The sequence below is a fragment of the Staurois parvus genome, unplaced genomic scaffold (genome assembly GCF_062004578.1).
Source record: "Staurois parvus isolate SC_StPar_1 unplaced genomic scaffold, SC_StPar_1.0 ptg000394l, whole genome shotgun sequence".
NCBI classification, from domain to species: domain Eukaryota; kingdom Metazoa; phylum Chordata; class Amphibia; order Anura; family Ranidae; genus Staurois; species Staurois parvus.
The window spans coordinates 7,546,648-7,608,102 of NW_028318190.1; the positions used below are offsets into that span (position 1 = coordinate 7,546,648).

General features: G+C 43.8%; 1 protein-coding gene across 1 annotated transcript; it reads left to right on the forward strand.

The window, feature by feature from the left end:
- The first annotated feature begins 31,108 nt into the window (after positions 1-31,108).
- Positions 31,109-59,072, forward strand: LOC149455448 (fatty acid-binding protein, brain-like). The gene is made up of 4 exons (XM_089686300.1): positions 31,109-31,263; positions 42,743-42,915; positions 51,140-51,241; positions 57,136-59,072. The coding sequence occupies exons 1-4, from the start codon at positions 31,191-31,193 to the stop codon at positions 57,184-57,186; spliced, it is 399 nt and encodes a 132-aa protein (XP_089542426.1). The 5' UTR covers positions 31,109-31,190; the 3' UTR covers positions 57,187-59,072.
- The last annotated feature ends 2,383 nt before the right edge of the window (positions 59,073-61,455 follow it).

The window sequence follows — 61,455 nt, forward strand, 5'->3', positions numbered from 1 at the left end:
CCTTCAGGCATTGGCAATTCCCAGTTTCTGACAAGCGCTGGCTTGGGACTGGTGTTATCTCACGTTCTCATAAGGGATGATTCTTTATATACCTCTTTGATCTGTGAGTCATGTGAGTGGCCACTTTTTAAATGTTAAAGTTTTATACTGCTGCACTTAGTTTGCGCCCTCATTTATCCCTATGCCTTTCTGTAACCACACATTTGAAAACCTTAATTAATGCTGGACTCCAGGCAAGTAGAAAACCACCATTTACCCAATGCAAACAAATTGACCCTAAAAACCTTATCAAGCATTCCTTAATAATGTTGATTAAGTCAAATATTCCAGAAATGCAATATATCCATATTTCCTCCTGGTTACCATAGTCCAAAAATCATCCCTTCGCCCAGGGTGCAATGAACCTAGCAGATTCCAACTTCCAGTAGTGCTGTTCAATCACAGCAATCACATAGAAAAGTGAAACCAAAGATTGCTTCTCTGCTCTCACTGTGAGAAGAAGTTATCCTGCAGCCTTAGAGTGCACAGCAACCTGTCAGGCTGCTTGTACATTCAGACTGCAGTGCAAACCACACCAGTGGCCCTGATCACTGCCCCCAGTTTCCCTGATCACTGGCCCAGTGTAAGGACAATAAACAATGCAGCCAGCCCTGTCACCTGTCTCAGTGCACACAAAAACACCACCATACCAATTTTCTGATCACCACCATACCATAGCCCTGATCACCACCATACCAGCACCCTGATCACCACCATACACCACACCAGCTCCCTGATCAACGTCATACCCCATACCAGCACCCTGATCAACGTCATACCCCATACCAGCACCCTGATCACCACCATACACCACACCAGCTCCCAGATCAACGTCATACCCCATACCAGCACCCTGATCAACGTCATACCCCATACCAGCATCCTAATCACCGCCATACCCTATACCAGCGTCCTGATCACCACCATACTAGTGTCTTGATCACCACCATACCAGCATCCTGATCCTCAACATACCAGCGTACTGATCACTGCTATAAGTTACATAGTTAGTCTGGCTGAAAAAAGACAAAAGTCCATCCAGTTCAACCATAAAAAAATAAAAAAAAAGTTATAATCCTTGGTTATCTCCTGCTACCTGATGATGTTATGCAACCTACCTGAAACCACCTAAGACTTAACGTCTATTGTTACGTATTGCCTGACAATTTGGTTATTCCTTCATGGATAAACCCGACAACCCATCAAGATTCTCTTTCAGATAATATCCTGTCTTTCAGAGGAGAGAAGTGAAGTTACCACATTATCTTCACCCTCCCAATGTCGTCCCTATTCATCTACAGCTACGGCTGTGGATACCTGGGTGGCCTAGGCTACTCAGGCCTTCTCCATGTTTTGGCTTTATACTGTATTTATAAGTCTTTTTTTGATTTGTTTGTTTTATGCCAGTTAGTTATGCTATGGCGCACTGGCTGTGTTTTTTGTGTTATTTTCTGTTGAAACAGCATGGTTTATATGTCATACTACCCTGCATACATTTGCTTAATACTCAAACCACACCAACACTAAGCACTTTTTCATAGTTACATACTTAGCCTGGCTGAAAAAAAGTCCATCCAGTTCAACCATAGAAAAAAAAAAAAGTTATAATCCTATACCCACAGTTGATCCAGAGGAAGGCAAAAAAACCCCAGCAAAGCATGATCCAATTTGCTCCTGCTGGGAAAAAAAATCCTTCCTGATCCCCCGAGAGGCAATTGGATATTCCCTGGATCAACTTTACCTACAAATGTTAGTATTCAGTAATATTCTGTGAAACAATCCAGGCCTTTTTTGAAACAATCCACTGAGCTTGCCAGAACCAACTCTTGAGGGAGTCTATTCCACATTTTCACAGCTCTCACTGTGAAGAAACCTTTCCGTGTTTGGAGATTCAATTTCTTTTCCTCCAGACGTAAAGAGTGTCCCCTTGTCCTCTGTGATGACCTAAAGGTGAATAGCTCTACACTGAGTTCACTATATGAACCACTGATGTATTTATACAGGTTGATCATATCCCCCCTTAATCTCCTCTTCTCAAGAGAGAATAAATTTAGTTCCTTTAATCTTTCCTCATAGCTGAGCTCCTCCATGCCTCTTATCAGTTTTGTTGCCCTTCTCTGTACTTTCTCCAGTTCCCCAATGTTCTTTTTGTGAATTGGTGCCCAAAAATGAACTGCATATTCCAGATGAGATATTACTAATGATCTGTACAGGGGTACTATGATATCTCTCTCTCTGGAGTCTATACCTCTTTAATACAAGAGAGGATTTTGCTCGCTTTAGAAACTGCAGCTTGGCATTGCATGCCATTATTAAGCTTATGATCTACCAGAACTCCCAGATCCTTCTCCACCATTGATTTCCCCAGTTGTACTCCCCCTAGTATGTATGATGCATGCATATTCTTAGCCCCCAAGTGCCTTTACCTTACACATTAGCCGTGTGTGGGGCACTGTGTCAAACACTTTTGCAAAATCCAAGTATACCACGTCCACCACCACCCCTCTGTCCAAGGTCTTGCTCACCTCCTCATAAAAAAGAAATCAGATTTGTTTGACAACTTCTGTCTTTCATGAATCCATGCTGTCTGTTGCTTAAAATATTTTTTTTCCAGCAAGAACTCATTTATGTGGTCTTTTACTAAACTCTTCAATATCTTCCCAATTATAGAAGTTAAACTAACAGGTCTATAATTACTTGGTAAAGATTTTGACCCCTTTTTAAATATTGGCACCACATTGGCCTTACGCCAATCCAATGGTACTATGCCAGTCATTAAAGAATCCCTAAAAATTAGAAACAATGGCTTTGAAATGACAGAGCTCAATTCTTTAAGGACCCGTGGGTGTATGCCATCCAGTCAAGGTGCTTTATTCACCTTTATACTGTCTAAATATTTGTGGATTATATCAATTGTGAGCCAACGTGGATCATCTGGAGCTGTGTCAATTACATGCCCATTATGGACAAGAACTCCCCTATGCTCCTTTGTATACACAGAGCTGAAGAAGGTATTAAATAAGTTTGCCTTCTCTTTATCCCCAGTCACCCAATCTAGATTATTTTATAAAGGGCCTACATGCTCGGACCGAACCTTTTACTATTAATATATTTGAAGAATTTTTGCGGGTTGGTCCTGCTATCTTTTGCAATCTGTCGTTCGTTTTCAATTTTTGTGGCCTTTATTTTCTTTTTGCATATTCTGTTATATTCTTTGTATTAATTAAACGATGATAGCGTTCCTTCATTTTATATTTAATAAAAGCTCTTTTCTTATTATATATAGCCTTTTAACTTTGGCCGTAAGCCACATAGGTTTGATTTTTAGCCTTTTAAACTTGTTGCCCATGGGAATATATTTTGCAGTGTGTTCACAAACAGTCTTTTTGAAGAACTCCCATTCATCAATGCCAATATTCCCTCCTAGTCTAAGGCTTGGAGTGCAGCTCTCAGCCTTGGAAAATTAGCTCTCTTGAAATTCAGCATTTTTATTTTTCCCGTTTGTGCTTGCTGTTTACAGCTAACAATAAATGAAATCATGTTATGGTCACTGCTAGCCAGATGTTCTTTATATGGACATTAGTAATAAGCTCTGCATGGTTTGAGATTACCAAGTCCAGCAGAGCATCATTCCTAGTAGGGGCCTCTATGAACTGTACCATAAAATTGTCCTGTAGTAGGTTTGTCAGGAATGGACTTGCCAGTAATGGTGGGACCCACCTGCCTTGTGGGCTGCAGTACCAGGGCTGGCCAGCGGGTGCTCCCGGCAATCAGAGACTCAACCTGCAGCCAGCCAAACACCTGAAGTTGATCATGCAGGTGTATTTAAGGGATGGCCAGACCTGCAGTCTCCGCCTTGGTGTGTGTTTTTCCTGGGCCCTGTATCTTGTTCCTGCATCCCTGTCCCTGTCCGACTGATTCGTTGCTGACCCTGCCTGATCCGGACCTCTGCTGACTTCTCCTGTTTCATCCCTGGCTTGTGACCCCGACCATTCTCTGCCTGACCCCCTGTACCTACCTGCCCGATTGTTATTGACCCGGCCTGCCTGACGACGCTTGCATTGTATGTACTGTTATCTGTGGGTGGTTTGGTTTGGTTCGTTTGCACTGTGTTATGTTTTAGTATTGCACTGCGTTTATGTTTGTATTGTTAGTCTTTAATAAATTATATTGTTTATAACTTATCTGAAGCCTGCGTTTCCCTGCGTCAGTCACATACCTCTGGTCACACCCCGGAGCCCTGACATTACACCAAGGCCGAGAATATGCTTATCAGACTCTGAAGGAGTATCCCAGGGATGAACTGCTAGAATGTATACGGATTGCTCATGTTCTAGTAGATCAGGGCACAGAATTCTCTGAGGTGCAGCCATTGATTCAGGTTTGTGCTGAGTTGGTTTCATCTGGTACCCCCGAATGCAGGGATGAATTTTTGCCGCCATTTAGTGCCGACCAGGTAGAGTCCCTGGTATGGTTATTAGAGGATGATGTGGATTACTTTCTGGAGCGTTACTCTGCATGTTCACCACAGATACTAAGAGATTGTATAAACGCAGTGCAGTCTTTGGTCAGACAGGCTTTGTGTAAACTGAGCTTCGTTCAACCCATACTGCAGACATGGTCAGACTTGTTGCACCCAGCCTCAGTCAGCTTACAACATCATTCCTCCACTCAAGGCACTCTTCCTGCATCCCCGACAGCACCCCCAGTGACTGCCCAGTATACTCTAACTACCACATACCAGTCCTCTGCTCCCACTCGCTGCACCTATCCTTTCTTTAACCCTGTAAAGAAGTCCTCTGTAGCAACTGCTCCCTCCTCTGTTCCATCTTCCAGCTCTTCTCTGTCCTCAGCTGCTCCATTCGTTTGCAGACCTGCGTTTACTTGCAGTGCCCCAGTAGTTAAAACCAGAAAAAAGCGGAAATTCTTTCCAACCAGTACCATCCTGCCAGTATCCAAACCGGAGAACCTGCCTTCCGTGGTTCAGCCTGGTGCCTCGGCACCCGCACTTCAGCCTGATGCCTGTACCCAGCCTGATGCCTGTACCCAGCCTGATGCCTGTACCCAGCCTGATGTCTGTACCCAGCCTGATGATCCTATCACGCCTGATGACCCAGTGCCTGCTGTCGAGCCAGACGATCCAATGCCTGATGACCCAGTGCCCACGGTCATACCTGGTGACCCGATGCCCGCTGTCGAGCCAGATGATCCAATGCCTGATGACCCAGTGCCCGCTGTCATGCCTGATGACCCGATGCCCGCTGTCGAGCCAGACGATCCAATGTCTGACCCAGTGCCCGTGGTCATGCCTGGTGACTCGGAGCCCACTGTCATACCTGGTGACCCGATGCCCGCTGTCGAGCCAGACGATCCAATGCCTGATGACCCAGTGCCCGCTGTCATGCCTGGTGACCCGATGCCCGCTGTCGGGCCAGACGATCCAATGTCTGACCCAGTGCCCACTGTCGTGCCTGGTGACTCGGTGCCCACTGCCTTGCCAGATGACGCGGTGCCCGCTGGCGAGCCAAATGACCTGATGCCTGGTTACCCAGTGCCCGCTGTCATACCTGGTGACCCGATGCCCGCTGTCATACCTGGTGACCCGATGCCCGCTGTCGAGCCAGACAATCCCATACCTGATGACCCAGTGCCCGCTGTCATGCCTGGTGACCCGATGCCCGCTGTCGGGCCAGACGATCCAATGTCTGACCCAGTGCCCGCGGTCATGCCAGTTGACTCGGAGCCCACTGTCGTGCCTGGTGACTCGGTGCCCACTGCCTTGCCAGATGACGTGGAGCCCGCTGGCGAGCCAAATGACCTGATGCCTGGTGACCCAGTGCCCGCTGTCATGCCTGGTGACATGATGCCCGCTGTCGACCCAGAAGATCCAACGCCAGATGACCCGGTGCCCGCTGTCGATCCAGACGATCCGGTACCTCATGACCCGGTGCCCGCTGTCGTGTCAATTGACTCAGAGCCCACTGTCGTGCCTGGTGACTCGGTGCCCACTGCCTTGCCAGATGACGCGGTGCCCGCTGTCGAGCCAAATGACCTGATGCCTGGTGACCCGATGCCCGCTGTCAAGCCAGACGATCCAATGTCTGACCCAGTGCCCGTGGTCATGCCAGTTGACTCGGAACCCACTGTCGTGCCTGGTGACTCGGTGCCCACTGCCTTGCCAGATGACGCGGTGCCCGCCGGCGAGCCAAATGACCTGATGCCTGGTGACCCGATGCCCGTTGTCGTGCCTGATGACCCGGTGCCCGCCGCTCCGCCTGGGGGCCTGGCGCCCGGTGCTCCTCCTGGGGGCCCGGTGCCTGCCGCCCCTCCTGGGGGCCTGGTGCCTGCCGCTCTGCCTGAGGGCCCGGCGCCCGCCGCTCCGCCTGGGGGCCCGATGCCTGTCGCCCCGCCTGGGGGCCCGGTGCCTGCCGCCCCTCCTGCGGGCCCGACGCCCGCCGCTCCGCCTGGGGGCCCGGCGCTCGCCGCTCCGCCTGGGGGCCTGATGCCTGTCGCCCCTCCTGGGGGCCCGATGCCTGTCGCCCCTCCTGAGGGCCCGGTGCCTGCTGCTCCGCCTGGTGGCTCGGTGCCTGCTGCTCCGCCTGGTGATCCGGTGTCCAGCTCGATGTGCCTCTGTCCGGAGTCCAGCTCGATGTGCCTCTGCCCGGAGTCCTGTCCTGAGTCCTGCCCGATGTGCCGCTGCCCGGAGTCCTGCCCAATGTGCCGCTGCCCGGAGTCCAGCCCGATGTGCCGCTGCCCGGAGTCCAGCTCGATGTGCCTCTGCCCGATGTGCCGCTGCCCGGAGTCCTGCCCAGTGTGCCGCTGCCCGGAGTCCTGCCCGGTGTGCCGCTGCCCGGAGTCCTGCCCGGTGTGCCGCTACCCGGAGTCCTGCCCGGTGTGCCGCTGCCCGGAGTCCTGCCCGGTGTGCCGCTGCCCGGAGTCCTGCCCGATGTGCCAGTCTTTGATAACCCGCCAGTTTCCAGACCCGGGCGGTGGAACATTTTGCCCAGCTAGGACTGTTTGGAGCGTCCTGAGGCCGCTCCTTGAGGGGGGGGGTACTGTCAGGAATGGACTTGCCAGTAATGGTGGGACCCACCTGCCTTGTGGGCTGCAGTACCAGGGCTGGCCAGTGGGTGCTCCCGGCAATCAGAGACTCAACCCTGCAGCCAGCCAAACACCTGAAGTTGATCATGCAGGTGTATTTAAGGGATGGCCAGACCTGCAGTCTCCGCCTTGGTGTGTGTTTTTCCTGGGCCCTGTATCTTGTTCCTGCATCCCTGTTCCTGTTCCTGTCCCTATCCCTGTCTGACTGATTCGTTGCTGACCCTGCCTGATCCGGACCTCTGCTGACTTCTCCTGTTTCATCCCTGGCTTGTGACCCCGACCATTCTCTGCCTGACCCCCTGTACCTACCTGCCCGATTGTTATTGACCCGGCCTGCCTGACGACGCTTGCATTGTATGTACTGTTATCTGTGGGTGGTTGGTTTGGTTCGTTTGCACTGTGTTATGTTTTAGTATTGCACTGCGTTTATGTTTGTATTGTTAGTCTTTAATAAATTATATTGTTTATAACTTATCTGAAGCCTGCGTTTTCCTGCGTCAGTCACATACCTCTGGTCACACCCCGGAGCCCTGACAGGTTTATACATTTTTGCCCTTTAACTGTTCCTGCAGTAACATTACTCCAGTCAATGTCCGGGTAGTTACAATCCCCCATTATTATCACTGTCCCAGCCCTTGCAGCCCTTTTGATCTGTGCAAGGAGCTGAGTTTCCACCTGCTCATTAACACTGGGAGGCCTATAACAAACTCCAATGATTACCTTTGTAGTAAGCACCCCCATGTGCAGTTCCACCCATAATACTTCAGCTTCATCACACTCTCCATCAACTAGGTCCTCTTTCACACTCGCTCTGAGATCACTTCTCACATAGAGACAGACACCACCACCTTTCCTATTTACTCTGTCTCTCTGAAAGAGAACATTCCATGAATATTAATGGCCCAGTCATGCGAAGAATGAAGCCAAGATTCAGCAATACCAAATAAATCATAGTTCTCGTCATGTACCAAAGCTTCCAACTCCCCTATTTTGCTTGGCAGACTTCTGGCATTGGTGAACAAACAGTATTATGCATATTTTTTATTTTCATACAAATGGTACCAATTCCACTGGTTGTTTGCAACATGGGAACCTTCTTATCACCTGCCATAGCCTTCCCCCATCTTTCCCCATTCCACCCACCAATAAGTACTGACCCCTGTCTGATCTGTCTACCCCATTATAATCTAATTCACCCTCCCCCCTCAATCCTAGTTTAAATACTCCTCCAGCCTTCCCAAAAACCTCTCCCCTAGCACAACAGGCCCCCTTCCATTTAGGTGCAGACTATCTCTAGCATATAGGTTGCACCCCAATGAAAAGTCAGCCCAGTGCTCTAGTATCCCAAATCCTTCCCTCTTACACCAGGTCTTCAGCTATGCATTGAGTTCTCTAATCTCCCCCTGTTTCTCCTGAGTTGCGCATGGCACAGGTAATATTTCAGAGAATATCACCTTGGAGGTCCTTCCCTTCAACTTGCAGCCTAGTTCTTTAAATTGAGTCTTAAGGAGCCTCCACCTTCCATGTATTCTGTCATTGGTTCCAACATGAACCAAGACAGCTGGGTCATGCCCAGCCCCTCCCAGTAATTTATCAACCCGGTCCACCACATGCCAAACCTTGGCACCAGGGAGACAGCAAACCATTCGGTTGGGGCGATCCTGGCGAAAATATATTCTATCAGTCGTTCTGATCATAGAATCCCCTACTACCACCATCTGTCTAGGCCTTCCTGCACTACCCTCACCACCCCTTCCCAGATGGTCTGCCCTCCCGGCTGTTAAGGATAGCAGTGACATCCAGGGCTGCCAACCCTGAGCTTGCCACCCCCACATCTTCACCCAACCTGGCAAATCTGTTTGGGTGCTCAAACCCAGGGCCAGCCTTCCTTTTCTGTGAGCCCCTACCACTCCCTCTCGTTACAGTAACCCATCTTCCTACCTGATAATCCTGAGTAGCCCCTCCACCCTCCACATCAATTCCATTTGCTACCTGCTAAGAAAGCAGAAGACCCCTTTCAAGGTTGTAAGTTCTGCCCAGTGTTGCAACTTGCTCCTCCAGATGTCTAACGCGAGATTCCAGAAGGGCAAGCCACTCACATCTGTCGCAGTGGTATCTATCCTGGAGCTGTTGCTCCATTGCTGTATACATGCGGCACACTGTGCACTGCACAAAACCTTCAACCCTGCTAGCACTCATATCCCAGTTGCAATATTAACAGGAAATATCAGTTGTCACTTACAGGTCAGTAGACTCCTGTTATAATCTCCTGTTTTCAACTCCGGTTTTTTAACTCCACTTATCAAATGTCCACTTGGTCAAAGGTCCGGCAAGCAAAATACAGGCAAGCCCAAAAACGATTATTTTCTTGCAATGTTAATGGCTGAACTTCAGTGAGAAAGAGGTCGATAGCTCTTAGGGAATTCTGCCAGTCCAAAGCTGATGTTATTTTTATCCAAGAAACACATTTTAAAAAGGGTAGCTCGTTTAACTTTGCCCTCGGATACTTTCCTATAGCATACTCTGCCTTGACAATACAGGTAACGCAGGTGTTGCAATTCGCATTAAAAAAAGGCTGCCCAATCCGGGTGGTTTCTTCTGTGTTAGACCCCAAAGGTAAATATATATTGCTCCAATGCCAATATGGTGATACCTACCTTACAATCCTTAATGTATATGCTCCAAACACTAATCAATTGGTATTCTTTACAGAAACCATTTCTCCACTTTTAAGTTCAGCACACCCTTTCACGATCATTGCTGGGCACTTCAATTTATCTATGTCAGCTACACGCGATAGGAGATCCCTCCGGGGCCAACCGCCTTCAAAACATGTTTTGAAACAGTCTGCATCCTTCCGTCAGTGGATTAGGGGACATAGGCTGTTTGACATCTGGAGAATACAGCATCCGAGTGCCAGACAGTTTTTGTTCTTCTCTCCGATACATCATATTTACACCAGACTAGACTATTTTTTACTCTCATCTCCCCTACTAAAACAGACGGTCAGTTCCGATATTGTTCCAAGCTCCTGGTCAGATCATTCTTTTTTGGCTTTGGATCTGTTTCTGGATCAACCATACTCTTACACTTGCTACTGGCGTCTAAATGACACACTTTTACAAAACTCAAAAATCAACGCCTTCATTTCGAAAGCATTGTGTGAATTTTTTTAACTTAATACAGGTTCTGTGTCAGCATCCTCAACATTGTGGGAAGCCCACAAAGCGTTTATTAGAGGTTGCTTTATAAAGGAGAGCTCACGTCTTAAGAAATCTAGACTACACCAAAAAGCTGATCTTATGAACCAATTGGCCCAGGCGGAAAAAAAGCTTATAGACACGCCCTCTGTATCTAAGCTTCGATTAGTGATACGACTTAAGGATCAACTTAAGACACTTGAGGTGAGCTCTGTCGCACAGCAACTGCTTTGGATGAAACAGAGGTTTTATTAATACGCTAATAAACCTCATAAGATGTTAATTAATAAACTGAAGGCCCACTCGACACCTTCCGCTCCTGAATTTCTGTTTAAGTCGGATGCTGTCCCTACTTTCTGCCCACAACAAATAGCTCAAGTGTTCGGAGATTTTTATCGTAAACTTTATAACTGCTTAGCACCGGAAGTACATCCCCCATTTCATAAGGATTCCTTTGATGCCTTTTTTTCAACCCTTCAGCTCCCCAAATTAAACAGGGAAGACAAGCTAGTTCTAAATGCACCTATCACTATGGAGAAATTACTCAAAGACAAATTCCACTTGATCGTTATGAATAATTCTAGCAAGTAAAGGGCCCAAATGATTTGCTAAGATTTTCATAAACATTTTATAATCTGTGTTTAACCACCTTCCGCCCGCCCTATAGTACAATGACGGGCGCAAGGTGGTTCTCTCGTTCTGATAGGATGTCATATGACGTCCTACCATTCTCACTGCGCATGCGCGTCTCAGGGAGTGCGCAGCACAGCGATCCCCAGTGCGCTATGTCCCTCGGACACAGCGGATCACGGAAAGAGCCAAAGATGTCGGCTCAGTCATGTAATCAGCTGTGTTCAATCACAGCTGATCACATGTAAACACGGAAATGCCGGTTATCAGCATTTCTCTCCTCTCGAGCTGTCACGCTGACAGCTCGAGAGGAGAGGAGAGCCGGTAATCGGCTTTCTGCGGAGGAGACATGTACACTGATCATCAGGGCACTGATGATCAGTGTGCCCTGATGATCAGTGTGGCCTCAGAAGTGCCACCTGTCAGTGCTGATCAGTGCCACGTGCCAGTGCCCATCAGTGCCACGTGCCAGTGCCACATCAATGCCACATATCAGTGCATACCAGTGCACATCAATGCCACATATCAGTGCCCATCTGAGCTGCCTTTCAATGTCACCCATCAGTGCCAGTCAGTGCCACCTATCAATGTCAATCAGTGCCACCTATCAGTGCTGCCAATCAGTGCCACCTATGAGTGCCAGTCAGTGTCACCTATCAGTGCGCATCAGTGCCAGTCAGTGCCGCCTATCAGTGCCAGTCAGAGCCGCCTATTAGCGTGCATCAGTGCCACCTAACAGTGCCAATCAGTGCTGCCTATCAGTGCCAGTCAGTGCCGCCTATCAGTGCCATATATCAGTGTCATGTATCAGTGCTGCCTTTCAGTGCCCATCAGTGATGCCTGTCAATGCCCATCAGTGCAACCTACCAGTGCCTCCTCATCAGTGCCCATCAGTGCCACCTATCAGTGTCCATCAGTGCAGCCTATCAGTGCCCATCACTGCAGCCTCATTAGCGCACATCAGTGAAGGAGAAAAATTACTTATTTACAAAATTGTATAACAAAAACTAAGAAAAAATGTTTTTTTTTCAAAATTTTCAGTGGTTTTTGGTTTGTTTAAGAAAAAATAAAAATCCCAGAGGTGATTAAATACCACCAAAAGAAATCTCTATCTGTCTCAAAAAATGATAAAAATTTCATATGGGTACAGTGCTGCATGACCGCTCAATTGTCATTCAACGTGTGACAGCGCTGAAAGCTGGAAATTGGCCTGGGCAGGAAGGGGGTATAAGTGCCCTGTAGGCAATGGGTTAATAATGCTATAGGTCTGTAATTGGCTCGGGTCGTTAAATTTTTCCCGTTTGGGAATGCCTGTGATATGTGAATGTTGGAATTGTGGATGGGGAATTTCACCGTTCAACAAAGAGTAATGAAATTCCAATAAGGCAGGGTCGATATCTGCAATAAATTGTTTATAATATGTGTAGGAGAATCCGTCTGGTCCGGGTGCTTTGTGTGTCGGTAATTCCTTAACGGTTGCCCCTTTAACTGTTCCTGCAGTACCATTACTCCAGTCAATTTCCAAGTAATTAAAATCCCCCATTATTATCACTGTCCCAGCCCTTGCAGCCCTAGTCTCTATACTGCATTCCAAACTCTTTACATTTCAGAGTCTCCTTAGGAGGAGCACATTTAGCAATGGATAGATTAAGGGCAGGTGTGCCTGGAGGGAGCCCACCCCTCCTTAAAGGCACAGTGGATGCATGTGACACCCAGCAAGAGCTTAATTGCAGCTGAAGGCTTCCAATGTGTTCCCGAGCCTAATTCAACTAACTGTACAAAAAAGTGCAACCACCCCAACCTATAACTAGCCTTTGCAGTAAGGTGCACATGGACAGGCAAAAACACTATAGGGCACTAGATCCGTTTACCCATAGCCACTACATTCCTCCTCCTACTTGTCTTGCTGAGATAACCTTCAGTAGTGGCCTTACTTCATACTTCATGTGTACTTTTACTGACCCAAGTTTACTCACCAGGAACCAACATGCACCACTTTTTAAGTAACTTCAGACCAGGCTCTAGAGCCTAGAACTTTACTGGAACGTCTGCAACAATACAAAATAAAGTGCATATATTCCTTCTAATTACTCTTTGGCTGCCCAAGTGTATCTCCACAGGTGAAAGTCATGAATTGACACAGTCCATATTTGTCGAGCTTCGGAATCTGGTATCTTTGGGCGGATTGCAGGGCACAGCAGTCCCCTCCACAGTTCATAGCATTACAGCATCTCCACAAGATGGCTTCTAACAGCCTCGTCCCTGGTCTTCCCCCCTAATATATAGGCCACAGGCTGGGTCCAGAAAGCCAGGGAAAAGAGCATAGAATGTTTAACCTTTTCCCCAGCCTGGGTCAGCCGGCTATCTATCTACATGTTACCGCCATTGCTAAAAGTAAGAACTACTTGAATTTGTTGCACATGTCAGTACTGTTACTTAAACTAGCACAAATGCTTGCCTGAATTAGGTGCAGGTAGTTTTAGAGGGAACTACTGTCAGAATATTGTTATAAATGCCTTAGTAAATTCCCCGATGTGTTACCTTTTCTGGCTTGAATAAGCACCTAGGTAAGGAAAACACAGAACACTGTCTGAAGGGGCCCAGAGTGCAGTTCATAAGTGTCAAAGGGCCACATGCGGCTCCTTGGCTACAAGTTGGACACCAGGGCTATACTCCACTCCATAGGTTAGGCTTGCCTTACAACTGTCCCTCTTTTAGAATCAAATCCTTCAGTCCCTCTTTTCTTCCTTAGTTGCCCCTATTTTTGAACTGATCTGATCAGTATAAGAAATGTATAAGTAAACAAAAGTGTTTTACAGTGCTCAACCATTTATATTAAAACATGTAAATGATTGTATTTGTTTCCTCTTTAGTGGTTCTAAAGGCAGTAAGTTTCTTTACCCCAATGTTTTCTCTGCATTAAGGTAAAAAAACCATCTGCATACAGCTCCCTCCCCCCCCCCTCCAGCCCCCTGTTTATTTACCTGAACTAGATCTCGATCCAGTGATATTCACAAGAGCACAAGAGCAGAGGCTCTCTCCACTCTTTCCCTCCTCATTGGCTCAGAGACAGCATCGAGAGCCATTGGCTCCCACTGCTGTCAATAACAGCCAGCGCAGAGGGAGCAGTCATGCTCTGTGTGTCTATGGACACATAGGAGTAGATTTACTAACACTGGTGCACTCAGAATATGGTGCAGCTGTGCATGGTAGCCAATCAGCTTCTAACTTCAGCTTGCTCAATCAAGCTTTGACAAAAAAACCTGGAAGCTGATTGGTTTCTATGCAGAGCTGCACCAGATTTTGCACTCTCTGGTTTTAATAAATCAACCCCACAGAGCTCGCTTGGGAGTGAGCCAACATGAATGCCCCCATACGAAGCAGCTTTGCTATGAGGGCGCTTGGTAGGCGGAAAAGTCAGTAGAGCACCTGGCTTCTTCTGCTGTCAAGCAATCTTCTGAGGAAGGGGTGTGTCAATAGATGTTGACAGCCCACTCTTGATCAAGCCCATACGAGTGCCTCTGTAGCACGGATCGTAGCTGCTCTGTGAAAAACCATTGCACAGAGCATGTAAGTTTGACATAAAACAGAGAATAGTAAGCGAGCGCTTTAAATGTACAAGCAGCTGAGGCACACAGGATAACCAAAATAATCCTCACATGAAAATAAAATAAAAGTGCAGCGCTAGGAAAATATATAAAAGTGTAACAATCAATAAAAGTGATCAGAAAAAGTCACCAACAACGGTGACCTAGGGTAGCAATGCACACTAACCAGAAGTGCACATTATAAGTGCAATGTAGCCAGGATGGAGTTCATAGAGTAGTCATCAGCATGAAAAGGATAGATGTATTCCCTTGGTCAGTGAAGATCCTCACGATGGTACAGAGCTGAGCAGAAGAAATCCACTAGTTGATAGGAAACGATCACTGCTCCACCAAAAGAGCACTATTCCTCCACTGTGCAAAAACGGTATCTGGGAGAAAAGGTACTCCCCACAGGGGATCAAGAAAAAATGCCCATAGTGAAGTAAAGTTTAAAACAAATTTATTAAAATTAGCAGGATGCATCCACAAATGGCATAAAATAGACAGACAGGACTAACCGTCCTGTCAGATGTGTTGGCCGCCGGAGCTCCACGATGCTCCGACGGCGTGACGTCAAGGCGTGCGTAGGCTCCTCCTTACGCGTTACGTGCCAAGCACATCTTCAGAGAAAGAACCAGTGGGCGCCATGACGTGTAAGTGGGAGCTAAAATAGACAGAAGGGCGCATGCGCAATAGCCAAGCGCCATTTTGTCGAAGCTCAAGACAATCTGCACGTCAACCATGGATATTATCAGAAAGACAGCAATATTTTAAATATTTAAAAATAAACAAATCCCACTATGGCAGAGGGATCATGCGGAGGAACAATCAAAATACCATAACTTAATCATGATATTAGAAGTATGTATAAATACAGACATAATTCGTATAATACTTAAAAACAAGGCTACTGGATTAAAAATAAATGAATACATATATAGAGAAAATAATAAAAAAAATAAGTAAATGAATACAAATAATAAAAAAGATGACATCTCATTTAAAATGACTCAAAAGGTTGCATCCTGGCTACATTGCACTTATAATGTAAGTTTGACATGTTTGTTATAAGAAAAAAAAAAAAAAAAAAAAGCTTTTACAAATTACTTTAAAAGCAAAATAAAGGATAGTAAGAAGGAAAAAATGGATTAAACCCATCATTTTTGCACATTGATATTCATGGTCAATGCTACTGGAGGTATGGCAGGGGCCTGTCTTTTGTCAGTATGTTTTATGCTATAATGTGTTTCCGGTTTCCCATCTCATAAAATTTGGAGGTATGTGTTGGGTCTAATTTACAACATTCTATAAAAATGGTTTGTGCTTAGTGAAACAATAACCAAAAAGAGTGCCACTCCCAAAAAAGTCGAACAACCACCTTATAGTAATCTAAACATACACTTGGTGTGCATCTCTAAATTTATAGAAATATAATATACACTTGTGAACCCTCTTAATACAAAAAAGGCTAACAAACCACAATTTTATAATAAATAAGTGCAATCCGCCATATGAAGAGCGAAACCCAGACATATGAAAAGTGAACTGGATGGACTTTTGTCTTTTTTCAGTCAGACTAACTATGTAACTATGAAAAAGTGCTCAGTCCAACATATATTCTGCGAGATTTAATCAAATCTTGAAAGGTGGTGATCAAACGTGATTCCTCCACCAAATAAATGATCAGCCTCTTAGCAAAAATATTGATCTCACTTTCCAGAGATCAATACACGCTTGTGTGTTCGTAATAAGCACTCATCTCACTGATAGGATACTTTCACCGCCTCCTCAGCATAATGTGACAGAGACCAGAAGGAATCTTCTTGTGCAATAAACGGATATTCCCTCCGGAGGGGATCAAAGGACTGCAATGGTGTTATATTGTAAAACAATTTTTTATTTAAAATAAGCAGACATATACTCACAAACATAAGAAGTATAGGAGCACCTAAGAAACAGACACCAAGGACTCAAGTATCACTATGTGTATATGACATCACCAGCTAGGCCCCCCCAACATGTTTCGCCATCAATCAGCATCATCAAGGGAATGGAGCATTTACAACAAATTGGAAAATAAGCTTACGTAGGCCCCTTTCACATGGGCGTTCCCTATGTCCATTTTTCATCTGTCCGTTTACGGATGAAAAACAGACACCCATGTATTTCTATGGACTATCGGATGTAAACGGATGATCGTTTGTTCACATCCATTAATGTCTGCATCTGTTAACATCTGTTTTTTTGAAAATCCTCTTTTTCTTCCAGAATGGACGAAAAACGGATGTAAACGGACAAAAACGGACGTAAACTGACGACAAACGGATGTAAACTGATGAAAAAACTGACGTGAACTGATGAAAAACTGATGTGAACTGATATGTTTTTTCTTGGAAAAAACATGGCTGAACTGATGAAAAAAACGGACCGCCTGTGTGAAAGGGGCCTTAGGCCTTAGGCACCTATCACACAGGCAGATTTTTTTCATCAGTGCAGCAAGAAAGTTTTTCCAAGAAAAAACAGGTTTATGTCAGTTTTTCATCAGTTTACATTCGTTTGTTATCAGTTTACATCTGGTATTGTCAGTTTACATCAGTTTTTATACGTTTACATCAGCTTTTCATCCGTTTACATGTGTTTTTCATCCGTTTACATCCGTTTTTTCATCCGTTCCGTTTTTTTTAACGAAAGAAAACTAGGGCTATCTTCCGTTCAGAAAAATGTATGTTAACGGATGCGGACATTAACGGCTGTAAGCAGTTGATTATCCGTTTAAATACGCTAGTCCATAGAAATACATGGGTGTCTGTTTTTTATCCGTAAACGGACAGATGAAAAATGGACATACGGAACGTCCGTGTGAAAGGGGCCTACGTGAGCTTTTTTTCGTCTGTTGTAAATGCTCCAGCCCCTCCCTGCACCAGGCCAACGATTGCTTCGCTCATGGCCTTAGGGTCCATGCACACTGGGCTTTAAAAAAACGCTAGTTCCCTTGGCAGAAAAAAAAAACGGTCATATTGAATGATTTTGTACAGGATTTTAGAAGCTTCTAGGATAGTTTAAAAGCATGCAGCCATTGTTTTATGGATGAAATACAGACACCCATATATTTCTATGGACTAGTGGATGTAAACGGATGATCATTTGTTCGCATCTATTAATGTCCACATCCGTTAACATCCGGTTTTTTTTTAAAACCCTATTTTTCTTCCGTTAAACAAAACAGAATGGATGAAAAAATGGATGTAAACAGACAAAAAGGGATGTAAATGGACAAAAAAAGATGTAAACGGATGAAAACCAGATGTAAACGGACAAAAAAATGGATGTAAACCGACAACAAATGGATGTAAACTGATGAAAAACTGATATGTTTTTTCTTGGAAGAAACGTGGCTGAACTGATGAAAAAACTGCCCGTGTGAAAGGGGCCTTCGGCCTCAGATGGGCGTTCCATTTTTTTCATCAGTTCAGCCATGTTTTTTCCCAGAAAAAACAGATCAGTTTACGTCAGTTTTTCATCAGTTTACATCCATTTGTCATCAGTTTACATCCATTTTTCATCTGTTTACATCAGTTTTTGTCCGTTTACATCCGGTTTCCATCTGTTTACAACAGTTTTTGTCTGTTTACAACCATTTTTCATCCGTTCCATTTTTTTTAACGGATGCGGACATTACCGGATGTAAACAGTTGATCATCCGTTTAAATCCGCTAGTCCATAGAAATACATGGGTGTCTGTTTTTCATCCGTAAACGGACAGATGAAAAACGGACATATGGAACGCCCATGTGAAAGGGGCCTTAGGGTCAATGCACAATGGGCTTTAAAAAAAACGCTAGTTCCCTTGGCAGAAAAAAAACCACTCATATTGAATGATTTTATACAGGATTTTAGAAGCTTCTAGGAGAGTTTAGAAGGATTCAGCCATTTTTTTCTGCCAGAAAGTTCCTCTCGAAAACACAAAACAGATGGGTTTTTTTCTTAACATAAATGCTGGGCTTAATATATGCCTCCATGTTTCAATGTGCATGAACACAGGATAACATCGTGCTGCTTCCACAGGCAAAACCTACAGTAGAAGCAGCGTTTTTTTTGCAGCTAGTGTGCATGGACCCAAAAAAAATAAATGTCATCCTAAATACTTTTTTTCCAACACAAAGAAAAGTACACAGTAGCACAGTAAGCCCGCTCCACACCGCCTTGGGGGACATGAGGAGAGGCCCGCTCTACACCGCCTTGGGGGACATGAGGAGAGGCCCGCTCTCCACCGCCCTGGGGGACACGAGGCCCACTCTCCACTGCCTTGGGGGACACGAGGCCTGCTCTACTCCGCCTTGGGGGACACAAGGCCAGCTCTACTCTGCCTTGGGGGACACGAGGCCAGCTCTACACCGCCTTGGGGACACAAGAAGAGGCCCGCTCTACACCGCCTTGGGGGACACGAGGAGAGGCCCGCTCTACACCGGCATGTGGGACACGTGAAGGAGAGGCCAACCAACGGTGCACATCACTATACCCACCAGCTTAAGGTAAATGACATTTTTTGTGCTGCGCTCAATGATTTTGAAAAGAGTAAAAAAGAAAAAAACACCAACGTTAAAAAAAAACAACCACACCATTTTAGTGCTGCTTTCTGGGGCCTAAATATTTATATATATATAAAAGTAAAAATGAAAAGAAAAAAAAAAAGCACAGCACACCTATGCACAATCAGCTACAAATTTAAAATAAAAACAAATATTTTCAATAAAATTAGTAGCTGACTATGCATAGCAACACATCCTCATATGGTAGTGGTGAAAATGATCAGTGCTTTCCCAGTTTTGACTGAGGTGTCTTATATGCACCCTGTTTATATTCCTAGGGTTGCCTTTGGTCCCTCACAATTGTAATGCGTGGACAGATCCACCAAGCAAGCAGCTGTTCTCCGCCCTGCTCCTGAAAGGCAGCCCAGCCAGCAGACACACCGAGCCACCAGAGGAGCCTTCAAGCAGACCAGCCTTCAATCAGGCCAGCCTTTAATCTGAACTGCCTTTAATCTGAAGTGGCGTTAATCTGAAGTGGCGTTGAGCTGAACTGCTGTTGAGCTGAACTGCCGTCGGGCTGAACAACTGCTGTCAGGCTGAACAACTGCCGTTGGGCTGAACAACTGTCATTGAGCTGAGCAACTGCCGTTGATCTGAACTGCCGTTAATGTGAACTGCCGTTAATGTGAACTGCCGTTGAGCTGAACTGCCGTTGAGCTGAACTGCCTTGTTTAATCTGACCTGCTGTTGAGCTGACCTGCCATTGAGCTGAACTGCCTTTAATCTGAACTGCCGTTGAGCTGAACTGCCTTGTGTAATCTGAACTGCCGTTGGGCTGAACAACTGCCATCGGGCTGAACAACTGCCGTTGATCTGAACTGTCTTTAATATGAACTGCCTTTAATGTGAACTGCCGTTGAGCTGAACTGCCTTGTTTAATCTGACCTGCCATTGAGCTGAACTGCCGTTGAGCTGAACTGTCTTTGGTCTGAACTGCCTTTAATCTGAACTGCCGATGAGCTGAACTGCCTTGTTTAATCTGAACTGCTGTTGAGCTGAACTGCCTTGTTTAATCTGACCTGCGATTGAGCTGACCTGCGATTGAGCTGACCTGCCGTTGAGCTGACCTGCTGTTGAGCTGAATTGCCTTTGATCTGAACTGCCATTGAGCTTAACTGCCTTGTTTAATCTAACCTGCCGTTAATCTGAACTGCCTTTGATCTGAATTACCTTTAATCTGAACTGCAATCTGAAGTGGCGTTAATCTGAAGTGGCGTTGAGCTGAACTGCTGTTGAGCTGAACTTCCGTTGGGCTGAACAACTGCCGTTGAGCTGAGCAACTGCCGTTGAGCTGAACTGCCTTGTTTAATCTGACCTGCCATTGAGCTGACCTGGCGTTGAGCTGAACTGCCATTGAGCTGAGCAACTGCCGTTGATCTGAACTGCCTTTAATGTGAACTGCCTTTAATGTGAACTGCCGTTAATGTGAACTGCCGTTAATGTGAACTGCCGTTGAGCTGAACTGCCGTTGAGCTGAACTGCCTTTAATTTGAACTGCCTTGTTTAATCTGAACTGCCGTTGAGCTGAACTGCCTTGTTTAATCTGACCTGCCATTGAGCTGACCTGCCGTTGAGCTGACCTGCCGTTGAGCTGAACTGCCATTAAACTGACCTGCCGTTGAGCTGAACTGCCATTAAGCTGACCTGCCGTTGAGCTGAACTGCCGTTGAGCTGAACTTCCGTTAATCTGAACTGCCTTTGATCTGAATTGCCTTTAATCTAAACTGCCATTGAATTGAACTGCCTTGTTTAATCTGAACTGCCGTTAATCTGAACTGCCTTTGATCTGAATTGCCTTTAATCTGAACTGCTGTTGAGCTGAGCTGCCTTGTTTAATCTGAACTGCCGTTGAGCTGAACTGCCGTTAATCTGACCTGCCATTAATTTGACCTGCTGCTCAGATGACCTGCTGTTAATCTGCCTTCAAGCAGACCAGCCTTTTAATCAGGCCATCAATCAGACCAGCCAGCAGACTAGACTTTAATCAGGCCGTCAATCAGACCAGCCAGCAGACCAGACTTTAATCAGGTCATCAATCAGACCAGCCAGCAGACCAGACTTTAATCAGGTCATCAATCAGACCAGCCAGCAGACCAGACTTTAATCAGGCCATCAATCAGACCAGCCATCAATCAAGCCAGCCAGCCATCAATCAAGCCAGCCAGCAGACCAGCGTTTAATAGGCTCAGCCAGCAGAAAGGCCTATAGGCAGCCAAGACTGGCCTTGACACTGCAACTAGCATGATCACATGTCATGGAGGATCTTTTTCAGCCCTGAGTCATCAGCCCAGACGTAATACCAAAAAGTGGTCCTAATTTCCAGTATTCAACCCATATCTCATGCCTGTGAGTTTTTCCTTATTTTTTTTGGTCTCCTTGTTTACACTGCAACATGAAACAGAGCAAATTAAGATTTTTTTGTACAGAAAAAGATCATCCTACTATTGTGGAGTCCCAGTCAAACTCTATAGAAAAAGAGAATGAATCAATAGCTAATTCAGTTGCTAGTTGTAGTTTTCCACAAACTTTCACTGCCGTAATAACTCAAGACAAATGATGGTGATGGTGGAAAGACCACGAAGAAATGCTGTTTTAGTACACATTGGTTGGATCAGTTTTCATGGCTTGCTTACTCCAAGGAAAATGATACAGTTATATGTAAATTTTGCAGTCGGTTCCCCCAAATTTCAGATGAAAAATGGGCAAATGGCGTAAAAGCTCCATTTAAAATGGAAACTTTTGTATGGCATGACAAATGTAATAAACACAAAGAAAATATTGATAAGGCAAAGGCTAGAGACAACCCTGAAGAAAGAGCTTTAGCTATGTGTCTCAGAAAAATGGACGCAGCAATGTTTCAGCACACGTTTAACATTGCTTATTACGTAGCTAAATGTGAAAAGCCATTTCTAGATTTCCCTGATTTATTAACATTGAGTGCCAAACTAGATGTGCCAGTTCTGCAGAAATATGGAAGTAATGTTCAATGCAAACAATTCATTCATTTCATTGCAAGAATAATCAGAGAAAGTCTTGTGGCAAACATTAAAAAGTCACCTTTTGTTGGCATCATGATAGATGGATCTACAGATCGAACCTATACTGAACATGCAAACATTTATGTCCGTTATGTTTTAGGAGACATCAAAGAAGATTTTTTGGGTACATTTGCGCTAGAAAATGCTACTGCTGAAGGTTGTTTCAAAGGATTGACTGCCTTTTTGGAGAATTTGCATCTTACAGAGGCTCTTCATGGGTTGCAGACTTGGGAATGGATGGAGCTGCAAGCATGCTTGGCCACAAGTCAGGTTTAGCAGTCCAGATGAAAGAAGTCTGCCCACAGATGATCAGCATACATTGTGTGGCTCATCGCTTGCAGCTTGCGATCTTGGAAGTTTGCAAGGAAATACCATACCTACAAACATTCGATGAGGTGGTGCGGCGGGTTTTTAAATATTTTCATTGCTCAGCCAAACGCCTTCTGCAACTTAAAGATCTCGCAAACACTTTGAGGAAATCTTGAAAATTAAAGATGTACACACAGTGCGCTGGTTATGCAGCAAAGTTGAGGCCTTGCGTGCTTTTCTGCAAAACTGGAAGACAGTAGTGAGCCATTTTGAGCAGATATCAACTGAGGGATCATCTGTATCTGCTAAAGTTAAAAGGCACCCTGAAAGATCTGAAACAGCTGAAGTTTGTGAAACCTTTGCATTTCCTATTCAATTTTTATAGCAAGCTGAAACCTTTGTCAGAGGGTCTTCAGAACAAGGAACTTATGATCTGTCAGGTAAAAAGCAAACTAGAACATGCAGTTAAAACTCTTCAGGATCTTTCTGATGGGAAACGAAAAAAAGAACTTAAATTTCTTAGTAATTTTACAGAAAATGGAAAACTACATTATTAAGTGTTCTTGCATGGCAAGACCACCTACTGTTATCTCACATATATATTCCTATTATTATAGCTAAATTTACCACCCTAACTCCTCCCACAGTTTTTACACTACATAGACAGTAATATACCGAAACGTGTGGATTGGTGTGCTATTACTTTGTGAAACGTTTCGCCGAATGGTTCACGAAATATCAGCGTTTTTGTGGTGAAATTGGTCCCATAGGAATGAATGGCGGAATGTTCAAAACTAGAGTGGGAGCTGACAAAAGCTAGAGTGTGAGCTGAAAAATCAGGACATGATTTCTAAACTGCCATCACTCCCTCATTTTCAAGCCCACCTACACAAATCTTATATCAAAACATTCAGCTATCCCTGCTGCCACAAAAAATGTCCACGACTAAGCCATAGTCCTGATAGTTTTCACAATATGACTATTTGTTTGCAACTCACACCGCCCATTGACATTCATTGAAACTTCACTCTAGCCACCTCAAATTTGAAGGGCAATTTCTAAACTGCGATTGTGCCTTCATTTTTAATATTTTAGAGACATACTATGCATCAAAATGTAGGTCTGGGTCTTGTGATTCTCACAATATAAAGCTCTTTGGTGTAGGATTTACAATTTTTAAACTACAACCGTTTGGAGATGGTAACCACCACTGAAGTGAGCAAGTTGGAGCAGTTTGTTTTTTACTGCTCTTCTCTGCCCTTGCTGTAGAGTGAGTTGCCATAGGAACCCAGGTGTGTGAGCAGGCAAGAACACCTCACACAATTTCCCCAGAAATTGTAGCTTTTCTAGTTATTATTATTACACAGCATTTATATAGCGTTATACAGTTTTCTCAGCGCTGTACATTACAATGGGAGACAATACATGAGACAGTACAGTAACAATACAATAAAATTCACGAGGGGTTCGAGGGCCCTGCTCCTTGGAGCTTACAGTCTAGGAGGGAGGGGATAGTGGTACAGGAGGAAGTGGCTGTGGGGGATGGAGTGGTGGAGAGAGCAGAGGAGATCAGCAGTTAGGTGTGGGCAGGGTAGGCTTCTCTGAAGAGATGGGTTTTCAGGGTGCGCCTAAAGGTGAGGAGGGTAGGTGACAGTCTGATGGATTGGGGTAGTGAGTTCCAGAGGATGGAGGAAGCCCTGGAGAAGTCCTGGAGACGGGTATGGGAGGAGGAGACCAGGGAGCTGGAGAGTAGGAGGTCTTGTGAGGAGCGGAGAGTGCATTTTGGGTGGTAGATGGATATCAGGTCGGTGATGTAGTTTGGGGCAGTGTTATGAACAGCATTGTACGTCAATGTTAGTATTTTGAATTTTATGCGTTGGGCAATCGGAAGCCAGTGGAGGGATTGGCAGAGGGGGGTGGCGGATACGGAGTGGTTGGTAAGGTGGATGAGTCTGGCCGCAGAATTCAGGATAGACTGAAGCAGGGATAGCCTGTGTTGGGGTAGGCCGGCGAGGAGGGAGTTACAGTAGTCAAGTCGTGATATGATAAGGGAGTAAATGAGTTGCTTTGTAGTTTCTGGAGTTAGGAACGTGCGTATTTTGGAGATGTTGCGGAGATGTCTGCATGAATTTGTCAGCTATTGGATCTGGGGCTGGAGACTGAAGGGGTGAGGCGAGGGGTAGATTTGAGTGTCATCGGCATAGAGATGTTAGTTGAAGCCATGGGAGTGTATCGGTTGACCGAGGGAGGAGGTATAGATGGAGAAGAGAACGGGCCCGAGGACAGAACCTTGGGGGACCCCAACAGAGAGGGGGAGTGAGGGGGAGGTGGCAGCGTTATAGGTAACGCTGAAGGAGCATTGTGATAGATAGGAAGAGAGCCAGGAGAGAGCGGAGTCTCTGAGGCCGAAGGAGTATAGTCTTTTGAGGAGGAGGGAGTGGTCAACCGTGTCGAAAGCCGCAGAGAGGTCGACGGATAGTAGCACTGAGTAGTGGCCATTGGCTTTGGCAGTTAGCAGGTCGTTGGTGAGTTTGAGTAGGGCGGTTTCGGTGGAGTGTAGGGGACGGAAGCCAGATTGTAGGGGATCAAGGAGGTTGTAGTCGGTCAGGTGGGAGCTTAGGCGAATATAGGCTAAGCGCTCAAGGAGTCTGGATGAAAATGGCAGCAGGGAGATGGGTCTAAGGTTGTTTGGGTCGGTGGGATCCAGGGAGTGATTTTTAAGTATGGGAGTGATGTGCGTGTGCTTCAGAGGGGAGGGGAATGTGCCAGTAGAGAGGGAGAGATTAAAGATGTGAGTGAGGGAGCGTAGGATGGAGGAGGAGGTTGATCGTAGGAGTTGTGTGGGGACAGGGTCAAGGGGGCAGGTAGTAAGGCGAGCTTCAGAGAAGACCTTAGTGACCTCTTCAGTGATAACAGGGTCGAAGGAGTGGAGCGTTGAGGGGGTTTTAGCGTGAGGAATGTTGGGCGGGGTGGAGGTCTGGACAGTGGCGAGGTCGAAGGAGAGGAGTGTTGAGAAGTTTTTCATGTGAGGGATGTTAGGTGGGGCGGAAGTCTGAGCAGTGGTGATGTCCCTGCGAATTGTGTCAATCTCGCTTTGGAAGTGGTTATCAATCTCGTGGTCGGTGAGTGAGGTACTGGGTGGAGGTGGGGGTGGAGAGAGCAGAGGGTGGAAGGTGGAAAAGAGCCGGTGAGGGCTGGAGGAGAGGGTGTTGATAAGGGTTACAAAGTAGGCTTGCTTGGCACCATGGAGGGAGGAAGTGTAGGTGAGGAAGGCAGATTTATATCGGGTGAACGCTTGCTGGGATCTGGTTTTGCGCCATAGTCGCTCTAACGCGCGACTGCGCCGCTTGAGGTTTTCGGTATGGTCATTCTGCCAGGGTTGAAGTGGTCAGGGTCTGATATTTTGTGTGGTTAGGGGTGCTAGGGAGTCAACAGAAGCTGACAGTGAGTTGTTATAGATAGTAGTGGCCAGGTCAGGGCAGGACAGGGGAAGGATACTGTCGTAAAGTTGGTCAGCTGCAGAGTGAAAGGGGGCAGTGTTCAGGTTGCGGAGGTTTCAGCTGGTGATGGTTTGACGTTTGGGGGGGTAGGTGTAAGAGGACGAGGATACGTTGAAGGTGATGAGGTTGTGGTCAGAGAGGGGGAAAGGGGTGTTTGTGAGGTTGTGGGGGATGCAGAGATGAGAGAAAACAAGGTCCAGGGTGTTCCCGTCGGAGTGGGTGGAGGACTGTATGCACTGTGCGAGTAAAAAAGAGGAGGTTAGGTGGAGGAGTTGGGATGTGGCCGGGCTATTGATGTTGGTAGGGATGTTGAAGTCTCCAAGGATGATGGTGGGCAGCTCGGAGGACAGAAAGAAGGGTAACCAAGCGGAGAAGTCGTCGAGGAAGCGGGATACGGGTCCAGGGGGACGATAGATTACTGCGATCCTCAGGGGGATTGGAGAGAATAGTCTAGTCAGATGCAGTGGGCCTCAAAGGAGGAGAAGGATAGAGAGGGAGGGTTTGGGAGGACTTGGAAGGTGCTCTGCGGTGACAGGAGCATACCAACCCCACCACCTTTCTGACCGCTGGGTCTGGGTGAGTGGGTCCAGGTGAGACCTCCATAGGAGAGTGCTGCAGGGGAGGTAGAGTCGGTGGTTTGGATCCAGGTTTCGGTGATCGCCAGGAGGTTGAGGGAGCGGGAGACAAAGCTGTCGTGGATGGCGGTAAGTTTGTTGCAAACCGAACGGGCGTTCAGGAGTGCACACGAAAACAGAGGGGTGGTTTTGGGGAGCAGGGGGACCGGTATTAGGTTGAGGGGGTTGCGGCAGTTCATGGAAGTGGAGGAGGACCGGGGTTCGGGGAGATGTCCCCCGCGGTTAGGAGGAGGAGAAGAGTAAGAAAGGTGGCATGGGAGCGGGATGTGCAAGAGCGTGTGATTCCTACCATTGGTGGCGTTCGGGTCAGTGGGAGAGTGGAGTAACAGGAGGAGGTGGTGAGAGCCGTAGAGGGGAGATGGAAGCAGTGAGGGCGCGATGTATAGTTGTTTGGGAGGAGCGGGGGGATAGAGAGAAGATATTTTGGGGACGGAGAAGAGTATGAGGAGGAGGAGTACAGGTGGCATTTTAGGGAGGTAAAGTGGCGGACAGGTGAGGTGGGTGTCTCTCAGGGCGCTTGGTTGTAGATAGTCGGCGTGCAGTGGCGTTGTACCTTTCCGTGACAAGAGTTCTCGTGCTTAGGATCGGGATGGGTAGAGTTCAGATCGGCGAGTTGTGGTCAAGGGTAGTCAAGTTGCAAGTTCCAGTTGTGTCAGACCCAGGTGGAGGGGTGAGGTTTGGCTTGAGGAGGTGCGGGGTGGACGTCCGCAGTGGAATTATTTCCGGGGGTCATCGGATGGGCTTCGTGTCAGGGCAGGGTCGCGCCGGGGTAGGCGATGGTAGGCCTCGCCAGGTAGAGATCATCCGTTGGGCTTGAGGAGATGCGGGGTGGATGTCGAATGGGCTGCGGATCAGGGCTGGGTTGTGCCGGGGTAGGCGATGGTAGGGCTCACCAGGTTGAGATCGTTCGTTGGGCTAGAGGAGATGCGGGGTGGACGTCAGCGGTGGTGGAGGTGTTTCTGGAGGTCATCGGATGGGCTTGGGGTCAGGGCAGGGTTGTGCCGGGGTAGGCGATGGTAGGCCTCTCCAGGCTGGGGTCGTCTGCTGGGTTTGGCGACATGGAAGTAGGCTCACTTCAGGTCGAGATCATCCGCTGGGCTTGAGGAGATGCGGGGTGGACGTCCGCAGTGGAGGTGTTTCCGGGGGTCATCGCATAAACTTCGGGTCAGGGCAGGGTTGTACTGGGGTAGGTGATGGTAGGCCTCACCAGGTCATGATCGTCCTTTGGGCTCAGCAGGTCTGGGCAGGGTTGCGTCGTGGAGGGTGATGGTAGGCCTCACCAGGCTGAGGTCATCTGCTGGGTTCAGCGGCGTGGAAGCAGGCTCGCTTCTGGTCCCTCCGTTGTTATTAGGGCTGCAGCTAACCAACCTTCAAGCTGGTGACAGAGAATTTCAGTCTACACGCCAATCTGTATTGGCCAAAGCAGAAAGACATTTAATTTTGAGGCTTTCCTCATTCTCCTCAGATATTGTACAATCTTTCAATATATTTAACAGCCTTTTATGGCCAGACAAAGCACACATCCTCAACTTTGGATTGACTGAGTTGCACAGAATTGCAAAACATGTTTTTGAGAATCAGTTTGAAGACAAAATTGACCTGTTAGAAGTAGAGTGGGCTGACCTAAAACTCTCCATTCAAAATGGACTCTCTTTTAATGAGACTCTGAAAAGATTGAATCAGCAGAAAGATTCACCACATACTCCCTCTGTTCAATTTCTGTGCCGTACTTCCCCAAACAACCGCCTCATGTGAACATGGGCTTTAGCTACCAAAACAGAGTAAAGACATTCTATCGTTCATCACTGACACTGAAGACTTTGGATGATCTTTTGATGATTGCCGTTAATGGACCACCACTAAAAGATTACAATCCAAACACAGCCATTGATAAGTGGTATTTTTCATCAGAAAGGGGACGTTACACAAGGCTTGGTCCTGCTGTAAAACGAAAACCATAGCAAATCTTGATGTGAAACTGGCTTCCTACTGCTTTTTGGCATCCAAAAAATTTTTTTTTTGGTGTTTTTTTTCTTAATTAAATAGAATGCAATCCACACACAGCCATTGAAGTGGTATTTTGCATCAAAAAGGGTATTACACAAGTCTTGGTCCTGCTGTACAATGAAAACCATTGCAAATCTTGATGTGAAACTGGATTCCTACTGCTTTTTGTCATCCAAAAAATGTTTTTTTCGTGTTTTTTTGTCTTAATTGAATAGAATGCAATCCACACACAGCCACTGAAGTGGTATTTTGCATCAGAAAAAGGGTATTACACAAGTCTTGGTCCTGCTTTACAACACAAACCATGACTGCTCTATTAGCACATCTTTGGTAAAATGTTTACTATTGTTATGCCATGTTTTTTGGCATCTAAATAAGCACTGTTTTGTTTTTTCTTTATGCACTAATAATAAAGCTATGTTATAATTTCAGTTTTTTATATTTTGGACTCTTTATTCTAAAGAAAAATGTAATTTCATAAGCTTTAAGGGGGTGTGGTTGGGAGCAGGGCTGGGGGCTGGATTGGGGGATGAGATGGGGGTGGGGTTGGAGGCGGACCTGGGCAAGGTTGGGTGGGGCAACTGATGGAGAGTAAGGTTTGTGCCTGGCTAGTAGATCTAGACTCGAAATTTTAAGCCCTGGACTAGTGGATGTAAACGGACGATCATTTGTTCACAACCATTAATGTCCGCATCCGTTAACATCCGTTTTTTTGAAAACCCTATTTTTCTTCTGTTAAAAAAAACAGAATGGATGAAAAAACGGATGTAAACAGACAAAAATGGATGTAAACTGACAAAAATGGATGTAAACAGACAACAATGGATGTAAACTGACAAAAATTTATGTAAACGGACAAAAAACGGATGTAAACAGAGGAAAACCAGATGTAAACAGACAAAAACTGGATGTAAACTGATAAAAAACTGACATGAACTCATGAAAAACTGATGTGAACTGATACGTTTTTTCTTAGAAAAAACGTGGCTGAGCTGATGAAAAAAAAAAGGAATGCCCGTGTGAAAGGGGCCTTAGACACTTTTCACACGAGCGTTCCATTTTTTTCATCAGTTCAGCCATGTTTTTTCCAAGAAAAAACAGAGCAGTTTACGTTAGTTTTTCAGCAATTTACATCCGTTTGTCATCAGTTTACATCCGTTTACATCCATTTTTCATCCATTTACATCAGTTTTTGTCCATTTACATCCATTTTTTTCATCTGTTTGCATCAGTTTTTGTCCATGTACATCCGTTTTTCTTCCGTTCACATCAGTTTTTGTCCATTTACATCCGTTTTTCTTCCGTTTCCATCAGTTTTTGTCCATTTACATCCGTTTTTCATTTTTTAACGGAAAAAAAATAGGGATATCTATTGTTAAAAAAAAAACAGATGTTAATGGATGCGGACATTAATGGATGTAAACAGATGATCATCTGTTAAATCCGCTAGTCCATAGAAATACATGGGTGTCCGTTTTTCATCCGTAAATGGACAGATGAAAAATGGACATAAGGAACGCCTGTGTAAAAGGGGCCTTAGGGTGCATGCACAATGGGCTTTAAAAAAATGCTAGTTCCCTTGGCAAAAAAAAAACCACTCATATTGAATGTTTTTGTACAGGATTTTAGAAGCTTCTAGGAGAGTTTAGAAGAATTCAGCCATTTTTTTCTGCCAGAAAATTCTCGGAAACACAAAACAGATGGGTTTTTCTGCCTCTAAATGCTGAGCTTAATATATGCCTCCACGTTCCAATGTGCATGAACACAGGATAACATCGAGCTGCTTCCACAGGCAAAACCTACAGTAGAAGCAGCATTTCTTTTAAGCTACGTTCACACTCACGTTGTGTGCAGGCGGCAGAGAGGCGTTTGGGAAGCATTTTTACCACTTCCCAAATGCCTCGGACAATTCTGCACATTGCAGCACATGGTGCTGTTCTAACGGGAGCGTCAAAATGGATGCCTCTGATCGAGTCAGGAGGCGTTGAAGCCTCCTATTCTAGTCTATGGTGCCGCTGCGCAAACGGCCGGCATTTGCGACGCGGTTGCAACGCGGTTGCGGGGTGTTTGCAGAGCGATAACACCATTTAAACTTCATTATAGGTGTTTGTGGGGTGTTTTTAATGCTCGGCAAACGCCTAGCAACCTCCGCTAAACCGTGCATGCGGCGTTTGCAAAGCGTTTGCCGAGCGTTAAAAAACGCTCCGCAAACGCTGGACCAATGCTTGCCAAACGCTATAGGGGCATTTGGGAAGTGTTGGTAAAACAGTCAAGTGTGAACGAGCCCTTTAGCTAGTGTGCATGGAGCCCCAAAAAATAAATGTCAACCTTACAGACTTTTTTTTTTCCCAACACAAAGAAAAGTACACAGCAGCTTTGAAAGCGGCAATAGAATGAGCGAAGCAATCGTTGGCCTGGTGCAGGGAGGGGCTGTGCTTGATCACACTGAGCAGGCAGACAGTCCAGCACCATGTGATCACAGAGTGAGGCTATATATACTGAGACTGGAAGCAGGGCTCTGCTAATCTCTGCAGCAGCATTTATCCTCTTTCATCATGGTTGAAAGATTTGTGGGGACCTGGAAGCTGGTAGAAAGCAACAATTTTGATGAATATATGAAAGCTCTTGGTAAGTATAACCCAGATGCACAATATTTGTGACTGCATAAATGCTGAATGCTAGAGAAATCTGTTTTTTTAAACTGAATGACTGATGTTTTAATAGAGAAGGTGATAAGCAGAAAAACATCTGCTACATTATGGGGAAAAAATAAATAGTGAAAACTTCAAGACATAATTGATATCAGATCACTGGGATTTGCTATATTTCTGTTTTTTTACCTGAGGCATGCAAGAATTTAAAAAAAAAAAAAATCCTTATGCAATGAATGAATGGGGAGAGCAGTGGCAATGCAGGCAGTAATGCAGGCTGGATGGAGATTTGCTGGCACTGTAGATTTGCAGACAGAGGCCATGTGTGCAGACTAGACTGAAATCTGATACAAGGGACAGGATGAAGTGATAGGATAAGATGGGACCACCAATAAATGTGGATTACCAAGGTCGGATAGTGAGATTGCTATATGAAGAAAAAGGGAATTGACAGATGTACCTATGCAGAAGATTACCAAGGGGGCATAATGTCCTTTAATCAGAAGATTGTCATACAGCACTTTGCATTATGACGGGCTGCAAGGAAAAATGCATTGCAGGGATGGAATTTCATACATATACTCAGGCAAAAGCATTTCTTTTAAAAGAGCAATAATTGATCATAAAATTTAAATATTTTATACTTTGCTAAATGTATTTAAAATAATTATATTGATCAGAAAATTGTATATTTTATACTTTGCTAAATGTATTTAAAATAATTATATTAGATAATTGGCTAAATGTATTTTGTATAATTGAGCAATCCATTTTTAAATATTTCTATTGTATAATCTATTAATAGAATTTGCAAAAAGGTACATATAAAATGTAAGACCCATATGCTTTTGGATTGTTGTTGTCAATATCTTTGGTTGGCCAACACACAGAACCCATGAGCAGTGCACTGTGTTGTGTTGTGTTACACCTATCAGGAATGTATAAGCACACCCCAGATATCCAGCTATGCACAGGGCAAGTAGGATTCTCTAACCTTCCACTGTACATGCCTGGATGTTTTAAGTGAAAACAAACCAACATAAATGGTCACGCTGCACCAGTCAGCAACTACAAAACCAATCCATACAGTAAACCAAGTGAACCCTGACCGGCAATCTAAATTTCCATGCTTCAGCAAGCTATTATAGATTGCTGTGACTTCAAACTTATTTGACCTTCTCTTGAGAACCTACACAGCCTGTGCTTATTGTCTACACATCACAGGGCACACCTTCAACGTTTTACTTGGGAAAAGTGTCCTTGATATGTTTGCTGACCTTCCCTGCAGTCGGACTGCTGGGCTTTTAAATGTCTGCACCTCTGAATCCCAGAACACCCTCCAAGCCCCATAAATTTTCAGGAATACTTGAACCCACCAGCATGTCATTGCTAGCATCAATATGGTTCCACAATGAAAAGTGTACTTCCTATAAAGTCAAGGCACCAGTAGCTCATAGTGTTGGATGATGTGATCAAAAAATCCAAGAATGATCTACACCCCCATACACACATTCTCCCCTGATCAACACTTCTGCTTTATCAATTTTAACAGGAAAGTCTGTTTAGAGTGATTATTAGTCCTCATGCACACTTGATGTTTTTACATCGGCGGTTTGTGGCTTTTGATGAATTTTTCTACAGCTAGTAAACCCCCCAGCATGTTATCCTATGTGTCCATGCACACAGACTGTAATTGTTTTTGGCTGGAAAAAAACCCAGGACTAGCGGGTTTCTAGAGAAGTGTTTTAACTGTAAATACACTCTAATGCTGAAAAAGCTGCAAACCGGTGTTGTTGGACTTTTTTTGGTAAAAAAACATGCTAAACACAGGAAACCGCTAATGCAAAAAAAGCTGAAACACCTGTTTTTAATGTGACTTTTCACAGCTAACATTACCAGTGTTATCAAAACACCCAGTGTGCATGGAGCCTTATCCCTTGCTGCAAAAAACCCACATCGGTGTGTGCATCCTAATGCAGGGCTTAAAATTTTGAGCCTAGACCTACTAGCCAGGCACAGACCTTACTCTCCACCAGTTGCCCCACCCAACCTTGCCCAGGTCCGCCCCAGCCACACCCCCTTAACGCTTATGAAATTACATTTTTCTTTAGAATACATAGTCCAAAATATAAAACTGTACACAGTAATGTATATCCCAGCTCCCCTGTACTCCATTATAGTGATAGGACATGTATACAGTAATGATTACTGTATACATGTCCTATCACTATAATGGAGTACAGGGGAGCTGGGATATACATTACTGTATACATGTCATATCACTATAATGGAGTACAGGGGAGCTGGGATGTACATTACTGTGTACATGTCATATCACTATAATGGAGTACAGGGGAGCTGGGATGTACATTACTGTGTACATGTCATATCACTATAATGGAGTACAGGGGAGCTGGGATATACATTACTGTATACATGTTATATCACTATAATGGAGTACAGGGGAGCTGGGATATACATTACTGTATACATGTCATATCACTATAATGGAGTACAGGGGAGCTGGGATATACATTACTGTGTACATGTCACATCACTGTGATATATATTACTGAGTAATGTATATCCCAGCTCCCCTGTACTCCATTATAGTGATAGGACATGTTGTATGCAGTACTTGCTGTCCCCGCGGCGGTGGAGAGGGTGTCTCCTCTCAGCGAAGGAGAGTGGACCTCTCCTGCACCTGTCCCCTTGGCGGCGGTGCCGCAGAAGCCAGAAACCGAAGTTGTAAACCAGAACTCTGCTTCACAATGAGGCTTGGAGCGCATGGTGCACATTGAAGGGAAATACACATCACAAATTCCCAGCACACTTACCAGCCAGCCTGCAAAACAACCAAAGTGGCCCTGTCTAACAGTTTGCGTTAAAAACAGGTTTTTGTGTGCACACATTTGCAGATACAGTATATAAAGAAGCTGAAGGTCCCACATCAAGGGACCTCTGTATATACTATGGTCCTAACTCTAAATTTCCAGAGCTTCTATAGTAGGAGCATATATACGAATGAGAGAAAACCCACCCCTCAAAGGCACAAGGATGCACATGATGCCCTGCAAGAGCACAATGGCAGCAAAGGCATCCCATGCATCCCTGCACCCAATTTGTTCTATTGTACAAAAAAGTGACACCCCCCCCCCCCCCCCCCAACCTATAACTGGCCTTTGCAGCAAAGCCAGTTAGGTTGTAGCAGTTTTATTTTCTTAAGTGAAAAATATATTGCAGCTTTTCAGTAAGTATTGTGATTTTTAGTTTACTATGTGCCTGAATGTAGTAGTTTTCTAATTTCTCCATGCATTTTGGGTCATATTTTCCATGCTTGCATTTCATATGTACACATGCACAAGGGAACATCTGGCCTTACAATGCAACTGTTCTTTTTAAAGCATCTGCTGCGAGACAATCAATTACTTGATAAGTCATGCAGATTATTTTAAGTTCCACAGTGCAAGTAATTTGAACTAGAAAGGTCTTGTTCAGTGACATTGCTAGTTTCAACAAATCTCTTGTTTCAATTAGTATAAGGGTCCATGTACACTGGCTTAAAAAAACCCCGCTGCTTCTAGAGAACTTTGGCCTCTTGAAGCAGGTCAGTGTTATCCTATGTGTCCATGCACATTAGGATGTTTCGAGGCATATGTTAAGCACAGCATTTAGAGGCAGAAAAAAAGGTTTTCTGCCAGAAAAAAAAGCCGAATGCTCCTAAAAGCTTCTAAATTCTGGTAAAAACACCCTCTATATGAGATTTTTTTTTCTCTGCCAAGGGAAGTGGAGTTTTTTTAAACCAGTGTACATGGGCCCTAAGGATAAGAGACCTTGTCAACTTGCTAATGAATGACAAATTATGTTTCTGAGAAGGGCCCCTGCCTTGCCCTTGAATTACCTTATCAGCACTCTTGTTTGCTCCTCAAGGCAAAGCCAATACCTGGTAGTGCATGGGCCTAGTATCCAATTGTTAGGTCCTCACATGAACGAGGGAGTGATGCTACTGCTTCCCTGGGTCGCCAACACCAGTCTTGGCACGGGCTGAAAATCTGAAGTGGTCAGGGAGTGTTGGTAAGGTAGAAAAAAATGGGGTCTTTGAAAGAAAACTGTCACTTTCTCCTGCATTAAAGAAGTGCAGGAAAAAAAAAAAACGAGCTTCTATATAGCTGAAGCATCAATACAATACTGCAGCTATCCCCTGCCAGTTCGAAGACCAAGAACTAAGATAATGTGACTGCTGATTGCCAGTTCCCAGTCCACTCTGAGCAGAGAATGGTGACTGTCATTCACCGCTCTCCGCTTTATGCCTCCAGTGCTCACTGGAGTGACGGGCTGGGGGGTGGTCGGCGAGTGGCTGGCTCAGGCTCTCGGCGATGTACTGAGCAAGCTGCTGGTTAGTCATCTTGGTGGATACTGACAATATTGTGGGTCACAGGAGTGCAAAAGTGTACTCTTGTGACCCACAAGAGAAGTTTGACCAAACGAGCTTTATTCATACTTCAATAGATCCACAATGTGGGACTACCCTCAGGCACCAGCACTGGGCAGTAGATCCTGAACAGAAATGTCTGTTTGGCTTAACATTCCCAGTAATGTTCATAAAAAGGGGAAGAGGGATAAGATGAGGCACTGGCGGTTCTCGGACAAAATTTGACTTTGGCAGAAACGGTGGTTAAGGAGGATTTTTCTAATCTATGCATTTAGTAGTTCCCCAAAACAGCAGCCACCCAGTGCTGTTGGGGGACCTCTCTGACTTGAGATCCCTGACCAATCAACATGTCTGATTTACTTTAATGAGATTGACTTTTCCTTCCTCTTTCCAAGCTCTCCCTCCAACCCAGCATCTTCTGTTATGGGGGAGGGGGGGCCATGTGACCACCTATGTTGCAGTCCTTGGGACTGAGTGGCCTGTTGCTTGGCCTATACCTTGGAGAGAGGGTGACCCAATCCGTTCTAAAGGTTTAGAACTGCAAAGGAACAAAAGCAAGGGAGCATGGGGAAAGTGAGTATAAGTTGGTCAGAGTATTAAAAGTGAATTTGTCACTGTTCTGAAAGGGCCTATAGATAGAAGGGGTTTGCATGCTTGGGGATGATTAGGGAAACTGTCTTCTTAGTGCTCCATAAACCAGTATATACAGCTTGGCCACATTCACGTATACTCGGACTATGGAAGTATAAAGTTAATGCAAAGGTTTAACTTCAAGATGAAAACAACACTAATTGTAAATGTGTTTCTAAGCCTCTTGCACACAGGTGGCTGAGCACGTGCAACATACATTCCAACATATTTCTCCCACCCGGAAAGCCCATGGTGCTGCATACAACCTCCCATAGACATGAATGATTGTACTCTGGTATGTACTAGTGCTGTCACAAAAATCAGTATAGCATATGGGTGCTTTCTATACGTGAGCATCTGTGTACAATTTAGTACAGCTGCACACAGCCATTCATATCTGTAAGGTGGCACCTGGGCTTTCTGAATTGTAGGTTGCACGGACTCAGGCGCCCATGTGCAAAAGGCCCAAACTGATCATATCTCCCGTAGAACATTTACCTTGGATAATCTCCAGTCACTATTGATAGGTGGAAAAAAATCACCTATAACGGCTATAAATGTCACATTTTTGGACACTTCGTTTTGTGGGCAGAACACCACATACTGTCTTGGCACTGCAAAGATTGGACAGATGACCTGCTGTCCATCAAAGGTTATGGTGAGACATCTGCTAGTCTTTTACCAGCCATTTCTCTTCCTAAAGCTACAAAATAATTGTTGCCTTACTCCTGTCTTTTGAAGCTATAAAAATAATTGTTGGCTCAGGCCTGTCCTTTAAAAGATTTAAAAATATTGCTGACCTAAAGATTCATTCTAAAGCTATTCCTGATGAAATCTGCTCTAAAATGTACAAGACCCTACTCCATACAATTCCTGCTAAGGTCACATATGCTGGAATAATAGACTTCTATGTTGTGCATGGAATTTGCGCGCTTGTGCTGTAGGGGGATGGGTACCAATTAATGGCATCCTTGTCTAGGGCCCACTTACATGTTAAACTCCTAGTTAGCTAAGTGACTGAAAACAAAGGATACTATACAACTTCATGATACAAAGGATGGCCAGTTCCCTTATATAGAACCATACACCCTTACAACAATCTAGATTTGGTTTGTCCATCTGTGCAAAAGGACCAATAAATGTAAACTAGTAGGTTATTCAGTGAAGTTGTTTGGTTATTTAGTAATCCAGGATTTTTTAAAGATTTGATTTTCAGTCTTTTATATTATAATCTACTGGTTTCAAGTGTGTGATCTATACATAAACCAGTGATTTTTCAAATCTGTTGCCATTTGCAGTTAGTGTATACAATCCTACTTGTATAAGATTTTGCAAGTCACTACCAATATTAAGTTTAGCTTGTAAATGACACCTGTGTTCCTGCCAGAATGATCCTGGTTCAGGCACTTCTGTTTTAGGGTGACACCAATGGTGGAAATTACATCATATATACATTGAACAGAAATAGTTTACGGTTACATCAGCAAACCCATCCTAAGAAATACTATGCAACCATTGCTAGGGTGCATGTAGAGAGAATGAATTTGAAGTGCAGACTTTGGCTTTAGTTCAAAGGGTTGAACATAAATCTAATAGAAATACAAATTTTAGGAACTGCAACAATTTTTATACAGTCCCATTTTTCAGGGGCTCAAATGTAATTGGACAAATGCATATACTCATAAATGTTCATGTTTAAGATTTTGTTGAGAATCCTTTACTGACAATGACTGCTTGAAGTCTAGAACCCATGGACATTACCAAAGACTGGATTTCCTCCTTTCTGATGCTTTGCCAGGCTTTAATTGCAGCGGTCTTCAGTTCTTTGTGGGTCTTTCTGCCGTTATTTTTGCTTTAGCAAGTGAAATGCATGCTCAATGGGGTTTAGATCAGGTGATTGATTCGGCCATTGAAGAATATTCCGCTTTTCCTTCAAAAGCTCCTGGGATGCTTTTGCAGTGTGTTTTGGATCATTGTCCATCTGTACTGTGAAGCACCATCCAATCAACTTTGCTGCATTTGGCTGAATCTGGGCTGACAGTATATCTGTAAACAATGCAGAATTCATCCGGCTGCTTCTGTTACATCAAACACCAATGACCCAGTGCCACTGGAAGCCATGTATGCCCATGCCATCACACTGCCTCCATGTTTTACAGATGACATTGTGCTTTGGATCATGAGCTGTTCCAAGCCTTCACTTTTTTTTTTTTTTTTTTTTCCCTTCCCGTCATTCTGGTACAGATTAATTTTAGTCTCATCTGTCCAGAGAATACTTTTCCAGAACTGGTCTGGCTTTTTAGATGTGTTTTTTGGCAAGTCTAATCTGGCTTTTCTGTTCTTAAGGCTTATGAATGGTTTGCACCTTGTGGTGAACCCTCTATTTGCTCTCATGAAGTCTTCTCTTGCCTGTAGACTGACAATGATACATCCATGTCCTGGAAAGTGTCCTTCACTTGTCTGGATGTTGTGAATGGGTTTTTCTTTACCATAAAGAGGATCCTGCGATTATCAATCTGTCTTCAGTGGATGTCCATGCCCTTTTTTTTTTTTTTTTTTTTTTTTTTTATGTTGCTGAGCTCACCAGTGCATTCTTCTTTCCTCAGAATGTACCAAACTGTTGATTTGGCCACTCCTAATGTTGCTGCTATCTCTGATGGAATTTTTTTTTGTTTTTGAATCCTTACAATGGCCTGTTTAACTTGCATGGACAGCTTATTGAATGCATGATGTAGGTTCACAGCAATAGATTTCAAATGCAAATACCACACTTAAAATTAACTCCAGACCTTTTACCTGCTTAATTGATGAAGAAATAATGGAGTAGCTCACACCTGGCCATGAAACCACTTTTGATTCAACTGTCCAATTACTTTTGGTCCCTTGAAAAAGGGGGGGTCGCTACTCTTAAGAACTGTAATTCTTAAACCCTTCCTCAAATTTGGATGTACATACCCTCAAATTAAACCTGAGAGCACTTTCAGCCCATATCCATTATATAACAATAGCTTGAAATGTTTTGGTAAATACCTGTAAAAAAAACTAGAATTGTGCCTGTATTCAAATATATGAGAGATTCACATCTACTGTAACATGTGCATTACTTTTTATAACCTGGCTAATTTTAAAAATGGTTTCAGCAAAACCAGGGCTCTGCTTTAAATTCATGCTATTACCCTGAATAATTTTTATAGAAGTCAACTGTTCCAGATTTGCTGGGATAGTCCCCAGTCTTGGTTCTTTGTCCTAACAATGCTGTGTCCCAGAATTATATCATAACTCGTATTTGAGTATTGGCTTGTGTTCAGTCTGAACCCACAAGTTAGCTGACATTGCTGGGCCAATGAACTATGGGTAGGAGGTCCCCTGCCCACTATTGATGCACACAAAGGAGAAGGCATGATCATGACATTGACCTAATATGGGCATATGGCCATATTAGGTTAATTTCATTGCACTTGCATGCCCATGTGGCCATATTAGCTCAATGTCAGTCATCCATGCCTCTTTGTACATGTGCAGCTGCATGGTGGGGAACCTCTTGCCCATAGCTCATTAGCCCAGCAATGACAGCCCACATCATGGTAAAGCTTGGACTGAATTTAAGCTCATTTCGATTACGGCGTATGTACAGTAACTCACAAAATGGCATGAACTAAAGGTGGGTGGCTCATACTTGGAGGCAGGGCCACCTGGAAGGTGGGCTTTTAAAGTATGGGCTGTGAGCAGGTTGATGGTGTCCCAGGGACTGTGACTTATAGGTTGACAAGTGTGGAATTTATGGGAATGGAATCTGAACCTATATACATATTGGACATTAATTCTGAATGTCAATAGCTGTAGTCTTTGTTGTGTCCTAGAGAGGGTTAAAGAGCAGCCTTGGGTTTGCCTGTGTTCAGCCCCAAGGGACAATTGTGATATTGTTAATGTGTCCACACCAGCAGCTATCTATGGGTATGGGGGAAGGGTGAGTGTGTTCTGCAGAACTGAGCTGTCTAGGCTTCATGTGGTAAATGTGTTAAAAGGCAGCATAGTTGCACTCGTAATTTACTAATTTACTCTTTTCCTTTTTTTTTTTTTTCTCTCTTTCTTATGTTAATATACTTTTCTGTATTGTACATTTCAAAAGTGCTTTGTTTTCGTTGAAAAGAACACTTGAAAGTGTGCTGTTTTACAGTCTACTTATATTCAATAAAATCGTTTGTAAACAAAAAAAAGGCAGCATAGTAAATGAGTCGCTTAATTCTTTGCCACAGCACAGCTGCTTCAACCTTAAACTCCTTGGCGCTTTATATAGTTGTTTAAACAAGAACAATATTTCCATTACAGCTGCCATGAAGTACACGTCAAAGTCTTTGGCTGCTAGGGGTATTTTCAGAGCATGTGCCCTCTTGACAAAATCTTAATTGCATTGCTGGTTTTCTAAAATCTGCCACATTATGGCAGTAAATTACATACAAAACTTTCATACCTTCATTTGAACTATATCTATGCCAAGAACGTAGGGTTCTTGCCAAAGGAATCACATGTCCTATCTAAATGACCAACATTATGCTAACTGAGCTTCTGACCTTCTTGTCAAGGTTGTGAGAGAGGCCTGAAGGTTGAGCTTTCCACAGGTGTGGTTAATCCTTGTTTTGAATGGAAACAGTCTATACACATCCAATAGAGTAAAAGCCGTAGTATTAGAATCGGAGTCATCTGCTAACAGAACCTAACCAAATACAACAGAAGTACTGATAGTAGTGCATATGCAATGAGAACTTTGTTGTCCCAAGTAACCAGCTTTCAATGTCACTGAAGTTGCTGACATTGACCTAATATGGTCACAAGCATCCCTACTCCTTTCTGTGCATCAACTGCACCACAGCTCATTGGCCAAGGAATGACAACAGACTTCCAGGATCAGATCCAAACTCTGTTTAGACAAACACGGGCATCCCTTAAAATCATGAATGTATTGAATACCGGCAGATCCTGCCAGTATTGGCACTTCCTGGTGCATCCTGATAGTGCTAAAGCCTCATACAAATTGATGGGGAGTTGATGAATTTTCTCAGTTTACATGAGGCCTTAGCATTGTCAGGCTAAAGCTAGCCTTAGATTTTTTTTTTTTTTTTTTTTTTTATCAGCTAGCTTGCTGATCAAAAAACAAATTGATTCCCTCATCCATACATTCGAGGTGAAGGCAATGAAGGAATCCTCCCTGCTGTGCTATTGTGTTCCGACATGAATTGGCTGCATGTACTGATCAAGCACACATTTTTTTCAATATTCCTGTTCCAGAGGAGTTGATCATTAGGTCTATTCCCCACGAGCGGGACTGGCCATAAATGGATCTAAATTTGACCAGTCACTGCCAAAGAGGAGAAATGTTCCATCGTTGGTTATCTTCAGTCCCTGCATGGCAAGAAGTAGCAACATGTCAGCCTTCTGCAAGCGTTCCTTCAGTTGGCCATTGTATTTATCCGATCTGCACTTGCCTCTTACCAACAAACATGCCATTGTATACCTCCAGATTATGTAACTTTCACAAGATTCCATATACTCTTCATGCTGATTGCTTTGTGCATGCAGAAATGGGGAATAGGCATGAATATTGGCAACTTTGGTGTTGACAATACTCTACTAGGCCTCCTAACCTAGACCCATACTCTAAAACCCTAGGGCACAGGTGTCAAACTGGCGGCCCTCCAGCTTTTGCCAAACTAGAAGTCCCATGAGGCATTTCATGATTGAGTTACAAGCATGACTCCCAAAGGCATGGAGGGCTGCCAGTTTGACACCCCTGCCCTAGGGAGTAATGTTTGTCCCTGCATTATCTAAAATGTCATTGGGTCACCAAAAAATGCCTAAACTATCCAATAAATTTGTAGCCAGTCTGTGAGGCTCTTGCTGGTAGCCCTAAAGGGGATTGTACAATTGGATTGTAACATGGAGATGAGTAGGGAAAAGCTTGGAAGTGTTTGGCTTCAAGCCTAAACCTAAGTAGGGAGCCCACCAGGATGCCATCCCTGTACTAGGCCAATTTGCGGTCTAGGTATGCCCTGCAGCTGCAAGCATACACCCCATGTTTACATGCAGCTGCAGAGCAAGGATTGCCCAGGCCACAGGTGATTGGCCCAGTACAGTGACAGCTTACTGGTGGGCTCACTGACCATGGTTCAGATTAGGATCTGAACATGCCCAAGCTCATCCCCAGTGATGAGCTATACGCAGATTGTGGCAGAGAACAGGTGGGGAATGGAGTGCTTACAGTAATTTGTCTAGAGATGCACCTACTGCACATGGTGTATAAAAGCAATAGATATAGTAAAAGTAATACTATTAGCAAAAGGTAATCCATTCATGGGAAGTTTAGGTTTGATTTATTCTGTTTTTTTGTTTTCTCCAGGTGTGGGTTTTGCCACCCGCCAGATTGCAAGTGTCACCAAACCAACAACTATAATCAGTTTAGAAGGTGATGTTGTTGTGATACAGACACAGAGCACTTTCAAGAACACAGAAGTCAAGTTTAAACTCGATGAGGAGTTTGATGAAACTACAGCAGATGACAGGAAAACAAGGGTAAGAAAAATGAATCCTTATGATCTTCTCTGTGATGCCCAAGGGATTAGATTGTTTATGGTAACAATTGATACCATATCTGCCTTGAGTTTGTGTTCCATCTCTGCAGCACAAAACATGTTGGTAATTGAACCTCTTGCCAAACATGGAACATATACGAAGGGTGGGCACAGATGTGACCATAGTGACATGAGGTTGTCTGAGAGCAGACTCAAAATCATGTGACTGCTGTGAGCCAATCACAGCAGTCCCATTACAGAAGCTGCAGTGACAAAGGGTGAAGGGAATCTAATCTTTTGTGATTTTAAGAAGCTTCACATGAATAAGTGTATCAAAGAGGAACTTCACCATACCTACCCCCCCTTTAAATCCTATAACACTTGACCTTGTCTCAAATTAAAAACTTGGAGTCTTGTGTTGTCTTGCATAAAGCCAAAGTTCTCCCATGCTTGCCATCATTCATGAAGATTCAGTGCAAGTGAAGACCTGCTGCCAGTCTCTACCAGGTCTACGGGACCTGATGGAGAACCTGCAGTAGTGCTGGATCCCCGTGCACAAGCACTGTGGGGTCTGCGCCAGTTCCATGGCAGTGCCTGCATTGTCTGTGTGCAAAGGCTTGCAAGCCTCCTGAGATGTCTGTCACATGGCAGAAGGTAGTTTGCAAGACTTTGCACATGCAAGGACACACCGCAAGATCTCTTCCAGGTCCCTGTCGGCATGTCTTGGCCAGCTCTCGGACAGCACGCCTGGACATGCTTGGGGTCCTGAAACATTAATGAATCGGAAGGTTTTTTACTTTGAATTAAAACACTCTGCAAATTTGTGAGTGGGAGGGAAGAGCAGAGCGGACCTTGTTAGAATGGTTGAAAGTCCACTTTAATGTTAAAAGCTATACCTGGAAACTTTGCCCCCTGGTTCATATAAAAAGTGTAAGTCAGTCTGTGAATTCAGAACACCAGCCAAAAATGAGCTAAAAATGGATAGCCTAATAAAACATAATTCAACGAAACCAACTTTTGATGAAATATTCAGATTCAGTCCAGAAATTATCCCCATAGTACTTGCCAGGCATTTGCGGAAGCAGCACCATAGACTTGAATGGGAGGCTTCAACTCCTCCTGACTGGACACGAGGCGTCAGTTTTGATGTGACATGAACGCTTCCCTGTGAACAGCACTGTGTGCTGCCTTGTGCAGAGTATTTATAGGAGTTTGGGAAGCCTTTTTAATGCTTCTGAAATGCCTGTCTGACGCCTGCTGACAAAGCTAGTGTGCACGTAGCCTCACTGATGCAGTTGTGCATTTTAGAAAATTAAGTGACCTGTTGCTAGGCCCCAGTTAGAGGTGTATGTGTGTCTACTTTCAGAAGTAGAAGCAGCTTTGAATGGCTGTGTTCTCTGTAAAGCACTGAACGAATGACTGCACTGATTAAGATGAATAGTAGCTTAACAAGTGAATTTCAGCCTCGTGAATATGGGCATGTGACTATTCTGTTTACTGGTGTTATGACACTTGTGTGTTTTTGTTAAGGGAAGAACATCAGATCACATTAGCATATAGGATGAAGGTGTATTGGAGGTGAGAGATTATCTTTTGGCTGACAGATCTTTCTCATCCCTCTGTAGCCGGCTTTGTTATGATCCCAAAAGGACTAATCAGTGGGGTGATCTATTAAAACTGGTGCATGCAGAAGTTGGTGCAGCTGTGCATAGTAACCAATCAGCTTCTAACTTCAGCTTGCTCAATTAAACTGATTCTAAAGGAAAACCTTAAAAAAGTTGTACTTGCCTGCTTTGTGTAATGGTTTTGCCCCATTGCTCTTAGGGTTCCCTGCCAAGTGCCGCTTGCTATGGGGGCACTTAAGGAGGCTCGCTCCCAAGCTGTATGTCCATTCACACAGAGCATGGCTTGACCTCCCCCCTCTCCTCGTTGGCTCACTGGCTGTGATTGACAGCAGTGGAAGCCAATGGCTCCTGCTGCTGTATCTAAGCCAATGAGGGGACAGACCTGGAATTCCGCTGCTCTCATGCACATCACTGGATCGTGATGGGTCTCAAGTACTAGGCTGGGGATGGAGGAAACTGGTTGCAGAAGGGTTTTTTTTTTTTTTTTTTTTTTTTTTTTTTTTTTAACCTTAATGCATAGAATGCATTAAGATAAACTTGACTTTAGAACCTCTTTATGCTTTTAATATAACCTTGAAGCTGACTAGCTCCTATGCATAGTTGCACTACATTTTTGGAGGGTACATACTAAAACTGTAGCACTCAGAATCTGATGCAGCTGTGCATGGTAGCCAAATCACGATCCAGTGATGTGCATGAGAGCAATGGCTCTCCTGGGTATTTCCCTTATTGGCTGAGACAGCAGCGGTAGCCCCTGGCTGCCACTGCAGTCAATCACAGCCAGTGAAGGAGCAGAGGGCACTCAAGATAAAACTGGAAATGTTTTGGCTGAAGTTGTACTTGCCGTATATTAGGTGCTTCTATGGCTATGGTCCCATCCAGCACTGGAGGCTGCAACTGCAGGATTCCAGATGCAGCACCAGTTTCCAGACATGACTGCCACCATGCAGAATGCTGCTGGGGTTTGCCTTCAAATGGAACTAGAATGGCTTTTAGGTGACTTGTAGTCTCCAGTGCTAGATGGGATCCTTGGCTGTGACATAACAGCAGTCCTGACAGGTTCACTTTTAAAGTGAGCTTCATTGAGTACTTGTAATAACCAGCTTCCTCACTGTAAAATACTCCTGTTACACTGTTACCAAGGTTCGCGAAAACCTAACACTCACATGTCATACTCCTGTATTGTTATGCTTTGAATGACAGCTACTGTGTTCCCTGTGGCTGGGGTTGTCAATCCGCATTACTCAAAGGTAGTTGCTATAAACTGTGGTTGCAGCTAGGGAAACTGAAGATTAAAAATGATAGTGGTATTAAAGCCAAAACTAATGTATTACAGCTTACCAATCAGATGTGGTGGCTGCATTATTTCCCTTTTTTAGTTTTTTTTTTTTTTTTTTTTTTTTTAATCCTGTTTTCACTTGGGGATCTGACCAGTACCACACCTCCTGTATTAGAGTGCCCCCACTCTGGGTGAAGTGCAGGGAGCACCTTTGGACAGCAGCATTCAGTCTGGGGGGAATGGAGTGTTAGTGTATCTAAATCTGCTAGTACATCTAACAAATTGAACCCAAACTCCAGTTAGTAACTTTATAAGCAGTTACAGCAAACATTTAGCTTTTTGGGAAAGTTTTTTTGCATAAATAAAAGTGAACCATTGTAAGCACCCCTGTCAGTGGTAAATGGTTTGTATCATCTGTGTAACTGATACATTTTGGAGAGCTTGTTCTTTTGAAAAACTTGCTGGCTCACTAGATGAAAATAAAAAAAATCAAAGTGAATACAGCCATTACCTCTAAAAATTAGCCAGCTGCAATAAAATACATGTTTTGGGGCTTAATACTGCGTAAAGTACACCAGTAGTAAAATTAGGTTTTCAGTATGTCTGCTGTCCCTCTTGAGGCAGTTATACTGGACTTGTGTATGGAAGAGGCTGAACAGAATTGCCAGCCAGAACCTGCAACCCACACAGCTTAGCGCAGAGCAAATGGAAAGGTGGACGAGAATTTCTCAAAGTGTGTGTGTGTGTGTGTGTGTGTGGTGGGCTGGAGAAAGCAGGCAACTGATCACATTCTTTTTAGAAATGGCAGTCCAATTTCTCATCTGCAAAGGTGGGGGGGAGGGATGAACAGACCATGATCACTGCACATGCAGAGGAGAAAATATGGTACAAAGCTTATTGCCCTGCATATAAAGATTGCATTGTTGGGTAAATGTAGGTTGGGGGGGGGGGGGGAGGGTAGATTTCTCTTAAGGGAGCGCAACACACATTAGGGGCCCATTCACATTACTCTGCAGTAACATGTTACATGCACTGTTGCACCATTCCTTTTTTGAATGGTAACTGACACCACCAACACATCTGTGTAAAAGCACCCAGTACTGCAGTGCTGTGCATTGTCCTGTGACACAGGAGATGCAAGTATAATTTTTAGGTCTGTTGTACTGCATTAGGGAACCCATTCAAATGAACAGGCTACCTTAATGCAATACACATGCTTTAAACCCACTGCTACAGATCTGCTTATTTGTAACTAAAAACCATATAAATAAATGTTATATAGAAATAAAATTTTATAAGCTGAAGTCAAATGTTAGCAGTGTCAGGTCAGGCTGTGTATCCACTGTTGTAGTGCTTTAAGGACAAACCGTAGACTTTGCCAAGAGGTATATCTGTCATGTGACATCAGCGGCCCTGGAAAGAAGACAGATTTTGCTGAGGTTTTGGAATGGAAAGTATTTTGCATGTGGCTGTTACAAGGTGGTTGGAAAAATGTACTTGCTGGCTTAGGCAACAGTGTATCTGGAAGCTGAATGAATTTGGAAGGAAAGCCAAATAATTTGGGGAAAGAATGCCAAATATGTCTACTTTAACATTTCTTTTATATAAAATAAAGCTTAAAGGCTAAGTTCACTCACTACTTTATTTAAATAGAAAAAAAAATCCAGCTCTCCTATGCAACAAATTATCATTAACGTACCTCAGTTGCAAAAATATTCAAGCTCTTTGATCTGGAGAATAAGGCCTTGCCTTAGCCCTTAGAAATTTTTTTAGAAGGCTTTTTCAATTCCTGGAATGTAGAGGGAGGACCAAGGAGCCAGTAGGACCCTGGAAGCAGATTACCAGCTGATCTCATTAGCATACACATCCCGCACTGACCTCAGTGCACACCATTCACCTATCAACTCTTATAATTTTTTTTTTCACGGCATCCCCAGGATCTCTCCCCACGTGCATTTGCCTGGCTATCCCAGTGTCCCTTCAGACTCGGGCCACATGCAGACCACGGGTCACCCCTGCTGTGATTAGGATTGCCACCTCATTGCTTTAAATAAAACACATATTAATTACACAGGTTCTGTGGCCGATTAAGGTGATAAACACTGCCTTATCCCAGAAGGGAATAGGAACCTGGCCTGATCTTGGAGCAGATGACTTGAACATACCTGATGAGACAGTATTAATCTCTCAAATGCGTGTTTTTAGCTCACTTCTGGTGAGTGCGCCTTTCACTTAAGTCACATCTGTCACCCCTGGATAAGAAATCCAACCACTTTGGTTGTGATCTGACGAGATCCTCACGTTCAATTGTTTGGACTGTTTTTTTACCACTACCACCATCATGTGGTTATTACTCTGCACTTTATATATTCTATTTTAAAAACAGTGTGAAAAATAACTGAATGCATTAGACATGTCACCTTTTACCACTCTTATGATCTGAATTATTTAGCTATTCTATACATTTTGTATTAGTGCTGCACCTGTTTATATTGACATAGCTGTAACTGTCAGTTTTGTAATGTTGCAATGCCTCATGGGAAATGTAGTTCCGCAACAGCTAGAGAGCCGCAGGTTGCCTACCCCTGGTATAGGTAAATCTAAAGGAGATAGTATAGTGTGTGGCCACACTTATACATCTAAAATTAACTAGTTGTGCTTTCAGTGTTCTGTTAAAGGCACCCAAAGTGTGGCAAACGCACCAGAAACTTCACTAACGCACAGTGCTCTGCTTCAAAAAATGTTTGGTGCTCTTCTGGGGCAATTGTTTGCATGAATGGCAGCCCAGTCAAGTGAATGGACTGTCCTATGCGTGACAAGTGAAAACACCCAAACAAGCACATGCGGAAATGTGAACGGGGCATCCATCTGTTCCCTCCTATGTACTTGTATAAAGATGGCCATACACTATGCAATCTGATTGTAGGAGGACACACCTGAACAGAGATTGTACATAGTTCTGGTAAATCTAAAGGAAATTTAACAATCTATTCAACTGGTATCAAATCACAGGCCCTTGTACTACAGAGCTGATAGGGAGTGTTCACCACTCTGGACCACATCCCCATCATTACCTTTCTCCTATCACACCCTCTTCTGTAATGCAACAAGGAAGTGAAGGGTTCTGAGAAGTGGCCTACAGGAAGTGAATGCTGAGACCATCAACAGGATATGATGCAAATCTGTTCAAAATCTCTCAAACTGACAAATTAAATGTCCTGGTGAATGAGGTGAGAGAAAAGTACATTGGGATGGCTGGGCTAGAAATGGTATTGGAAAACTTCTATTAAATTCTGCTCAAAGGTGAACTTATTATTAAGGTACCACTAAAAATGCTATACAAGGCTTGTCCTAGCATTTACATCACGGGGACATTATTATGGTACACTACTACAGCATACCTGGCTTTTGCTCTTTTCCCATATTTTCAACAGAATTGCTAATCACTTGGAAGGCACCATAGTTGCGTTTAACACATGCTTGTTACATGCGTTGCATTGGGGCAGCTCATTAATTTTGAACATGAATGGTAACCTATTCCTTGCCATGTCTTGATGCTCGCTATACCACAGGAAACAAAGGTGCTGTTTCCATGTAGGTTAGGGCTTTGTTAATCAGGAAAGCAGTCTTCCCTCCTGGGACCAGACTGGCCAAGCCATACTTCACCCCTCTAGACAGCTGCATCTGTGACTGTCACTCCTGCCCTCCCTCCCCATCCACTGCACCCGTCAACAGGCGCATGGCTAAGGTGTTGGGAACTAGAGGTGGGTAGAGCTTGGTGGGGAACTGAGACTAGTTCCTCATCAGGTTCACTTTATTGCTGCTTGACAGATCACAGCAGTGGGCAAATCTACAGCCACTCTTTAGTCCAAAAGCAGCTTTAGAATCTGACCATTGTAGTGTGCGGTCAGTCACGGGCAAGGCAGGCCTGATGGGAACTAGTCTGAAAGTTTCCCATCAGGCTTCTCCCACCCAAAAGGCTCATTGGCCATAAAATTGTTGGTTGGATGAAGCCTCATGGGGGAACTGTGACTAGTTCCCCATCAGGTCTATCTTGCCTGTGATTGGCAGTAGACTCCTTTCAAAGGTGCTACTGAACTGAATAGTGGCTATGGAATATGCAAACTGCCATCTGCTGTCAATCACAGGTAAGTCAGATCTGATGGGGAACTAGTCTGAGTTCTCCAAGCTCTGTCCGTCAGGTCGGTGTGACTTGCCTCATTGGCCACTAGGATGCGAGTAGAAGTAAATGTAAGGCCTCATGTACACATGAACTTGACTACTGTAAACTTTTAGCTCTCCTAGCAACAGAAAAAACACGTGTAAATGTGGCATTGCATTTAGCCACATTTACTCACGTTTAGCACCTGCACATTTACTCGTTTGATTGGCCAGAGTAGTTTCTATTGACACGAATAAATGCCCAAGTGCTAAACATGGCTAGCGTTTAAACGTGTTTACACAGTGCCTTTTTGTTCGTGGGGGTTTTTTTTTGTCAAACATTCCTCTTCTGGACAAGATTCTTCTGTGTTCAGGAGACTACGTTTTTGTACACTGCTGCTCCTAAATGTGAGTTTAGAAGCTTTTGGATTTTTTTTTTTTTTTTTTTTTGCCAATGTGCCTGAACTCAAGCTTTTACCAGAGTTTAGGAGCAGCAGAGCTTAGGGGCTGTTAAATGTTCCTCTCTTGAACATAGAAGAATCTCATGCAGGAGAGGAATGTTTTTGACAAAAATAAGCGAAATGTGACAATAGCACATCTAAACGCTAGCCGTATTTAGAGCTTGGGCGTTATATTCAGGTCAATGGAAAATACTCTAGCTTTGATGTGTATTCATTTGATTGGCCAAATGCATTGCTGTGTTTACACGCATTTTTGCTGCGTTTAGTTATTCTGCTGCCAGGAGAGCTAAATGTCTAGGGGGTTCATGGTTGCATGCAGTCTTGGCCCCTAAATTCTGGTAAAAGCCTACATGGACACATAGGCTTTTTTGAGTTGAGCTCAGGGGCTTTAGCAAAACTGCCAAAAGCTCCTAGACATGTTTAGGAGCAGCCGTGTACCTAAGGCCTCGTACACACTAGATGTTAAGCTCTCCTGGCAGCAGAAAAACACTAAATGTGGCATAAGCGCTTGTAAAACACAAAACCGTGTTTAGTGATTGGACATTTTATTCTCAAATATGCCAGTTGTGTACAATACCCAATGAACTAAATTGTTAGTGCTGTTTTGAAAGCACTTTGAAATATTGTATACCTAACATTAAACAATGAAGTTGCCTAGAGCCACTTGTAATATAAATATATATTTTTTTCCTTTTTTAGTCCCTGGCAACTCTAGAAGATGATAAACTGAAACATGTTCAGAAATGGGATGGGAAAGAGACCTTGCTGGTACGAGAAGTAAACGATGGCAAACTTCTCCTTGTGAGTATATTATCTATATATACATTTACAGGAGTCAATTCTTCAGTTTCTTCTGCATACATTTGCAGAACACTGAGACAGACGTCCATACATACTCTATGGGTTTGACCTCTACGTCTGACTTTGAGTTGAGATTGCTTTGACTTTCCATTCACTTCAAACAATTGCTCAGCTATGTTTGCAGAGCTATCTTGTTCAAACCACTTTACATTGTTAACCCTTATACAGACATATCCAGCAGTCATCTGTGCACTCTTGCTATGGGGAGTTTTCAGCGCCCCCTATTGAGATGTGTGAAATGTATATTCAATGTTAATGCAACATAAAATTTAAAGAATTGTTTTGCTCTGCTAAAGATTATTGTATAGTCGCTTGCCCTCCTGAGGATTTACCCCCTTCCTGACCAGGCCATTTTTTTGCATTATGGAGCTGCATTACTTTAACTGGTAATTGTGCAGTCATGCAATGCTGCACCCAAATGCAATTTACATTTTTTTTTTTTGGGGGGGGGGGGGTTGTTTTTTCTCACAAACTGCTTTCTTTCGGTGGTAATTGATTGTCTGTGCATGTTTTTTTTTGCGCAAAAAACAATTTTGACTTTTTGCTATTAAACATGTCATATAAAAAAATTTAATTTAGGACAAAATGTATTCTGCTACATGTCTCTGCTAAAAAAAAAAAAAAAATAAAAAATCTCTAATTTGGTTTGAGTTATAGCGTTTTACAAATGGCAGTGTGTATGTAAACATATGTATGTATATACTGTGTTTTTTTTTTTTTTTTATAGTAATGGTGGCGATCAGCGACTTATAGCGGGACTGCGGCAGGCATTCTGACACTGGGGGAACGGACTTGGTGTCAGACATCCCCAGTGACACCAATAGTAATCAGTGCTAATCAAAAGCGCTGCTGCTGTACTAATGGCACTGGGCAGGAAGGGGTTAACATCTGGGGAAATCAAAGGGTTAACTGTGCTATTTCACATTATGTGCTATGTGCAAGAGCTGACAGGGAGAGAACTGTATTGTTTACATATAGTTCTCTCCCCCATTCGTAATACTCACAATCACCGAGTGCCAGTGAGTAATCGCTGGCCAGGACCCGGTGATTGACAGCCGAGGGCACAATAACAGCACAGGTAGGGCACGTGCGCCCCCTACCCAGAACTACAAAATTGTGTGTTTTTTGTGCTACCCTGTAGCCGTATTTCTGCTATAGGGCAGAGGAGAAATGTTTAAAGGCAAAACTTTCTCTTTTGGATAGTGGAGAAGAATTAAAATACTTGTCAGGTTTTTTTTTATTGCCATCTGTGCCCCTGCTAGGGGGATTCACTTTCTTTGTACTGTTTACTGCTATCGCTGAAAGTGAGAGAATGCTAAATTTTGGGTTTCCCCCAGAACAGAGAGGAAATCTTCCAATGGGGAAACTAGTTCTGATTTAAAACCAGGGATTCCCTCACTTTGGATGGCTTTTCTCTCCTGTATTTACTATGGGAGAGTAAGTGAAGGGGAAATCTCCAATGAGACACATGGCAAAAAAACTGACAGGTTATTATGCCATCCAAAATGGGGGGGAAAAAAGTTTGCCTTTTTAGTATGAAACATTTGAGCTTCCTTGTACACACTTCGTAGCACTCAACTTGTATATAACACAAAGATTAACACAGCATGTACATTATGTCTCAATGGGGAAATAGGACTTTTCCACCTAAAACTAATGTTTCAAATGTTAGAGAAATGACTCAGGTCTTTACCTCCAAGACTGCATTCATGCGATATCTGCTTGAGTTCCTGGGTACACACCCTCTGTAGCAAAAACTGGAGTCCTGCTCTCCCTGTTGGATTTTCTACAGTTGCAAGAAAAAGTATGTGAACCCCTTGGGATTACGTGGAGTTTTGCATGAATTGGGCATAAAATGTGCTCTGAACGTCATCTAAGTCACAACAATAGAAGAACATAGTCTGCTGAACATAATGCTACACAAACATTAGATGTTGCCATGGTTTAATTGCACATAACGTGTAAACATTCACAGTGCAGGGAGAAAAAAGTATGTGAACCTTTGGACTTAATAACTGGTTGACCCTCCTTTGGCAGCAATAACCTCAACCAAACGTTTCCTGTAGTTGCAGATCAGACCTGCACAACGATCTGGAGTAATTTTGGACCACTCCTCTTCACAACTGTTTCAGTGTAGCAATATTCTTGGGATGTCTGGTGTGAATCGCTCTTAAGGTCATGCCACAGCATTTCAATCGGGTTGAGGTCAGGACTCTGACTGGGCCACTCCAGAAGGTGTATTCTGTGCTGTTGCAGCCATTGTTTTGTTGAATTACTTGTATGCTTTGGGTCATTGTCCTGTTGCATCACCCATCCTCTGCGGAGCTTCAGTTGGCGGACAGATGGTCATACGTTTTCCTGCAAAATGTCTTGATAAACTCTGGAATTCATTTTCCCATCAATGACAACAATACGTCCAGGCCCTGAGGCAGCAAAGCAGCCCCAAACCACGATGCTCCCTCCGCCGTGTTTTACAGTGGGGATGAGGTTTTGATGTTGGTGTGCTGTGCCTTTTTCTCTCCACACATAGTGTTGTGTGTTCTTCCCAAACAACTCAATCTTGGTTTCATCTGTCCACAGTATATTTTGCCAGTAGTGCTGTGGAACATCCAGGTGCTCTTTTGCAAACTTCAAACGTGCTGCAATATTCTTTTTGGACAGCAATGGCTTCCTCCGTGGTGTCCTCCCATGTGCTTCATTCTTGTTTAATGTTTCCTTATTGTAGATGTGTCAACAAAAATGTTAGCTTGTGCCAGAGATTTCTGTAGGTCTTTAGCTGACACTCTGGGATTCTTCTTTACCTCATGCAGCATTCTGCGCTGTGCTCTTGCAGTCATTTTTACAGGATGACCACGCCTAGGGAGAGTAGCAACAGTGCTAAACTTTCTCCATTTGTAGACAGTCTGTCTTACCATGGACACATGAACATCAAGGCTTTTGGAGATACTTTTGTAACCCTTTCCAGCTTCATGCAAGTCAACAATTCTTGATCGTAGGTCTTCTGAGAGCTCTTTTCTGTGAGGCATGGTTCACATCAGACAGTGCTTCTTGAAACCAGTAAACCCAAAACAGATGTTTTTTTGTTTTTTTTTTTAAGGGCAGGACAGCTGTCAGCAACACATCCAATATCATCACACTGATTGGAGTCAAGGTTGGCTCACTCCTGGCTCCAATTAGCTCTGGCAGAAGTCATTAAGCTAGGGCCTCACATACTTTTTCCTCCCTGCACTGTGAATGTTTACATGTTATGTGCAATTAAGCCATGGCAACATCTAACGTTTGTGTAGTATTATGTTCAGCAGACTGTTCTTCTATTGTGACTTAGATGATGTTCAGAGCACATTTTATACCCAATTCATGCAAAACTTCACATAATTCCAAGGGGTTCCCATACTTTTTCTTGCAACTGTATACTATATATACTGCTCAAAAAAAAAATTAAAGGACACTTTTTAATCAGTGTATAGCATCAAGTCAAACTCCTGGGATATTGATCTGGTCAGTTAAGTAGCAGAGGGGGTTGTTGTTGTTTTCAGCTGCTTTGGTGTTAATGAAATTAACAGGTGCACTAGATGGGCAACAATGAGACCCCCAAAACAGGAATGGTTTTACAGGTGGGGGGCCTCCAGCAGGCCACTCTTGTGAATGTCTCTGACCAAACAGACTTTGAGGGTGGCCTGATATCCTCTAGTGGGCCGTGTACTCACTGCCCAGCACCATAGCGCTCAATTGGCATTTGCCATTTAACACCAGAATTGGCAGGTCCACTACTGGAACACGTGACAGACGTGGGGGTCTGGAGAAGCGTTATACTGCCTGTAACATCGTTCAGCATGAACATTTTGGTGATGGGTCAGTGATATGTCTGGGGAGGCATATCCATGGGGGGACGTACAGACCTCTACAGGCTAGACAATGGCACCCTGACTGCCATTTAGGTATTGGGATAAAATCCTTGGACCCATTGTCTGGACACACTGCACCAGTGTAGGGTCTGAGTTCCTCCTGGTGCACAACAATGCCCAGCCTCATGTGGTGAGAGTATGCAGGCAGTTCCTGGAGGAATTGATGGGAATTCAATGGCCCCCACGCTCACCTGTCCTAAATCCAGTAGACCACCTCTGGGATATCATGTTTCGGTCCATCCGATGCCGCCAGGTTGCTCCTCACTGTCCAGGAGCTCAGTGATGCCCTGGTCCAGATCTGAGAGGGAATACCCCAGGACACCATCCATCTCATTAGGAGCATGCCCCAACGTTATCAGGCATGCATAAAAGATATCCAGCATGATATAATTTCCCCCCCCCCCCCCATTTGAGATCTGAGTTTTCAAAGTGTTTAATCTTTTTTGAGCATTGTATTAAGGGAACTACAACAGGAGATTCTGGGACACAACTGTGCTGGGAAAACTCAAAACGACAGAGGCCAGGTGCTTATTCGGATCACCAGGATCCACTTATGACCTAAAATAACTCTTGGGTGGACTGATCCATTATCTTTTCATTGAATTTCAGTGTATAACTTATTCAGCATATACTGCCACCTTCCACCATGTGTAAAATAATATCAACCGCACTCACCAGATGAAGGTGAGTAATGAGCCTTATAGGATATAAGGGATCCTAAGCCCTCTAGATAAGATCAAATCTTCTTATTTGCCATTAAGGGGATAAAACGCCTCCACTTTATCCCTCCCATGAATTCCTCAATATAGCAGAGAAAAAAAGACTACATAGTGTAATACTGCCACTCACATGGTCAAATATAATGAGAGAGAGATTCAGTTGGATAGCAGAGGATGATCAGCCTTCCCCCTCTGAAGATGGCCGCTTGGAACGCACTCTGCTTGCGTTCCAAACACCGGAAGTGACGTAGACCCAAATTATGGCGGAACGGAAGTACATCAACGCGTTTCACCCCTCCCACAGGGCATTCTCAAGACACCACCTTCAGTCACTCACTGACATTTATACAGCTCAGGGAGACCTGAATTCCATCTGGTATGTAAATGTCCTTAAAGTAACCCCCACTGCACCGCATTGTTTGAGTCATTCACATTAATGCTAACAACCACCGCCCACTCCCCATAGCTCATCCTCTGCATCTAGACGTGAGACATTTTGATATTTGATTGGTGTTTTTCACTGTTGCACAGCTGCATAATCAGTGTGTGTGTGTGTGTCCATTATCTTGCTGACTTTTTTTTTTAGCTCTACAATTTGTTTAAGACGTGACCCTTTAGCAAAGCATATTGCTCAGTTTGTGTCCTTTTGTAATTTATGTATTCTGAATACACATTTGCAACCTTGGTTTTGTGCTGCCTGTGGTAAAGCAGCAGCTTAATTTTTTACAATTCAGCTTCATCAAATATACACATACTATGCAAGACTTTAAGACTCAACACTTTTGAGCAGTAGAGAGATACAAAGCAGCATGTCCTTGCTGGCAGGAGAGAGACCTGTGTTTACACACAGGCCTATCCCGTCTGCTTTCCCCGACGATTGCTGGGTGCCGGTGGGGAATCTCCTATCTAGCTGTACACTCACTATTAGGGGTGGACTGACAACTCATGGGGCCCCTATGTCCTTGCCCAAACTCAAAAAAGCCTATAAAAAAGGTACCAAGGGCATCTCATGGGGGCCCCCTACTGACCCCGGGCCCTCGGGCAGTGCCAGAGTTTCCAAATGGTCAGTCTGCCCCTGCTCACTACTTTACATTGTATCAAAGTGTCATTTCTTCAGTGTTGTCACATGAAGAGACTAAAATATTTAAGTGTGTGTCTAGTATTCACAAATCAAACACTTAACACTCTCCTTTTTTGATCTCCAATACAGACTCTTACCCTGGGAGATGTCGTCAGCACCCGTCACTATGAAAAAGCCTGAAAACAAGTTGCATCACCCCAAGTTCAATGTCTACAATATTTCTTTCTAACAGTTTTTAGTTCTTTCGCTACTTGTTTTCTCTATTGCCATCTGGGCCACAACAGCAGTATTATGAATCCTTGGGAAAAGTCTGAAGCACTGACTGAATACTTGCTCTAATTTTGTTTGTGCCTCGGTGCCAAAGACATGTTTTTTGCAGTTTTTGTATTCTCATAGCTGACTATTTTATGGAGGAAAAAACATCCCCTACATATTCATCACTGAAACTCTCTCAAAGGGATGAAGCAACACTTTTTATACAGGGATTATCCTGTAGCCTCATAGTATGGTTTATTTTATATAAAGTCATTCTGACTTTTAGAGGCGCTTTTATTGCCTGGCATTAATACATAGTCGAATCAGACATTTTGTGCATCCTGTTTATCAATTCCTAAATACTTTCTGTTCAACCTAAACCTTGTAAGACCCCATTTTACATTGCACTTTTAAAATGTGCATACGATGAACCACACCTAAAATGTGTTGCCATGGAAACCTAGGTTTTGCACGTTAATCGGACAGCAAGCAAAACTTTCTAAGGTACCATGCTGACAATGTCTTCAAGGGGAGGTGGAAGCCTCTTTGATAAAAGGCCCAATTTTTGATCAGCTATAGTTTAAATTTCCATAAATAGGGTTTATACAATAAGGTTCTTTTCACATGGGGCAATCCATTCCAATCAGCATGGGAGTCCGCTAACCGATTCCCTGCTGATTGGAGCAGAGTGGGCAGATCAGACATTCATGTCTGCAGAACAGACGGAGCCCACTCTGCTCTGTGGGTGACCAGTTAGACTGATATTTTGTTTACATCCAGCTACCCTCTAATTTGCCTAAACAAGAGGATAGATCCTCTTATTTTTGAATGGATAGGACCCGGAGGTAGGAGGGTGTAAACGAACACAAATCCCTTTACACCCACCTGTTTATAGGAATGCATGGGCCTTCTGATCAGGTCCTCCTGGAAAACAGAGGTGGGTCTGATCAGATTGGCCATTGGAAAGGGTCCTAAAACAAAAGGCCCAAGATTTAATTGGCAACTGCCTAAATTTGTATCTAGGATTTATGCAACAAGGCAAATCAATTGGCTACATCCCTTTCACTTATCTGACTGGTTGGGTTACTGCATTCTCTACAGTTTGAATCTCAGTGCCTTGTCAAATAAGCCCCTTAACACCACAGTCCCAAAACACACCAACATATTAAGCCACAATAGTCTGAGGCTGGGTACACTAGTTCTATTAAAATGATCTAAGGTTTTCATGGACTAGATAAATTCTGATTATTTGGACTCTTCTAAATAGTATTTTCTTTGGTGAAAATTTTAAACCAGATAAAACTTCAAGTATTTTAAGAAGCTAAAAGTGAGAGAATGTAGCAGGATGTGTATTGTACTAAACAAATCAACGAAGTGTTAAAATATACTATGTGCAGATTTGTTGACTGATAGTGTTCACCCTCCTATTTGCTCCATTGGAATAACTCTTGGTTGAAAACAAATATTAATTGTATACAATGTTGTATGCACAAGTTTTTTTTGTTTTTTTTTTTTTCTTTTTCTTTAAGTCCAGTTAAGGTTTTCCTAAAATGCTTCAAAAACTTCTGTTCTCATCTTCTACTGGCTAATAAACCATTCCTATAAATTTGAGTCAGAGGTAACAAGCACTGAAACTTTATGGTTTCCTTGATGGCCATATTGTAAAGACCTGTAAACTTCTGTCAAAGTTAAATATTGATTGTCAAAACTATTGTATTCCTACAATGAATGTTTTGTAGACAAAATAATTCCATGTCAAACTTCTGTTTTACTAAACAATTTATCTACAGTAAATAGTGCTTGGTTGTAAATATTTCTCATTACTTTTTTTGACTCTTTTTGTATGGTTAGATTTCACCTTGGAGCTCATGTAGACAGGTGTGGTTTTTGACACTAAATTTAAAACGGTAGTAAACGTATTCATTTTACCTACAGATTTTATTATCTCTTCTAAACATGCGCTCTTTAGGAAATATTTGCATGTTTTGCAGTCAGTGACTTCACCAGTGCACATGCACTGTACTCTGAATTGAGAGCATAGTGAATGTGTGGTGGACTTTGAGCTCTGCACCACAACTGACTCCTGTGCACGTGTTAGTGACATCATTGCAGCTCGGCCATTCAAACAGCCAGGGCCTGCAAAGGCGGAAGGGAGACCGGGTGAGGAAGGGAGACCGGGTGAAGATTGAAGCCCTGTCAGAGGTGATGGCACACTGCTTGCAGGGCTTTGTTTTATAGGTCTGTCATAATGTGCTAGTATGTGATGCAGGCTGGCACATTATGTAATTAACTTGCAGGGGGACCAGTTTTTCTTTTTAAATTAGACTTTACCATTAATGTAAATGGCAATCTGATAAACAGCATTTAAATCTGTATAGTGTGGAAGAAATTTGTTAGGCTGTGTTTAGTAAAATCACCCTTCTTTCAGAAAAGCAAAGCAGACCAAAGGCAAAATAATCTCTGCAGCTGCTCTAGATCTGAGAGGAAGCTCTGAATAGAAAAATATAAATTAGCACAGCTTCCCAGCAATAAAATTTGTTCTTTTTTTTTTTTTTTTTTTGGGGGGGGGGGGGGGGAAGATTTTCCTTGCATGTGCTCGGGTATCTGCTCTGGTGCAACTGAATTTGCAGTGCACAGTATATTTTCATTTAGTAAATAAACACCAGTCTTTTGCTTTCACTTTTTTAAAAGATATGTTCACCTTTTTTGGAACATGTTGCATGTTCCAGTAGCTGCAGCCTTGGGCAGAGCCCAGTGCAGTTACATTATCTTCACTCAGCCGCATCATTCATTGGTACTTGTAGGCATTCATTCACTGGAAACATCTGTTGCAGTTGATGGCTTGCAGTTTTCAATTGACAGAGTGCCCACCAGTATCCTCACAGTTCATTATTTCCAGGTTTCAGGTAACTGCCTACCCATATAAAGTGTTTTTGAGCAGTGCTGCATTTGCGGTATCATCATACAACACCACCTAACATTGTGTTTTTGGCATCACACAGTGCATTGGCCATCTTTGACTTTAATTAAATTACTGGACAATGTTATATTTCAGATTGTACCTAGTTTTGCACATAGGTGTTAAACAAGAAGCACCACTTGCTTAATGCAATGCATCATGGCCACAGCAGTATGTACTTATCTGGGCAGCCATAGTGTTCTTTTTGAAGTTGAGCAGATGGAGGAGGGGAGCTCATATAGCGCTGGAAAGGACTGATAACCCCTACACCAGTGATCTGCAAACTGTTGCCTTTGCCTGCCTCTTTCTTGCCCCTGGTACTATTCTTCCCACTGATGCCAACAAGGAGGCACTATTTCTTCCTCCCTCCCCCCCCACCTTCCACTGACAACAAGCAGTAGTTTTTTTTTAGAAAGTGTGGGCAGGGTTCTCCAAACAATATGAATATGTATTGATACAAGGAACCCACTCCTGCATTGAGTTGAATAACCAATCTTTCTCCCAGAATCCAAATTTTCCAGGACACAGCATAAGTGCAGGTTATAGCTTAAGCATGCTTTCATACTGCCTGGAAACATTCAACAAATAGTTTAAAACCTAATGCCAGGATTCTATTCTTTCCTTTGAACACTGCAAGACAAGCTGAGAAGAAACCAGTGAGAATAGAAATCTGAAAGATGTCATTGCTAGCTTTTTAAAAATTCACTACCTGGTTAATTTCTGACATCTTAATTATGATACTTCAGACTTTATTGGCACTGTTCTTTTATTGGGTCAAACGCATCTAATGTAGAAAAAAAAAACAGAAGCAGGATGTATCCTAGTCTGCAGCTTAAGGCATTCTGCTCTGGGCTAAGAGAATAGCACATAGAATAATCCTGTTCCCATCAGCCTGGCCATCTCCACTGGTAAACTTCCTGGCTACCAATAGAGCAGACAGGAGCCCAGCTGTGTTTTGAGGTATATGAGCAGCCAGTCTCCTGGGAGAACAGGATCTACAAAGCCAGGGGTGCACATTGCTGAAAACAAAATATATTCATTAACCTTCATATTGGACTTTTTTGGAGGCCACTAGAGCATATACAAATCATCTTTGTAAAAGTGCATTTTTAGTTCAAACTTAAAATGCATTAGTTGTCTTAATGGTGGGAATACTGGAAAATGTTATGTAAAATGGACCAGTCTATCCAAAAAATATCAGAAGTTGTACAATTTTAATTTTTCCCCCCACTAAC

Bases quoted from the DNA above. Each gene is read 5' to 3' on its own strand.
- LOC149455448 (XM_089686300.1), top strand. From the start codon at position 31,191: ATGGTTGAAAGATTTGTGGGGACCTGGAAGCTGGTAGAAAGCAACAAT. The intron at 42,916-51,139 runs GTAAGAAAAATG...TTCCTTTTTTAG, and splicing joins CAGATGACAGGAAAACAAGG to TCCCTGGCAACTCTAGAAGA. The intron at 51,242-57,135 runs GTGAGTATATTA...TCTCCAATACAG, and splicing joins ACGATGGCAAACTTCTCCTT to ACTCTTACCCTGGGAGATGT.